At 36.6% G+C, this 72089-nt stretch overlaps 1 protein-coding gene, 1 long non-coding RNA gene and 1 pseudogene across 5 annotated transcripts; 1 reads left to right on the top strand and 2 right to left on the bottom strand.

Annotated features, from left to right (window-relative positions):
- Positions 1 to 2310: 2310 nt before the first annotated feature.
- Positions 2311 to 3504, bottom strand: LOC114283549 (ADP/ATP translocase 3, mitochondrial-like; annotated as a pseudogene).
- A 30111-nt stretch (positions 3505 to 33615) lies between these two features.
- LOC145823397 (uncharacterized) lies at positions 33616 to 59180 on the bottom strand. The gene is made up of 3 exons (XR_014365683.1): positions 58481 to 59180; positions 34851 to 34995; positions 33616 to 33918 (listed from the first exon to the last, which is right to left on the bottom strand). It is a non-coding gene; the product is annotated as an uncharacterized LOC145823397 (long non-coding RNA).
- LOC145824739 (kinesin-like protein KIN-6) lies at positions 38314 to 43761 on the top strand. Of its 4 annotated transcripts, XM_082925421.1 has the most exons (10): positions 38314 to 38784; positions 38903 to 39131; positions 39979 to 40029; positions 40185 to 40267; positions 40350 to 40464; positions 42161 to 42209; positions 42314 to 42515; positions 42704 to 42767; positions 42945 to 42998; positions 43282 to 43761. In XM_082925421.1, the coding sequence occupies exons 3-8, from the start codon at positions 40021 to 40023 to the stop codon at positions 42711 to 42713; spliced, it is 468 nt and encodes a 155-aa protein (XP_082781547.1). In that variant the 5' UTR covers positions 38314 to 38784; positions 38903 to 39131; positions 39979 to 40020; the 3' UTR covers positions 42714 to 42767; positions 42945 to 42998; positions 43282 to 43761. The 4 variants fall into 4 exon arrangements, with proteins under 4 accessions (XP_082781547.1, XP_082781546.1, XP_082781545.1 ...); XM_082925420.1 differs by lacking the exon at positions 39979 to 40029 and having other exon boundaries at positions 38959 to 39131; XM_082925419.1 differs by lacking the exon at positions 39979 to 40029 and having other exon boundaries at positions 38908 to 39131.
- Positions 59181 to 72089: the final 12909 nt, after the last annotated feature.

Raw genomic sequence — 72089 nt, 5'->3', positions numbered from 1 at the left:
GCCCAGTATTTTATATGGTTGTGACCTTTGTTATGAGAGGGAATGCCCTCTTTTATTTTGATATACGCTCGAGGAGCATCTACTTTGTATGAACTTGGATACTATATTTTGATATACATGTTCTATATCCATGTCACATAGAAATTGTGGCTGTAGATTGTATGTATGGAATAGTAACACATGAATTGCTTGTAATAGTCGGAGGGCGGGTTATGGTTTCCTGTTCTTATGAATCTAGTTATCTGTTGATCAGATTGCCATTGTCTAGATCTCCTTGTTATTTCTCTATATTTCTTCATCTATTGTCATACTTTGTATTCTTACTTTCATGGGCTTGGATCTTGTTAATCTATGGTGCATGACAGTGATCTCTCTCTAGTAACTGATATCATCAGCCTGTAAATCAAATTTGTACATTATCAACTTGTTTTGGCCTCACTAAAAAAAGCTCTGGGTTTTCCTCTATAGCCAAATAGACATATATGTGATCAAATTGTTTTAAACTACAAATACAATTCTTTTGCAAGAAATAGTGCAATAGAGAAATAGTGTTTACCAAACTAAATGGGAAAAAATGAAAACAAAATTTGTTTAACATATAAACTTTAAACCAATGAATGTTTTTTATTCTTTAATACATCAATTTCCTGATCATCATGGGCATTCTGCAAAATATCCGGGACCCCCATAGTAAAAATAAGTTTCGAGATCAGTATTTGTGTTTTCCTCAACATGTAAATCATAGCATGCAGAATCTGTAACATATGACTGAAGGGAAACTGGATCTTACTGAGTGTTTGAGTTGTCAATGACTTCAAGATTATAGAAAAAACTTGATTTTCCATATCCTTCTAAGGGAAAATGGCCACTTCCCATTTGAGTGGTTGTGTGATGTTGTGCTGATCCTATGTTGATGATCTCTCCTCCTCATGACACGATCATAGAGCTGTCAGCTAAGCCTGTGAAGATGGAACTAGACCAATAACCTAATACCACATCTTGCAGCTGAAGCCACCAATTTCCAGAGTTGTTGTCCTAATACATTTTTCATTAATATTGGAAAATCAGATAGTTTGGATGGACTTATTCCATTATGAAAAATTAGTTTGAATATTTTAAACTAAGCACTACAAGGAAACAACAAAATTACTCTCGTTGCTCGAAAAGTATGACAATGAATTTTTGACCTTGAGCGACACAATAATTCATCGAAAAAGTATATATTCTTGAAGATGGTATAGATCTTTGCACCGTTTTTTGTTTATTTTTCATATATTTTTTTGGTAAACTACATTTTTCAACCTCGAACTTTCAACCAAATTTCACTTTGATCCCACATTTTCTAATTGTAACAATTAAATCATCTGATTTCAACCCATGTTTCAATGGAATCCTCCTATTACTCCTTCATTTGAAATTTGATTTAAGTTAAAAATTCATAACCAAAGTAGAATTTGAGTGAAAGTTTATGAATGAACGTGTAATTTGTCATATGGATTTTTTCTTTTAATGTTTGTAAAATGTGCTAACGTGAGCATTTTTCATACAAATTTGACATTGTAAGGGTCAAGAGGACCATTAATTGTTTAAATTAAAAGATGAGGTACTAAAATGAAATTAGATGAAAATTTTAGTGTAAAAAATGTAATTTACCATATAATTTTTTTGTAAAGAACACTGCAGGAAATTCAGCTTTTAGCGGTGTTTAAAAACGGCGCGATAAGTGTCAAAAAGGCCACTAATTCTTTTTGTGACGCTTAGCACCAAACGCCGAGGATGCAGCCGTCGATATAGCATTGTGGCGCTTTAAAAACGTCGTTGATTTGTTATAGGCGGCGTTTTAAAAAACGCCTCTAAATATGGTACATGAGGCAAAGTGACGTCGTGACAATTTTAGCGACGCTTTAGAAATGCCGCTAAATGTGATGCATAACTGCAAAGTGATGTCCTAACAACTTTTAGCGACGTTTCAAAAACGTCATCACAGCTTTTTTTAATTTTAAAAAACCTATATAGTGGGGTTCTGAAAAATGCCATTACATCTTTATTTTTTAATTGTTTTTTTTGAAATTATTACTTGTAATAAAATTGCAAAGTAGCACTAATATGAAACAATAACTCCTATTTCCATTCAAATGAACATTTGTCAAAAGAAAAAGGAAGTAAAATAACAAAAGAATTGATTTGAGACCAAGCCAGTATCTAGTGATATTCATCCTCCATCATCACCTTTTCACATGGAGACAAGTGAAAAGGTCTATAATAACATTACGTGCTCTAACAAAAAAATATTTGAAATAATAAACCAGGCAAATTTTGGAAATCATCCAATAATGGGATTAGTTATGAGGCTGCAAACATCAATTAAACCATTAAACTGCCTTCCACCACCATTCTTAGCAGCTGTAGCATCATTAGCCAAACGTGTTTGAGCATAATCTAGGGAATAAACAAAAAGAGAAGATGAAGCACCAGCAGCAGCACCTGACGCCAAATTCTCAGCAAACCACTTCCACTAACCATCCTTGTCTCTCTTGAAATTAAACAGCCTCTTAAAATAATCTTTGAAAGCGAAGTTCAGGGCCTGAAAAGGATTGATGAAATTGGAAATTCTGTGAGACATTCTATAAAACAAGACATGGTTGTTAACAAATGATAAATCAAAATGGAAACTTAATGAATCACATCGACAAGCTAGCGTTTTTACTTCAAACTTCCAAAACTGACAGGATGAAGGTGTTTGGAGGACCTAAATCAAATCCAAATTAGACATCACTTCCTTTCAAATTTCTGGATGTCAATCCATCCCTTTATTAGCAAACACATACATATACACTAATTATTATGCAATTGTTATTGCTGCAGACCACACACTCACATGGGGTTGTCCCATCATGTGAGAGGCAGGGTTGTGGAAGAGATGTTTTTGACTGTGGACATAACTGCTCCCATACTAATCGAGAGCAGAAAAACGAAACAAAAGAAATGGCAAGATTAACAAATATAAACAAAAGATAGGCTAACCTGGGTTGTGAAATATCTGCTAACATTGGTAGTGTTGCTTCTCCACAAAGCAATAATGCCTTCATCCTTAATTGTTGGGGCAAAGCAGTCAGAAATTCCTTTGTATGGTTCAGACAGCCGACCAGCTTTGATCATCTCATCCTGGTTCTGAATCAATAGCTTAACTCGCTCTATCGGAGCAGCAGCAGTCTTGGATACAGCAGTAGAAACTCCTCCCATGAGGAAGTCTATCATAAAACAACGAAAACCTTTTTCTGCGGGAGCTTGTACAAAAATAAAGGATAGTGGTGATGCAAATTCCAGGCTAGTGCCTTGGAATGTTGGTGGTAGAGGACTCTGCACACCTCCATTTACATATGCACCAATCATATTTTGTAAACCAGTATTCCTGGAGCGCAAGTTAGGAGAAATTCGAGATAAGAAATAAGATTGCCCATGTATCTTCTGGGAAATTGATGGACGCTATGATCCATTTGCCATATTTGCAACTCAAGGTGGCGACTTGCAACAGAAACCAACATTAATTACATGCAAGAATAAAACAAAAACAAGCATATCAAACAAAGAACACAATAAAGGTTTAAATACAAGGAACAATAGAGAAAAGGGTTTTTCCCTACCCAATCTTTTCGCTACTATAAACACTGGTGCCAAAATATTTATATCACTTTAAAAAAATTAAAATAAAAACATATTGTTTGAGTCAAATGACTTTGGAGGGAACAAATAGTTATCGAGTATTAGGTATACCATCCTTGAGGTTTACCCATCTTAATTTTCAAATCTAAGCAATACATGCGTGCATGCTAAACAATTTTCAAACACCAATATAATTAAGGGAAAAATAGATCAATTCATTTAACTTACAATGCACGGAACAATGGAATTTTCCATTAATTGAGGCCACATTGGAACTATGCCATCTCTTACTAGTGCTCGTAAAGGCCATGCACGTCCAAATATCCTTTTTCTCACAGCAAGAGGCCTCTCAGTCACCCCCAATTGCTTGAAGCTCAATGGCAAGCTTGTGTTTGCGTTTTCATCTTCTTTTGAAGTTGGGCTATGATGGCAGGGTTCAAGGATGTCATATAAGTTCAGATCTTTATAACCTAGATAGTCACCATGACAGGAAGTGAAAAACCAAAACATTTTTAAATATAAACACAATTAATTAACAGTTTTTAAAAGTAAGTTTCTTACATTCATTCAGAGTACAAACATACATAAAAATAAAAAATAAAAAATTCAAGGAAACAGAGTTTAAAGTAAGTGTAAATAAAAACCACCTTACCGATTCTACTTTGCTAATCATAAGTTGGCACGTTAGACTATTCGGATTATAATAGTTTCCTTTGCAAACATCTTCAGCTTCCTACAACAAGATCATGCATTTGTCTTAAACACATGTTGAGCAACAAAAACTATGTAACTTAGCTAGTGCTAGCAGCAAACAAGTACTTGGAGGAATGTCTACTCATCAGTTTCTTCCAAAGTTAATGCTAAATTTTCATCAAAATTACAATATAGAAATTGGTCAATCTAATAATCTCCAAAATGTTATATCACAATACTTTTCTTGGCCTTTTTTACCAAAATCTGAAAACATTAATGCCAAGTTGTGGTTGCCAAAATAAAGAAAAACAAGCGTTAATTGAATCCAACATAAGATAAAACTTAATACGGACAATCAATAAACGCTTCAGTTGCTAATCACCACTGAGGTCTCACCATCGTTTGTAGGCTACTCTGGTGGATTGAAAGTCAAAGTGGGCTAAAAAATTTGGACCTGGTCATAATTAGAGGCGGACATGGGTTTTAGATAAGAAACGGTTGAAAGTAAAAATGATTTTTATTCCGAGAGTAACTTTTCATGTCTCTTTCCTTTTTCCTAGGCAGCATACACTTTTTGACTACCTCAAAAATACCATCAGAGATGAGACCCATTCCATGTGCAAACGGAACGAGGGCGTTGCCATCAAACTTTGAGTCTGCAACGTCATTTCCCACCATGTAACCCTGTATCAAATGAATTTGAATTCAAGGTCTTGACACCATAAAATACCTTTCACTATTTCAGAAGCAAGAGTTGGCACATAGATTCCACCGAAGGATTCTCCGGCAATATAAAATGGATTGGAAAGAAACTCTGGAAATAGATTGAACCACTGGTTGCAAAACAACAAAAATTATTCACTAATTAACAATTTTTTTTTTCTCTAAATAGATTCTAAATTTCCAAACTTGCTTCCACAAAATTATCGAGTTATTCCTAACAATATTGTCAAAAGTTGTCATTAATTAATTCTTAATTTAAAGTACCTTGAGTAGGAAAATGTTTGTTTCAGAGGCTGTTTGTAAATCACCAGTCAAATAAAATGTCATGTTTTCAGAGTAAGAAAAGCCTACACTGTCTGGGGAATCCAAATAGATGATGTTGGAAACCTAGGACAAAAAACTACACATGTAAGAGATTCTAGTATGCATTTGTTTAAAAATAAATAAAGAAAGAAACAAAGTGGGGAATAACTCAATCAACATAAATAGCCAAGAAAAATATCGATTCATACAACTGTAAAAGAACATATAATAATACCAAAGTGAAGGTAAGAAGACAGCATGAGCAAAAACTAATCATACATGGTATGGGTTTAAGGCTGTGTGATCAACCCACTAAAAGGAAAATTATGATTTCGGGATGCAATGAAGTGGCAAAATAGAATATCGCTAACCTTGAGGCTTTGGGATTGGCGTGTTGGTGAAAATTACTTGTGTTGGAGTGCATATGATGTCAACCAGTACATCATAGATTAATAGCTTCTCAACTAGAATATCATCTACCAATTGTTGGTCATGCACTGCAAGTGCTGTTCACAGGCAAATTTAACACAATCTAGAAAGAAGCATAGTTGTTCAATTATTCAAAAAGATTGCAATGTCGTAACAGTTCAAACATATAAAATTAGAAAAAGGGATGAAGTGGACAAGATGGATGAGAACGGGATGGCCAGATGCATCTATTTAGTGGCATACAAATTATAATCATTCAACTCACAATTACGTTTTTTCATGCTATCAAAATGACCCTTCTCAAAAGCATACTGCAGAAACAAGTGGTCTTAAGTTATATCACTCACTGTGTTTTCTTAGCATGCGTTACAACATCTGCTTCAGACACAGATCCTAAAATCCCAAATTACAATTTTTAATTTTTTTTTCACACTTTCCAACAAAGACACTGCCACCATTCACAATTATCAAACTGAAGTTAATTCAATGTCCCATTATATTGCCTCAAAAGTGGAAAAGATATGCAAATGCAGGTAAATAACATTGTTCCAGTTTTTTTCTTTCTTTCTTTCTTTTTTCTCATAGTGGAGCTGCAGAACATTTAAAGGAGAAAACAAGAATGTTCAAATCTTGAATCTCCCATTTTCTAGTTGCTCAAGTATGGAGAAGCAAGCAACAACATGTGAGGAATCAACATACACGATGAAAGGACCTCATCTCTAGTAACATAAAATCCTTTTGTAAGGCATGTTTGTGCTAACAGTTACATATATACATATATAGTCATAGACCAATGAAAGTACCACCATAATAAATACTTTGGAGTTGAAGTTGTATACTATAGCTTTTGATAAGAAAGTAAACACATTGGAAAGATTAGAGATTTAAAGCTCACACAGAAGCAGCTTTTATGAAAGTTTACAACAGAGTGTGTCCATCTTCATGTGCAAGTGTTCTAGTGGGAAGTTTTCGAGTCCATCAAACTTTAAAAGGATTTTAGGCAAATTGCCAAATCTATTTTCAACTCAATTCTCAAATAGTAATTTGGTTAAATGCCAAATCATTCCAAAATTAAACATCTAATCCAGGTTGTTCGACTAATAAGAAGAGATCTATTGCATGCACCATGCAAGACCATCTTGTCCTACATAAATCGAACATCTCTAACAACCAATAGTTATATGGTAAAACTAAGATTAAAAAATGCATTGCTGATGCTATGCAAGTTTGACTAAGGAACTCGAGAAGTCGAGCCATTGCTAAATTTGAGTTGAATCACGAAATTATACCATTTTAAACATGACATGTCAAGAATCAATGCTACCTTTCTACCACTGCTAAAATCAACGAAGTGAAGATGTAGTTCAAGCTGCTCAACTGCAAGAATCAATAGAATAAAATTAAAATCTACGGATCCATATGCATGACAAAATATGTGATATTTTCGTAATGAATACAAGTAACATTAAAAAAAAATTGAAGTCAATAAAAAAAGTATCATAAAATAAAAATAAGAAGAAACAAATTTCTATGATGCCAAAGACTATGCCCTTCCCTCTTTTATATTAATAGAATGAATGAAAATTAATCGACTTAGGCATTTAAACATGGATAGTTTTTTTCTTTTCCTTAATGTTAGAGTGGATTAAGCAGTTATAAATCATTACACATGCACACACCCAAAAAAAAAAAATATATCACATCTAGGTAACAAATTAACTTTTATCTGCGTAGCATTGAACTATGTTGAACCACACCGCATCCCATTAGGCAAGGATGATCTTAATTGTTGCTTAACACAATAGAATCAAACATTTAATTTTCTCAATGAGCACCACATCTAGGTAACAAAAACGTAGGGATATATAGGGGATATATATTACCAGATGGAGGAAAAAAACTTGAGTAGGTCAGATTTTGAAGCTCAACACGTGCTACTTGTACCTCAACAACATCCAACAAATTACCTAAAACTGAACTAGTTATCTGCAAAATAGTACCAAGATGAAAGGTGAATACAGAGAAATCAATATTTGAAATACCCAGATGAATGTAACAATAATACAAGTTGACAGTGAGGCAAATAAGGCATGACAAAAGGTTGGTGTGGAGCAAATCTCTAAAGGCATTGAATAGATTAACTATCACTGTTTCAAAAAAATGTGATCCTAGTGGCAGGAGCTTGGTTTCAGTTGCTGTGATGAAGAATGATGAGCTAAAAATGCAAGGAAGAGGTTCAGAAACTCACTTGTGTTTCTTGAATAAAACTTCTAGAACCAACATAGTTCTGAGTGGTGTTTGCATTAATCGCAACTGCAAAAGCAGTGCAAACATCCATATTTGGGAAACTCTACTAAGAAAAATAAATTGAATTAAACAAAGTAAAAAATACAAATGGTAAGGTAAACTTCCTCTTAAAACAAAATGACTGCATTACCTTTAATATCATCAGTCAATGCCTCAGCTTCTCCATAGTTGTAATTGCTCACTTGGTTGATATGCATTTCAAACTGATCATCTCTACTACTATTCTCCTTGCTCTCTTTACCACCACTAGTCTCAAATTTACATCCATTTTTCAAACCTTGGTCCTCATCCTCTACAGGAACTTTCAACTCCATGCGTTCACACCCGAGACACCGAATCAATTTACATGAAAACAAGGTCACTGCAATTTGATCTCTCCACAATTTGAACTCCTTTCGTTCTTTCTCTCTTCAAGCATTTTTTTTGTTCAGCAGCAGAAACAAGAACAAATATATAAATATACAAATCTTGGATATGTGGATATACATATATATATATATATATAGAGAGAGAGAGAGAGAGAACAGAAACATAAAACTTGTCCATTGTTGTTGGTGAGATTTATAGAATTCAAGAAACAAAGGGGGAAAATCAAGAACACTACAGCCTCTTCTTCAACACTTTCTCACACACACACACAAACATATACAGAAGTTGATGAAAAGAGGTTTTTATTGAAAACGGAAGGATTCGAAGGAGCTTACTAACTTATCTGATTCGAAACCCCCATATTTGGATCAGTTGTTCTTTGAAACATTCAGATTTGGCTTTAATTAGTTAGAAATCCTTCAGATCTACAGCGACGGCACCACCCACCGCCATCCTTTGAAACAATTATTACTAACAAAATGTCTTTGTCTATAGTTTGAAATCCTTCAACGAGCACCACCACCGCCATCCTCTTCTACCACTGTAGCTGTCGATCTGAGGCGATAATGAGAAGACAGCAGTGGCGGTGAGTGTGGATGAGATCGGCAGAGGAGCGAGAGAGAGAGAGTTGAGTCTGGTGACAGAGGAGAGTGAAAATGAGCGAGAGAGAAAAAAAAATGAAATCAAAATCAAAATCACTGAGCTTGATGCAGATCGACTTGATGCAGATAGGTTTACCTCTCAGTAAATGAAATCGATTCTGAAGCTTGATGGAGATAGGTTTACCTCTCTGTGATTTCTATGTAAATGGAATAGGCAAACAAATTAAATCACCAAGCTGATTCCAATCGATTCCTATTCTGAAATCACTCTGAGATTTAAGGGATCACCGAGCTGAAGCGAGAAAGTGAGCAAGAGATTTGAGGCATCTTCTTTGCGGAGACTGAAGAGTAAAGAATAAGAGTCTCAAGAGGGAGGGAGAGGGTGTGAGAGATTGTAACACATTTGGAGGCGTTTTCTATTAGCTAAACGGTGCCGTTTTGATTAGCACAAAAGGCAACGTTTAAAAGGCCGTTAAATATTAAAAAAGACGATGTTTAAGAAAATGCCATCATATAAACGCCGTTAAAATATACATTTCCTGTAGTGGAACAAGAAAAATTATACCTATGATTTCTGCAATTTATGTTGTGTCAATTTGATCGTGTAGTGTCATTTTAGTCCAATTGATAACATCTATTAGAAATTGGACATAAATCAAGAACAAATGATTCATTCAGAAGGAAATAGACTATTTCCAATTGGACGCCAACCTCTCAATCATAATGAGATGATTGAATAAACTATTTTGTTCCTAGATTTCAATTTAATTTTTAAAAGGATATAATCAATTAGACCAAATTGACATAATGTAAAAAATTCAAGAATAAAATTGTTGTAATAATCATGATTAAAATTGATACAAGGCAAACTACATAAACAATAGGTATAATTTGTTCAAAAAATGTCTAAGGAGTTGACCTAGTGGTCAAAACTTGGGACGGGGGTGTGTTTTTTTCAAAGTCTTAGGTTCAAAACCTCCTATAAGTGCAAATAATTTTTTTGGGACTAGTCCATATAGAATTTTGTCTTGGTTGGCCCCCTCACCCGTGGATGATGGATTGATCGCCGGAATTAGTTGGTCTAGTGGGACTGATACTAAGTTATCAAAAGAATAAAAATAAATAAATAAATAAATAAAAATAAAAATAAAAATCCAAAACTAAAAGAAAAGCGCATGTTCTTCTAGTGTTTCCAAGAAAATAATTTGAGTCATATTTAAGGTTTACAAGTTGTTGGTTAAATAGATTGTAGCATATATATATATATATATATACCTTGTATATCAGTATAGATATGACGAATGTCTGTCCATTGTAGGTGGAAACAGGTTTAATGGTGCAACCAATGCCAATCTTATGATTTGTCTGTACAAAACCGGGGCAACTAAGATCATAACATCCTGTGCTTTGATAGTTATCTCCCTGTTTGCCACATGAACGTAAAGTAAGGTTGCATTAATGTGCCATCACTACCAACATGAGAATCAAATGTGGGTTAATAATTGTTATATGTTGTGATTAATATCACAAGTTTTAAATAATCAATAGAGGATTAGAAAATTAAGGAAACTTACTGTCCAAAATATAAAGAACCATGTCTGATTGTCTACGTAAGGATGCCATAACTATATATGTAGTGACTCAACATACAATAGGTCATTGATAATGTATCAATTAAGGCCTCACAAACAAGTTAACACTTACCATCCATCCAACTTCAATAGTATTCAAGTTGTTATGTCAGACATAACCCAAATTTGAGATAAACTAAATTCATTAGCCTCCTTCTTAGGATTCCACACGTTAAATGATCCGTGTTCTCCATAGTAGGTACTACCAGTTTCAGTAACAAAGGCATACTAAAAGGAAACAAAAGACAAATTAATGCGCACAATTTTGCTAAATATTTTGTATTTTGAGTAAACGTCAAATAAGCATTAAGTTTAGATTAAGTTCAAATTGTACCTCATGAGCACCTGGTGCTTGCCCAAAGGGGTAGTAATGTTGTCCTCCTTGCCGGTGAAATGGAAAAGTTCGATGAAGGTCATGATTTTGAGTCCTTCTAATGGGGATTGTTCCTTGTGGGCACTCACCATTTTTATGCCAATTCTGAATAAGCTTGGGTTGAGAGTCATCCATTTTCATTCCAATTTTAGGTGAGCTACGTTCCATCTTGTTCCAGTGGAATAAAAAATTAGGAAGCGGAGGGAAATAATTCTATTGCACATTTTGGCCCACATATTTTCATTTTTACATTATTTCAAATTCATTAGTTTTAGTTCTTTGCAAAATAAAATTAATTTATAAAAAAGGGGACCAAATGTATATTCATAAAAAATCCAACACTCATCATGCCTCTAGCATCTCCAACATCTTTAAATATAATAGCAAAAAAGAAAAACACTTGAATTACCAAGTTCAGAATTAATTGTGAAAAAGTCCAAACAAGCCCAGCAAAAGAATGGAAAACTAATATGTAGAATTATATATATAAATGTGTTGAAAAAAAAAAAAAAAAAAACCTGTAAATCCTTGATAAGTGGATGATCAAATTTAGGTTGTTTGTAAATGTCGACACAATCAATCACATCACCATCTTCACTCTACCAAAAATTAAAAATCAAATCAAATAAACAAATAAACAATTAATCCCCTAAATCTCTGAATATTTATAGCTAAAAAAAAAAAAAAAAGAGAGAGGAGAGAGAAAGAAAGACGAAGTAAGAGCTTTTGTTTAAAATTGACCTCTATGGTCTTGATTGTTCCTTTATGTTTCAAGTTTAAATAATCTTGGATTACAACATGTTTGCCTTCAACACATCGATGGTTCAGCATGTGCATGATAGCTATCAACACAAGTATGCAGCATGAAAGTAAATCTCTATGGTTCTCATTAGCCATCTAAAATTCTATAAGACTTCTTTAAAGTTTTTTTTTTTTTTTTTTCTTCTATTTCCAAATTGTGTTGTGTTGACAAATTTTAGTGTTGACACAATTTATATACCCAAATCATTCAGGAGAGTATTAAAGAGATCACAGGTTTAATGATGAATAATAAATTCAATCATACAAAAGATTCCAAATTTTCTATCAAAAAATTTACCAAACACTCGCATGAATGTGAGACCCACACTCATGTTCATGTGAGTGGGACATAAACTCATGTGAATATTTGATACTCCCTCTGTTCCAAAATATTAGTCGCTTATTTCATTTTTCATTGTTCCAAAATATTAGTCCCTTTTCAAAAAATTAAGTACAAAAATAATATAAATTTTTTATTTTGTCCTTTTTTTAAATTCATTAACAATATAAAAAACACAATTATAACATTCATATTCCCCAAAAAAAATGTACTACCAAAGGATAATTTTGAAAAATCAATTTTTTTTAAGTGCAATAATTGTACTACAAGAAAAAAGTTAGATTCCCCAAAAGGGATCATTATTTTGGAACGAATGGAGTAAACTTTTTTTTTCTCTCTCTGGCATTGCTCTAATAATTTTTTTTTATTTATTTATAAAGATTACTGTATTTGGATATTAGGATAGTTAATGTAGTCGATAATTCAACCATTGTATTTTCGATTAAAAGTGCTTTTAATAATTTACTAATGATGATGTGCAAATTAATTTTTATTCAACCAACCATGCATAAGATGACAAAAAATAATAAATGATTTTTAGCATTTGTGTGTAAAAAATAAAATAACAGGGAATACATCTTAGTGGGAGAATTTTTTTTATTTTTTTTAATAATGTTGGAAATTCTAAAAATTCTACTAAAATTTTTACGAACGATCTCATATGAGTGTGAGATCCATTTAGAATCCACATAGTGTGGGTCTCACACTCATATGAGACATTTGATAGAAATTTTGGTAAAGCTTTTGAAATCTTTAGCATTTTTTTTTTGTAACACAAACATGGAGGAGTACAAGTCACATTTGCATCCCCACAACCTCTCTGCACCCCATCACAAAATCACTTGTACCCCCCATATGTTTTTGTAATTTTTTTTTATCTATCCCACTGTTTGAATTTCTTCTTAAAACAAAAGAGAAGAAAAGAAAGCAAGTTAGTCAAAACTCTCATATCAAACAAACAAAATGAAAAGAAAAATGTATTGCTTTCACACATGTTACCTAATCCTTAGGGATGACAACGGGGACAGGGCAGGGTTGGAAAAGACAAGTATTGTGGTGTCCTACCTCTATCTTTAATCATATTGGGGTGGGACAAATCGGCGAGTTAGCAAGGTTGAGGCAAGAGCTAGACAGCGATTGGCTAATTTTATAACCTTTTGAATGGTGGTATTAATAAAATGGAAGATGATATGGTTACATATAATAATTTGTAAGTGATGAGATTAAAAGATGTAAAATGATAAATAAAAATGTGAAAATGAGTTTATATGGGTAATATTTTATTCTATGTAAGAAATTTAAATTTTATATATAAATATATTTAATAAATATAATTGAGGCACGAGAGAAATAGAAAAGGGTGAGGAGAGGAAACCCGTCCCTAGCCCGCTTTCTCATTGGAGTGGAGGAAACTCGTCCAAGACGGGTTGGGAGGTGTAGAGATGAATCATGATGGAAAAAACAATGCCATTGCTATTGATCATTGATTTTTGTATGTTTCTTTAATTTCTCTACAATTTTATTGAAAATTATGTTTGGCTTAATTGTTGTCATAAAAACTGTGGGTGTTGAATTTTAACCTCATAATCAAATTGGATCTCTTTGTCGAGATCTTGGGAACTAAGCCGTAGAGCATGCGCAAGAATAAATAAGTCCAACACCTGCACATAAGATGACCACAAGACTGGTGGCTTGTCTACTCGAGGGCACTCCGACGATCAAGTCAATCAACCATCTCTCAGAGATATCGGCTCAAAATAACACACTAGTTTAGAACGTACCTTAAACCCATGGGGGTACCCTCTTTATATAGCTAACAATGCCCAGTTTTCCTTAGAAGTCTTACTTCATAGGATTCTATCCTTTACAGGATATCACTTATCTAAGACTCTTCCAATTTAGATTAAGATCAACTCTCACAAGAGTCTAACCTTACCCAAACAGGTAGTCTGATATCATCTAGGAGTCTTGTCATCTATTCGAATATCTCGGATTCCGGTATGATCGCATCATACCTTGGCAATCCTAAACCACCTACGTAGCACCTCAACCAATAACCTAGGCCACGTGGACAACCCAAAATTATATCCCCACAACTGCCCACTAGGTTTTACCTCAACCATACTGAGGTGATCAAACCTATATTGTCAAACCTCCCAACATGTCGACTAAACAACATGTTGGGAGATGCTTCTCCGACTGAGATCATGACTCGCCGACTTCCAAGAAACAAGAAGTTACAAAAAAACATAGAATCCAGATGCCTTTTCTTGTCCTAGTTCATCATGCCAACTAAGATCACATTACTAGCCGAGATCATGACTCGCAAGTTCAAGAACTCCAAAATTCGAAAGCTGTCATCTCAAAACAACCTCAACCGTACTACCTACACCAATGACGTGTCAACTCTTTATTGGTTCCCAACACGTCCTTTTACTGACACACATCACTTGACCTGACGTCAGCTGACATCAACTATTACACGTTTCCCAAGAAATTTAAAATGTTTTCATTTGCCGCCATCTTTTTCACCAAAACTCCTCTCCCACTTGACGTGTCATCTTCCCACTTTTCATATTCCGGACTTTCTTTCTCCTCAGACTTTCTCTCTTTAACCTCCATTGTTGCACCTTCGAATCTCCACCACTGCAATTACTCTGTTCACTTCTCTGGCGAACGAAATGATTTTCTGCTCCAATCAAAAGCTTCATTTTTCTCCAATGAACTCAAATCTGGCGTCCATTTCTCCATTACCGATCTATAAGTCCCCCGAACCCTTAGTTTCAGTTTCAGTTTTCAAGTTTCTCGAACCTATTTTTCATTGATCTTTACCATTCTTCATTTTTCTAGTTTTGTTTGAATTTCTTGTATATTTATCTCTATTTTTTCATATTCTAGATTTGAATCTACGTTTTAGTCGTAAAACTCGAGGTTTTCCAAACTTTTAGTCCCATAACTTAGGACTCCCAAAATTTTCCAAACCCTAGGCTGAATATAACTATCAAGAACTCCAAGAACACATCATACATATGCATAGATGGAGAGTTGATACCCCTACCAAAATCAAAAAATTTCGCTAATAATTCAACATCCCAGCTGATGTCCGAATACGTCTAGTGAGTGAGAATAACTCCATCATGCCTGGGATAACTACATTTCTCGTTTGGGTTGATTTGGGTTTATTTGGTTTTGTTTGGGGATTTATGGTTGGTGGGTGGTTTCGATCTTTGAATTTCGGGTTGTCCTTGGATCTGTGTTACTCTTGTTAGTGAGATTCTCCTTGTCTTTTAGTGTTTCAGTCATGGCTAAATCTTCCAAATGGAGAAAGGCTATTGTTTCTTGTCCATCTTATAATACTAAAAAATTCCAGTCCAACGAGAAAGAAAATTTTTATAGGGACTCTACAACTATCCACCTTGAGACAGATGTCCAACCAGACACGTTTGAGTCTATTCCTAAGTCCTATGTTTGATGCTTTGGGAGGTGCTCGTGTTCTTCGATTTTTGGGTCAACAAAATCTTAGTTGGGTCAGTGAATTTTACTGTAACATTCACTCTGTCGATTAATACGACCCTTCCTTCAAAACCTAGGTCCCATCAAAAGAAATCAAAATTGCTGAGGTATTAGTTCGGTCTTTCCTTGGTATTTCTCCTATTACTAACTGTCACTTCCATTTCTTGCTTCTCGTGATGCTAATTTTAATTTGATTGCCATTGAAATCTATGGACACCCTAGAATTGGCCCTCATCAAGCAAAACAAACTTCTTTTCCGTTTCCACCTTCTGTTTATCATTGTCGTGCCAATATTCATGTTACCACCCACAGTTCCAACATCTCTCATGATCAAGGGTATGTTCTGTATTGAATTGATCGTTGTCTTCGAATTGATCTTGCTAGTATGATTGTCCAAAAAATGATTTTGGTGTTTGAGGATAAAAAGTCTTTGGGTTTTCCCTATGGGTGTCTCGCAAACCACATCTTTTTCTCTTTTGATGTCTTCTCTTCTTCCAACGATGAATTTTCTTTTCCTGTCAAACCAGTAACCAAAAAGACTATCTCTCAAAGTTAGGCTCATGTCAAGGGGGAGTCTTTGGGGGCAAGTCCTTCTGATGCAGGTGAGAACCATTTGGCGGAGGAAGCTGAGTTTGATGCTGCAATTACTGGTGATATCGAGTAGGATGTCCGCCCTCGAACCATTCGAAGCCAACTTCTAAGATTTGAGTAGACTATGATCCAGCACCTTGATCGGCTCGATACACTAGTGGATGCTTTTGATGGCTGTCTCACTTCCTTAGAGGCCTCCACTGGGCATATTAAGCATTCGGTAGACTAGTCCTCTCTTCAACTTGTGAGAACTCGAATATACAAATCAAGTATAATTAAAGAATAATAATTTCACAATCTCAAATATTTTGATAGTGAATCTTAAAGTGCAAATTATTGATTGATCTTTTAATTAATTTTAAACCTAAAATAAATTTATGGTGAAAATCTTTAATTTAGAGGCAAGATTTATTATTATAAAAAAAAATAGAGAAGAGGGTGCAACTTGAACTCTAAACCACAAGGTTAATATATAAGACTCTTACCATTTGAGTTACATATAACTTATATATATGTTTTGTATATTTATTTATATATTTAACTGACACATGCTTTAGGTGTATCCAATCACTAGTATAAAATAAAATAAATACAAACCCTACTCTATTATTTGTTCACCACATAGGGCAACAACACAGCAGCCACGGGAGAGACTTTGAGAGAAGAAGAAAAAAAAAAAAAAAAAGAAGTTGCAATCAAAGAACGTTTAGGTGTGTGGTAGGGTTCTAACTTTCTTCTTTATTTTATATTTGTTCTTTATCCTTATTCTATTTTATGATTTAATTCATTGATGGGGAGGTTGTAGGTGTATGTAATTTGTGTATATATATACTGTTAAGAAATCTGAGGAGTTAAATTCATGTATAATGAATGGTGTAATTCTTAATCCAAAAATTCTGTACAGAATCACAAACTTTAAAAATCAAGAAATCATATCAAATGAATGAATTTTGAATTGAAATTTTTACAGTAGGTTAATTACATATTGAATTGCATATCTGAATTTTCTCATAATTTGTGGGAGTTAAAATCCATATAAACTGATGCATTCAAATCTGTCCAGAAAATTGGTTTTAAACAATAAGCTCGAGAGTGTTGTTCTCTTTGGGTATAAATCCAAAAATTATCAAATCAGCGTCATTAGAACCGGCTACGAGTCTAGTTTCGTATGTTTTTGACCTTGCATTGATTACTCATGTATACTAAGAGAACCATTAATTTCTTTAAAGTGCTGCAGAAAACAACCTGTTTAGATATAATTAATTGTGGATAATTATTTTGACAAGAAAATCAAGTGAAACCATTTGGGTTTGAAAATTAGGACATATTAGTTGATATCTGGAGGGTTTTATAATTTTTCGAACAACGTGGAGTGGGTTTTTAATTTTCAAAGTTAGTGAATAGATTGGGAAAACTAGTTTAAAATTTTGTTTTATCTTAAAGTTACTTTTGATTAAGTTTCGATTTGAACTCATGTCGTGGGTGATTTTAGACCTTGAAGAACATGAGCTTAGGTAATATTTAAGAGTAACGGTGAGTTGGGTTGAGTCGTGTTAGTGCGCTTTAGTTGAGGTTACTTAGTTCCTATTTTTTAGTATTTTTAAATTAGTAGTGACGTGTAGTTTTTATACTTGGTTCAGGGCACTAGTTGGACTTTTATACTCTATTCGAGTATTACATTATTTTGTTTCCAGGTGAGTAGTTTCATGCTACATATTTTTACAAATGTTCCCCTACCCTGAACTGTTGGAAAATTAAATTGTTGTTTCAGGACTAAACTGTTTTGATAAATTATTATATTATCAATGGAATCAAATTATTTCTGAAACATGTGTGAACTTGGCATACTGTAAACTATTTGTTTTGGTCTCATGTTTATAATGATGAGCTACGATGTTTTGCGAAACTGATGTGTATTGATTATTGAGACCATCTGTGTATTTAGTCCAGGAAAATTATTTCACCGTGTGTGGTGACTCTGGCCACTAGGAAACAGATCCGGGTTGGGTCGTGATGACTCTAGTGCTCAATGATTGTAAGGAAAAGACCTAGGTTAGGCTAGGTGACCTTCAATCGGATCGTCTTAGAGAAAAGGCCCAGGTTGCCACCCTGAGGATGACTCTTAGTTTAGTATTGGATCCAACGGGGCTTATAGCCTTGAGAACTGTGTGGCATTTTACGTGTTATTTCTTGGTACCCAGAAAATTATTGGTATTCATGTTGTAATCTATTTTCAGTGGATAATGTCATTTATCATGTTCTTGAGAGACATGAGTATTTTAACTATTGAACTGTGGAACCTTCTTTTTGAAACAGATTACCTTTATCAAAACTGTATGCCAATTTAGTTTCTATGATACATGTCTTATTTTGGAATTGATCCCTATTTTCAAAACTGTATATACTATTCATGTTGTTACTCACTAAGCTATCAGCTGACTTAGTTGTTTACCATTTTCAGGTGTTAGAAAGACTTAGAGTGGACTCATGACATAGCGGGGACTTGATTGCATGGACCTCTAGGACATTCATTTATTTTAGAGTGTTATGTCAAGTTTGTGCATTTTTTTTTTTTTATTTATTAGGGTTCATTTAGGATTATTTTGATATGTGGACTGTTTATATTCCACAAGTTTGGATGGTTTTGATTACAGTTGATTTTGCCGTTTATAATTGTAGTTTGTCACTGGATTGAGTTTTGGTTATTTATTATTGGACTATTGTTTAGTTGTTCAATGTGGTTAGGGATTCGTGTTTAGGCTTACGTGTGCCTTGGGCTAAGGCCCTGTGGGCCACGGCCGGTCATACCGGGGTTTGGGGTGTGACACAACTAGCCCAGATACTTTCATGTCTTCAAATGCAGCATGATCCACCTCCTCCTCCACCATATCAGTGATTTCTTTCGTTCTTCTATCTCATGGACAGGTTTTCTATTTGTATTTTCTAGCTTTTGGATATTTTAGACATATTTTTTTTGTTTAATACCTATGTTGGACATGTTTTTTGGTACATTGGGCTTATTTGGTTTTTTTTTTTTTTTTTTTTTGGGTTTGACCACTTTGTCTCTCCCAGTCCAAAAGGGAGAGCATGATGATAGCATGATTGTGATTTTGGTTTATTACTGATTTTGTGCTTACTATGCTAATATTAATCATCTATCATGTTGACGTGTTTGTGCGATTCTATACTTCTTGCAAGTGGTTCTCTTCGCACGGTGTTTGGTTAGGGAGTGTTTGTGTCTAGTACATGTGTTTGTTAGGAATTAATGTTAGAATTGTCAATTTGTGTTATCAATTCCGTGAATAAAGAACGTTTTAGTTGTATTTTAGTGTCCTGTTTTTACTTGAACTGCTCAAGCGCAGAATTGGTGGCTCGAGCGAAGAAGCTTATCTCTCAGTAGTTTAGACATGCCTGCAAAAGTACTGAGAGATCTCATTCTTCGCTCGAGCGAACTTCCCATCCCTTAAGCAAAGGCACTTATGGTTTCTCTACATCTAAGACACACCGCTCGAGCAACTGTTCCTTCGCTCGAGCAGTCTTTACAGCCTTGTTTCATATAAAGCTACGCAACTTGTATATTTTAGGGTTACAACTTCCAGATCTAAAACTTGAGAGTTTGTGTTTTCTTATGGAGTTCTTACCCTTTGTTTCCCTTGATGTTTTTGTGAGATTAGTCGCATCACATGAATTTGATTGCTTAAATCAAGGAGAGGTTGTTTCGATTTTATTTTTCAAGACCGTTTGATAGGTGGATCTAGAAGATTGGAGCTTGGAGGCTTTAAAGGAGTCCAAAGTGGCTTATCGTCGTGGATTCAACTTGGGTGTTGTGAATTCAACACCGGGGTAATCAATTCCGAGATGAAGGCGTGTTAAAAGAGACACAAGAGGCGGAAGACAATTCTTAAGCATGTTTGGTAATTACTAGTTCTCTTGTGTATTTTCATTATTTTCATAGTGGATTGATTAGTGGCTTTTAGCTCGTGATTTTTCTAATATATATAACAATTGGAGGTGCTCCAATTGTGATTTTTTCCACGTTAAAATCTTTTGTGTCAATTTGTTAATTGCGAAACAACAATCTAAATCATTTTCGTATGTGCTAGATGATTTAGATTGTTAATTTTGGCACAAACACCTCGGGAGAGACCAATATAAATTGTAAGAACTTATTGCTCATGCACAGGAAGCACCGTTTGAGTATTATACAATAAAATTAATATTAATAATAATATTTTTTTTTGTACTTACGGAAAATTGCTAAACCACCACAAATCTGCATACGAATTGATACAAACCCCTTGAAAGGGACCAATGTAACTCGTAGCAACTTACAGAAAATGCACGAGATGCCCCAGTTGAGAATTAGCTTACAAAATTCTTTTTTCGAATATCACATCATGGTCACATTCATTGTGGCTTCTAGTTCTCTCTCTCTCTCTCTCTCTCTCTCTCTCTCTCTCATATAAAAATTTTTCTCTTTCTAAAAAGCCTCCACCCTAGGCCTCATCGCTAGTTGGCATATTCGGTACTCCAAATCACTTTTACTTATTCCACTAAAGGGGCCGAGACTACAAGAGGGGTGCCCCAAGAATGGTACTTTCAAATCCCACCTTCGGATCCCAAGCTCAGAACACTTGACAAAAGGGAAATCCCGAATCTTGGAATGATGGGACAGGTGTAAACAACTTCTTTTTGAATAGAATCAGCTCCTAAATAAGATGTCCTCCTACAAAGAGCGATGCCTTGGGACTAGTAGCCAGAGAAGGGCAAGTTGTTTGCCTTAGAGAGCTACAAGTCCCATTAAGGTACGAGGTAGCTTGGTTAGCTGCCTTTGGCCATAGTGGTTGGCTGGCCTAGCTTTTTCTTGTGTCTGTTCTAGTCATTTCCCCTAATAAACTTGAGCCCCCTTTTATTTACCACTATCTCCTTTTCAAATCTAATCTCTAGATTTACTTAGGATGTTGCTTGGTTCTTTAGTTTTTGGGTTGGATACTTGTTCACGGGCGTTCTTCGGGGCTTTTGGTTGGGTGTTCCTTGGGTGGTATCAGATCTATCATATGTGACAGACCCAAAGCTTGTTGGGTCTTCATTCAGTGGGTGTTGGTGCTTGAGTATGAGTTGTTCTTCCTCAGTCATGGAAGTCTTGGTGGGTGGTCATTACAAGAGAGGAGTTGGCGGTGGTTTTCTCTTTATAGGTGCTTGGGAAAGCGTGGGTCTTCAACGATCACACAAGAGCAGTGGAGTTGTTCAACAGGTAAAAGAGGGGTGGGTTATGGTGCCAGAGGAATTTTTTCTTCCTCACATCCGTGGTTTTCAGTTTTGGGTGTTTTTTGGGCCATGGGCCATTCAGTCATGGAAGGTGCTTCGAACATAGATGGGTTGGTTTCATTTAGGATCTTCATTCGAGTGCTCCTATGTAAGTGGGAGTTAGAGGGGTAAAAGATCCACTTTGGTTTAGGATCTTCATTCGGGTGCTCCTGTACGAGTGCAAGTGCAAGTTTGAGGGGTGAAATCCGTTTATTTCTATGGTGGTTGGCTTTTTGATCGGCAAAGAGGGGGCTTTTCGACGTTGGAGTGACGAACATCCAAGGAAATTGTTTGGAAGAGGATTAACCGTGGGAGATACAAAGTGTTTGGTGGAAGTGTCCATGATGTTCAGTCATAGAGGTTGGATGTTGAATTTGGGTGTTTATTGGTTAAGTGCAGATGTGGGAAGCTAAATGGGATCAATGCAATTTTGTTTAAATTTCATGGAAACAGGCAAGGGGCACGCTTGGAAACAGGCGCGGGTGACAAGCTGGGTTTGTTTCAGTGGTTTGGGTGTGGGGCTCAAGAGTTTGGTTTGTAATTTTTTTACGTATTTTTTTAAAAAAATAAAAAATCGTGAGCCAAGGTGTTGGTTGTAAGGATGCGAGTAGCAGTAGTAGAAGAGTTTGTACTTTTCGAATCTCTCTCAATGCGTCTTTTTTTTTCTTGAACCTTTAAATTTTATTAGTTAATGAAACTTTTTCTCTGCCGATCAAAAAAATAAAATAAAAAATGATCACTTTTGTTGCCTTATTCATATAATTTATGCCAAAAATCTCTATACTAGACTTTTGTTCACTCCTTTGTTGTTAATTATTTTTAAGTTTGGATGGTGGCCCACCTTCCCAGTAATGCATGTATACATGGATGATGAGTAAGGGCACTCTTTTGTTATATTTTGTTCAAGCCACATGCCCAGTATTTTATATGGTTGTGACCTTTGTTATGAGAGGGAATGCCCTCTTTTATTTTGATATACGCTCGAGGAGCATCTACTTTGTATGAACTTGGATACTATATTTTGATATACATGTTCTATATCCATGTCACATAGAAATTGTGGCTGTAGATTGTATGTATGGAATAGTAAGACATGAATTGCTTGTAATAGTCGGACGGCGGGTTATGGTTTCCTGTTCTTATGAATCTTGTTATTTGTTGATCAGATTGCCATTGTCTAGATCTCCTTGTTATTTCTCTATATTTCTTCATCTATTGTCATACTTGTATTCTTACTTTCATGGGCTTGGATCTTGTAAATCTATGGTGCGTGACAGTGATATCTCTCTAGTAACTGCTATCATCAGTTTGTAAATCAAATTTGTACATTATCAACTTGTTTTGGCCTCACTAAAAAAAGCTCTGGGTTTTCCTCTACGGCCAAATAGACATATATGTTTTCAAATTGTTTTACACTACAAATACAATTCTTTTGCAAGAAAAAGTGCAATAGAAAAATAGTGTTTAATAATCTACCAAACTAAAGGGGAAAAAAATGAAAACAGAATTTATTTAACATACAAACTTTAAATCAATGAATGTTTTTTATTCTTTAATACATCAAGTTACTGATCATAATGGGCATTTTGCAAAATATCCGGGACCCCCATAGTAAAAATAAGTTCCGAGATTAGTATTTGTGTTTTCCTCAACATGTAAATCATAGCATGCAGAATTTGTAACATATGGTTGAAGGGAAGCTGGATCTTGCTAAGTGTTTGAGTTGTCAATGACTTTAAGATTATAGAAAAAACTTGATTTTCCATATCGTTCGGAGGGAAAATGGCCACTCCCCATTTGAGTGGTTGTGTGATGTTGTGCTGATCTTACATTGACGATCTGTCCTCCCCATGCCACTACCGTAGAGCTGTCAGCTAAGTTTATGAAGATGGAACCAAGTCAGTAACCTAATACCACATCTTGCACCTGAAGCCACCAATTTCTAGAGTTGTTGTCCTAATACATTTTTCATTAATATTGGAAAATCAGCTAGTTTGGATGGACTTATTTTATTATGAAAGATTAGTTTTGATTATTTTAAATTAAGCACAAGGAAACAACAAAATTGCTGTCGTTGCTCGAAACGTATGACACTGAATTTTACACCTTCAGCAACACAATAATTCATCGAAAAAATTATATATTCTTGAAGATGGTATAGATCTGTGCACCCCCTTTTGTTTATTTTTCATATATTTTTTTGGCAAATACATTTTTCAACCTTGAACTTTCAGCCAAATTTCACTTTTATCCCACATTTTTTAATTGTAACAATTAAATCATCCAATTTCAACCCGTGTTTCAATAGGATCCTCCTATCACTCCTTCATTTGAAATTTGATTTAAGTTAAAAATTCAGAACCAAAGTAGAATTTGAGTGAAAGTTTATAGATGAACGTGAAATTTGTTGTATGGATTTTTTATTTTAATGTTTGTAAAATGTACTGACGTGAGCATCTTTCATACAAATTTGAAATTGTACGTGTTAAGAGGACCACATTGAAGCATAAGTTAAAGTTTGAACATTAATTGTTTAAATTAAAAGATGAGATACTAAAATGAAATTAGATGAAAATTTTAGTTTAAAAAATGTAATTTACCATATAATTTTTTGTAAAGAATTGGAAAAATTATACCTATGATTTTTGTAATTTATCTTGTGTCAATTGGAAAAATATACATGTTCTATATCCATGCGTTTAAATCTGTCCAGAAAACTGGTTTTAAACAATAAGTTCGGGAGTGTTGTTCTCTTTGGGTAGAAATCCAAAAATTATCAAATCAGCGTCATTAGAACTGGTTACGAGTCTAGTTTTGTACGTTTTTAGCCTTGCGTTGATTGCTCATGTATACTAAGAGAACCATTAATTTCTTTAAAATGTTGCAGAAAACAACATGTTTAAATATAATTAATTGTAGATAATTATTTTGATAAGAAAATCAAGTGAAACCATTTGGGTTTGAAACCTAGGATGTATTAGTTGATATCTGGAGGGTTTTAAAATTTTTCGAACACCGTGGAGTGGGTTTTTAATTTTCAAAGTTAGCGAATAGATTGGGAAAACTAGTTTAAAATTCTGTTTTATCTTAAAGTTATGTTTAATTAAGTTTTGATTTGAACCCATGTCTTGGGTGATTTTAGACCTCGAAGCACATGAACTTAGGTAATATTTAAGAGTAACGGGAGTTGGGTTGAGCCGTGTTAGTGAGCTTTAGTTTGGGGTTACTTAGTTCTTATTCTTTAGTATTTTTAAATTAGTAGTGACGTGTAATTTTCATACTTAGTTCATGGCACTAGTTGGACTTTCATACTCTATTCGAGGATTATATTATTTCGTTTTCAGGTGAGTAGTTTCATGCTACATATTTTTATAAATGTACCCTTACCTTGAACTGTTGGAAAATTAAATTGTTGTTTCAGGACTAAACTGTTTTGATAAATTATTACATTATCAACGGAATCAAATTATTTCTGAAACATGTGTGAACTTGGCATACTGTAAACTATTTGTTTGGTCTCATGTTTATAATGATAAACTATCATGTTTTGCGAAACTAATGTGTATTGATTTATTAGGACCATATGTGTATTTAGTTCAGGGAAATTATTCCACTGTGTATGGTGACTCTGGCCACTAGGGAACAGATCCGGGTTGGGCCGTGATGACTCTAGTGCTCAACGATTGTAAGGAAAAGACCTAGGTTAGGCTAGGTGACCTTCAATCGGATCGTCTTAGAGAAAATGCCCAGGTTGTCACCCTAAGGATGACTCTTAGTTCAGTATTGGATCCAACGGGACTTATAGCCATGAGAACTGTGTGGCATTTTACGTGTTATTTCTTGGTACCCAGAAAATTTTTGGTGTTCATGTTGTAATCTATTTTCAGTGGATAATGTCATTTATCATGTTCTTGAGAGACATGAGTATTTTAACTGTTGAACTGTGGAACCTTCTTTTTGAAACAGATTATCTTTATCAAAACTGTATGCCAATTTAGTTTCTATGATACATGTCTTATTTTGGAATTGATCCCTATTTTCAAAACTGTATATGCTATTCATGTTGCTACTCACTAAGCTATCAGCTGACTTAGTTGTTTACCATTTTCAGGTGTTAGAAAGACTTAGAGTGGACTCATGACATAGCGGGGACTTGATTGCATGGACCTCTAGGACATTCATTTATTTTAGAGTGCTATGTCAAGTTTGTGCATTTTTTTTTATTTATTTATTGGTGTTCATTTAGGATTATTTCGATATGTGGACTGTTTATATTCCACAAGTTTGGATGGTTTTGATTACGGTTGATTTTGTCGTTTATAATTGTAGTTTGTCACTGGATTGAGTTTTGGTTATTTATTATTGGACTATTGTTTAGTTGCTCAATGTGATTATGGATTTGTGTTTAGGCTTACGTGTGCCTTGGCCTAAGGCCCTGGGGGCCACGGCCGGTCATACCCGGGTTTGGGGTGTGACAATTCATGTTACCACCCACAGTTCCAACATCTCTCATGATCAAGGGTATGTTCTGTATTGCATTGATCGTTGTCTTCCAATTGATCTTGCTAGTATGATTGTCCAAAAAATGATTTTGGTGTTTGAGGGTAAAAAGTCTTTGGGTTTTCCCTATGGGTGTCTCATAAACCACATGTTTTTCTCTTTTGATGTCTTCTCTTCTTCCAATGATGAATTTTCTTTTCCTGTCAAACCAGTCACCAAAAAGACTCTCTCAAAGTCAGGTTCATGTCAAGGGGGAGTCTTCGGGGGCAGGTCCTTCTGATGCAGGTGAGAAACATTTGGCAGAGGAAGCTGAGTTTGATGGTGCAATTACTAGTGATGACGAGCAAGATGTCCGCCCTCGGCCCATTCGAGGCCAGCTTCTATGATTTGAGCAGACTATGATCCAGTGCCTTGATTGGCTCGATACACTGGTGGACGCTTTTGATGGCCGTCTCACTTCCTTAGAGGCCTCCACTGACCGTATTAAGCATTCAGTAGACCAGTCCTCTCTTTAACTAGCCCAGATACTTTCATGTCTTCAAATGCAGCATGATCCACCTCCTTCTCCACCATATCAGTGCTTTCTTTCATTCTTCTATCTCATGGATAGGTTTTCTATTTGTATTTTCTAGCTTTTGGATATTTTGGACATATTTTTTTTGTTTATTACGTATGTTGGACATGTTTATTGGTATATTGGGCTTATTTGGTTTTTTTTTTTTTTTTTTGGTTTAACCACTTTGTCTCTTCCAGTCCAAAAGGGGGAGCATGATGATAGCATGATTGTGATTGTGATTTATTATTGATTTTATGCTTACTATGCTAATGTTAATCATCCATCATCTAGACGTGTTTGTGCGATTCTATACTTCTTTCAGGCGGTTCTCTTCGCACGGTGTTTGGTTAGGGAGTCTTTGTGTCTAGTGCATGTGTTTGTTAGGAATTAATGTTAGAATTGTTTTGTTTGGGAATTTACAAAGGGGAAGATTGCTAGGTCCCTTTGTGTTATCAATTCCGTGAACAAAGAACGTTTTAGTTCTATTTTAGTGTCCTGTTTTTACTTGGACTGCTCAAGCGCAGAATTGGTGGCTCGAGCAAAGAAGCTTATCTCTCAGTAGTTCAGACATGCCTGCAAAAGCACTAAGAGATCTCATTCTTCGCTCGAGCGAACTTCCCATCGCTTGAGCAAAGGCACTTATGGTTTCTCTACATCTAAGACACACCGGTCAAGCGACTATTCCTTCGCTCGAGCAGTCTTCACGGCCCTGTTTCATATAAAGCTGCTTAACTTGTAGATTCTAGGGTTACAACTTCCAAATCTAAAACTTGAGAGTTTGTGTTTGCTTCTAGAGTTCTTACCCTTTGCTTCCCTTGATGTTTTTGTGAGATTAGTTGCATCACATGAATTTGATTGCTTAAATCAAGGGGGTTGTTTGGATTTTATTTTTCAAGAGCGTTTGATAGATGGATCTAGAAGATTGGAGCTTGGAGGCTTTAAAAAAGTTCAAAGCAACTTATCGTCGTGGATTCACCTTGGGTGTTGTGGATTCAACACCGGGCTAATCAATTTCGAGACGAAGGCGTGTTAAAAGAGACACAAGAAGCGGTAGACAATTCTTAAGCATGTTTGGTAATTGTTAGTTCTCTTGTATATTTTCATTATCTTCATAGTGGATTGATTAGTGGCTTTTAGCTCGTGATTTTTATTTATTTTTTATATATAACAATTGGAGGTGCTCCAATTGTGATTTTTTCCACGTTAAAATCTTTTGTGTCAATTTGTTAATTGTGAAACAATAATCTAAATCATTTTTGTACGTGCTAGATGATTTAGATTGTTAATTTTGTGTGTTTGGGAATTGGTGCAATTAAATTTATTTCGAATCACGAATCACTTAGCTTTTTCAATTTGTGATTTGGCACAAACACCTCGGGAGAGACCAATATAACTTGTAAGAACCTTTTGCTCATGCACAGGAAGCACTATTTGAGTATTATACAACAAAAAAAAAGTGTTTTTTTTTTTTTTGGTGCTTACGGCAAATTGTTAAACAACCATAAATCTGCATAAGAACCGATACAAACCCGTCGAAAAGAACCAATGTAACTCGTAGGAACTTACAGAAAATGCACGAGATCCCCCATTTGAGAATTAGCTTACAAAATGCTTTTTTCGAATATCACATCATGGTCACATTCATTATGGCTACTAGTTCTCTCTCTCTCTCTCTCTCTCTCTCTCTCATATAAAAATTTTTCTCTTTCTAAAAAGCCTCCACCCCGGGCCTCATCGCTGGCTGGCATAGCCGGTGCTCCAAATCACTTTTATTTACTCCACTAAAGGGGCTGAGACTACAAAAGGGATGCCCTTAGAACGGTACTTTCAAATCCCACCTTCGGATCCCAAGCTCAGAACACTTGACAAAAGGGAAATCCTGAATCTTGGAATGCTGGGACAGGTGTAAACAACTTCTTTTTGAATAGAATCGGTTCTTAAATAAGATGTCCACCTACTAAGAGCAATGCCTTGGGACCAGTAGCCAGAGAAGGGCAAGTTGTTTGCCTTAGAGAGCTACAAGTCCCATTAAGGTACGAGGTAGCTTGGTTAGCTGCCTTTGCCCATAGTGGTCGGCTGGCCTAGCTTTTTCTTGTGTCTGTTCTAGTCATTTCCCCTAATAAACTTGAGCCCATTTTTATTTACCACCATCTCCTTTTCAAATCTAATCTCTAGATTTGCTTAGGATGTTGCTTGGTTCTTTAGTTTTCGGGTTGGATACTTGTTCACGGGCGTTCTTCGGGGCTTTTGGTTGGGTGTTCCTTGGGTGGTATTAGATCTATCATATGTGGCAGTCCCAAAGCTTGTTGGGTCTTCATTCAGTGGGTGTTGGTGCTCGAGTATGAGTTGTTCTTCCTCAGTCATGGAAGTCTTGGTGGGTGGTCATTACAAGAGAGGAGTTGGCAGTGGTTTTCTCTTTATAGGTGCTTGGGAAAGCGTGGGTCTTCAACGATCACACCAGAGCAGTGGAGTTGTTCAACAGGTAAAAGAGGGGTGGGTTATGGTGCCAGAGGAATTTTTTCTTCCTCACATCCATGGTTTTCAGTTTTGGGTGTTTTTTGGGCCATAGGTCGTTCGGTCATGGAAGGTGCTTCGAACATAGATGGGTTGGTTTCATTTAGGATCTTCATTCGAGTGCTCCTTTTTTAAGTGGGAGTTAGAGGGGTAAAAGATCCACTTTTGTTTAGGATCTTCATTTGGGTGCTCCTGTACGAGTGCAAGTGCAAGTTTGAGGGGTGAAATCCGTTTATTTCTATGGTGGTTGGCTTTTTGATCGGCAAAGAGGGGGCTTTTCGACGTTGGAGTGACGAACATCCAAGGAAGCTATTTGGAAGAGGATTAACCGTGGGAGATACAAAGTGTTTGGTGGAAGTGTCCATGATGTTCAGTCATAAAGGTTGGATGTTGAATTTGGGTGTTTATTGGTTAAGTGCAGATGTGGGAAGCTAAATGGGATCAATGCAATTTTGTTTAAATTTCATGGAAACAGGTGAGGGGCACGCTTGGAAACAGGCGCGGGTGACAAGCTGGGTTTGTTTCAGTGGTTTGGGTGTGGGGCTCAAGAGTTTGGTTTGTAATTTTTTTTGTGTTTTTTTTTTTTAAATATAAAATCGCGAGACAAGGGGTTGGCTATAAGGATGCGAGTAGCAATAGTATAGGAGAGTTTATACTTTTTGAATCTCTCTCAATGCATCTTTTTTTTCTTGAACCTTTAAATTTCATATCTTTAATGAAATTTTTTCTCCGCCGATCAAAAAAAATAAAATAAAAAAATGATCACATTCATTGCCTTATTCATATAATTTATGCCAAAAATCTCTATACTAGACCTACTCACTCCTTTGTTGTTAATTATTTTTAAGTTTGAATGGTGGGCCACCTACCCAGTAATGCATGTATATATGGATGATGAGTAAGGGCACTCTTTTGTTATATTTTGTTCAGGCCACATGCCCCGTATTTTATATGGTTGTGACCTTTGTTATGAGCGGGAATGCCCTCTTTTATTTTCATATACATGTTCTATATCCATGTCACATAGAATTATGACTGTAGATTGTATGTTTGGAATAGTAAGACATGAATTGCTTGTAATAGTGGGAGGGCAAGTTATGGTTTCCTCTTCTTATGAATCCTGTTATCTGTTGATCAGATTGCCATTGTCTAGATCTCCTTGTTATTTCTCTATATTTCTTCATCTATTGTCATACTTGCATTCTTACTTTCATGGGCTTGGATCTTGTAAGTCTATGGTGCGTGACAGTAATCTCTCTCTAGTAACTGCTATCATCAGTTTGTAAATCAAATTTGTGCATTATCAACTTGTTTTGGCCTCACTAAAAAAAGCTCTGGGTTTTCCTCTATAGCCAAATAGACATATATGTTTTCAAATTGTTTTAAACTAAAAATACAATTCTTTTGCAAGAAAAATTGCAATAGAAAAATAGTGTTTAATAAGCTACCAAACTAAAGGGGAAAAAAATGAAAACAAATTTTATTTGACATATAAACTTTAAATCAATGAATGTTTTTTATTCTTTAATACATCAAGTTGCTGATCATAATGGGCATTCTGCAAAATATCCGGGACCCCCATAGTAAAAATAAGTTCCGAGATTAGTATTTGTGTTTTCCTCAACATGTAAATCATAGCATGCAGAATTTGTAACATATGGTTGAAGGGAAGCTGGATCTTGCTGAGTGTTTGAGTAGTCAATGACTTTAAGATTATAGAAAAAACTTGATTTTCCATATCGTTCGGAGGGAAAATGGGCATTCCCCATTTGAGTGGTTGTGTGATGTTGTGCTGATCTTACATTGACGATCTGTCCTCCCCATGCCACTACCGTAGAGCTGTCAGCTAAGTCTGTGATGATGGAACCAGGTCAGTAACCTAATACCACATCTTGCACCTGAAGCCACCAATTTCCAGAGTTATTGTCCTAATACATTTTTCATTAATATTGGAAAATCAGCTAGTTTGGATGGACTTATTTTATTATGAAAGATTAGTTTTGAATATTTTAAATTAAGCACAAGGAAACAACAAAATTGTTGTCGTTGCTCGAAATGTATGACACTGAATTTTATACCTTCAGCAACACAATAATTCATCAAAAAAATTATATATTCTTCAAGATGGTATAGATCTTTGCACCCCCTTTTGTTTATTTTTCATATATTTTTTTGGCAAACTACAATTTTCAACCTTGAACTTTCAGCCAAATTTCACTTTTATCCCACATTTTCTAATTGTAACAATGGGATCCTCCTATCACTCCTTCAATTGAAATTTGATTGAATTTAAAAATTCAGAACCAAAGTAGAATTTAAGTGAAAGTTTATGGATGAACGTGTAATTTGTCGTATGGATTTTTTATTTTAATGTTTGTAAAATGTGCTAATGGGAGCATTTTTCGTACAAATTTGAAATTGTAAGTGTCAAGAGGACCACATTGAAACATAAGTTAAAGTTTGAACATTAATTGTTTAAATTAAAAGATGAGGCACTAAAATGAAATTAGACGAAAATTTTAGTGTAAAAAATGTAATTTACGATATAATTTTTTGTAAAGAATTGGAAAAATTATACCTATGATTTTTGTAATTTATCTTGTGTCAATTTGATCGTGTAATGTCATTTTAGTCTAATTGGACATGAATCAAGAACAAATGGTTCATTCAAAAGGAAATAGACTATTTCCAATTGGACGCCAACCTCTCTATCATAATGAGAAGATAGAATGAACTATTTTGTTCCTAGATTTCAATTTAATTATTAAATGGACATAATCAATTAGACCAAATTGACATAATGTAAAAAATTCAAGCATAAAATTGCTGTAATAATCATGACGAAAATAGACACAAGGCAAACTACATAAACAGTAGGTATAATTTGTTCAAAAAAAGTCCAAGGAGTTGACCTAGTGGTCAAAGCTTGTGACTGAGGTTGTGCTTTTCCAAAGTCTTAGGTTCAAAACCTCTTATAAGTGCAAATAATTTTTTTGAAACCAAGTCCATATAGAGTTTTGTCTTAGTTGGCCCCCTCACCCATGGATGATGGATTGATCTCCGGAATTAGTTGGTCCAGTGGACTGATACTAGGTTATCAAAAAAAATAAAAATAAATGAATAAATAAAAATAAAAATCCAAAACTAAAAGAAAAGCGCATGTTCTTTCTAGTGTTTCCAAGAAAATAATTTGAGTTGTATTTAAGGTTTACAAGTTGATAGTTAAATAGATTCTAGCATATATATATACCTTGTATATCAGTATAGATATGTCGAATGTCTTTCCGTTGTAGGTGGAAACAGGTTTTATGGTGGAACCAATGGCAAACTTATGATTTGTCTGTACAAAGCCGGAGTAACTAAGATCATAACATCCTGTGATTTGACAGTAAGGTTGAATAAATATGCCATCACTACCAACATGAGAATCAAATGTTGGTTAAAAATTGTTATATGTTGTGATTAATATCATAAGTTTTAAATAATCAATAGAGGATTAGAAAATTAAGGAAACTTACTGTCCAATATATATAATCAATAGAGGATTAATATCATTAGTTCTCACCAGCTAGGAGGTTGGAGCTTCGCTTAGCTCCAAGCTCCTCTTTATTGATGTTTCCTCCTTACTTTGTTCGGTTTTCATCAATAAAGTTTTTTCGTTTTGCCGATCAAAAAAATATATATATAAAGAACCTTGTCTGATTGTCAAGATACAATCACTACAAAAAAATTGACTTTTTGAGACGGTAAAATACCGTCGCTAATACTCCTAATGCCGTCGCTAATACTTTTTGCGACGGCAAAATGACTTTTTGCGACGGCAAGAGGGGGTCGCAAATGCAGGGGTTGAAAAAGAGTTTTTGCGACGGCACAGTGCCATCGCTAATGTTTTGCGACGGCATTTTTGCCTTTTTGCGATGGCACTGTGCAGTCGCTAATAACGTTTGAAATTTCTTGACTTTTTTGCAACAGCACTATTTTACCGTTGCTAAAAATGTTATTTGAGACGGCAAAAAATACCGTCGCTAATAGTCTTTTTTTGTAACGGCAAAAACACTGTTTTTGCGATGGTGTGGTGCCGTCGCAAAAAGTATTAAAAATATGAAAATTTCTATTTTTTGCGACAGTTTAATACCGTCGCAAAAAGTATTAAAAAATAATAAAATTTCTATTTTAAATAATAAAATTTCTATTTTTTGCGACAGTATAATGTCGTCGCAAAAAGTAAAACCTGTAACAAAATTAATAAAAATATTAAAATTTTCTATTTTTTGCGACGGTGTAATGCCGTCGCAAACAAGAAAAAAAATCCTACGATAAAAATATTAAAAATATTAAAATTTCTCCATAATAATATAAAAATAACAATTTCTTCATAATAAAATATTTTTCCATTCATATAATTACACATCAACAAAATTATCCCACTACATAATGTTCCATAACACATATATAATGTTTAAATACATGATTTTGTTCATAATTCAAAATCACATAAACCAAATTTCATTACTAAAATAATAAGATACTTCATAATAAAAGATTTTGTTCACAATTTCTTCATAATAGCGTAGTTATGCATTGTCTTCCTCAAGCTTATTTACTCTGTTTCTTCATTCTACTAGTATCCTTTCAGATTGTGAAAGCTTTTCCAAGATATCTTCCTTCTCCTTCCGTGATATCTCTGCCTTTTGATGTGCATCCTGGTGAAAACAAAGACATTTTCATACACAAGAAACTGGGGAAAGAAATTTATCCAAAGATACTTCCGTGTTTTTAAGCTTAGTACAAAATCTCAGATTAACAACAAAAACTTAATCAACAAATAGATCATATAATAAAAAAAACCTATAGAGAGACAAATGTCATTCAAATAAAGTGAAAACCTGTTTAAATATATGGGCTAAAAATGTTGGTGACATTTATATTGCACATACACACAACCAGGTCCATTGATAAATTCCACTATCAAATGATGAAAAGGACTAATATTGATGCATCATTGGATCACCATTACAAATGAAAATGAACAAATAAATTTGTTATAATTCTAAAACAAATGCAATACAGAAAATGAAACCATAACACTGAGAAGTGAAAAAGTACCGAACCAGACAAATAAATTTGAAGTGCACGACCAAACAAATAAAATATAGTTACATCCAAACACTAAATAAAACTTCTATATTATAAGAAATAAATCATGATCATTGCTTAGCCTGGTTAGGTTCTTTGTCAAATATATACTTTGAAATTTCTTCCCCTAGTCTAACTTATGCTATTACATATGTGAAGGTTTCTCATGGTGTTGACCCAAAATGTCTCATATTTTGGATTTTTCCAAAATACCCTTATATTTGGTGTTTTTGTTAAATTATAGAAAGAGGAGGATGGGGCTCGAATCCAAGACCATAGATGTGATAAATAAAACTCTTACCACTTGAGCAACATACTATAAATACATTTTTTTTGTCATTATTCTTATAATATTACTTTTCTTCAAGTTTTTCACATATACAGGGGTCATAGTCAACCATTCAGACATGTTAACCTTACAATAAAAGTTAGAAAGAAGATCGTGCTTAGCATAAGACAGCAGAACATAGTAAACAGTCAAGAAGTTGTGATGTCCAACCTTATCTAATAAATGCTTCTTAAGCTGGCTTAGTTCTTGTAATGCTGTCCCTTTGTTGGCCAGTCTCCTTCAAATCTTTCTCCACTTTTTGCAAAGATAGTTCCATCTCTTCTTTTTCAGGAAAACTTCCCAATGACTGGGCATTCTGCACCGAAACAACCATTGGCATGATGAGAAACATGAATGTAGACGCGCCCGTGGGCCTCATGCTATAGTTCGGACTCGATTTTGTTTCGCGGTTCTTAATCTGAACCAAAGAGTCCAAATCCGGAAAATCGTTTTGAGAAAACAGATTTTTTTTGAAAGAAGTGCCAAACATGGACTGCTTTGCTAGATACAGAGTCGCCACCTAAATATTTTATTTTGGGGGAATTTAGCAAACCCTGACTCGGTGCCAAAGGCCACGTGTCCGTCATCACCAAAGTTGCCTCGGCTCGGGAACTTGGGTACTGTTGGGAAAGGTCAGCTATGAGCACCCCCTCTCGCCCGATCCGAAGATCGGCCTCTACTAACCATGATATCCAATTTTGAAAACGTTATGTGTTCTTATTCCGGTTATTAGCCTAGAATTACTATATTATGCGCACAGCAAACAAGTATAGACCAAATCGCCTAAATTGGAACAAAACATTGCATGTTTGTTTTGAAAATGGTTTGCTACTCGCAAGTAGGCTAAAATGTAGGTTTTGCCACCCTCGAGTGGGCTTTTAGAAAAGATGGTTTTGCCACTATCTAGTGGGCTTAAAACTCATAGTTTTAATGCGTCATCCCAATTTAGGTAATTTAACCTCCATCCACAGGCATTCAAGCAGTTATATCACATAAGCAGGTAGCCTCATGGTAATCATGTTGTTATGGCAACACTCACACGCATGCGGTATGCTAAAGCATAAATGCTTACCGAGTACTCCGAGCCAAAACAAAAACTAGTTAATAATCATATGCATGATCCTAGTTCATGTTAAGATGGCTGATGCAACACATGCCAGATGCGACTAAGATAGGCTCGGCTAATCTACAATGACATGTGAAATGCTTCAACTAACACGTATTCAATTTGGAATTGAAATACAAATGCAGTTAGAATGATGCGTAGAGCCCGGTGCATGCAAGGCAAATGTATGAATGCACGCATGCATAGCATAAGGTATGCTAATTTAAATATGACCTAATACTAACCATCAAAAGCAGGTAAGTAAAAAGGAGAAAGAAGTGGGGGTTGGAAGACATGCACACACGCACCCACACTTATTACAGATTTGCCCTCGCCCGGAGGGACCAAAAGAATAATACAAACTGAATAAGTGATTAACTACTCTAGCTAATTAAATATTACAAACCCTTAATTAATTAAACAAATTAACTAAGCTACTGAAGCAGTAAAGGCCTCGGGAAGAGGGATGAATGCAATGCATGCTCGGCTCTGCTCGGAAGTCCACTGCCATGCACAAGTTGCCTCTGTTTTCCCTGCTTTGCTTATCTGAAAATGGCACAATTTTCAGGGTTTCTTCTCTGCGTGTTGTGGAACACCACCGGCTAACGGGGAACACCACCGGCCGAGGGAGATGACCACCGGCCACAAAATTGATCCATCGGCCAAAACTATTTGCCGGTCGGCACTGAAGATGGCCGGCCAGCCAAGTCTTCCTGCAGAAACTGGTTTGACAGCAGCAGAGGATAAAACATGGCAAGGCAATGCATTTTAAGCAAATGTGTGCACAACCACACCCCTTATCATGTTTATGGCTCAAAGGAGCGTGGCACTTGATTCTCGAACCACCAATCATGCATTTCAATGCATGATGGCCCAAAAGCCAAGTATGCAACTTCGATATCAAGTGAAATGCAAGCACAAGACACATCAAAGGGACCCAACCTCAATCATGGTTGATCAAGAGGCGAGGCAATGCACAACAATGCACATGCGACCTAAGCATACAAGCAAACATACAAACATGCAATGCAACTACATGGCACACACAATGCTAACAACATAACATGCACAACACATTGAAACATGGCATACGCAATGCAAGATGGACTTATACCAATGTGAATGGGCCTCAGCCGCACTCACATCGGTGGCCATGAGATGAAAATGAGACACTCGAAATGCGTGCACATATGCACGCAAACCGAGGACCGAACCTACGGCACCGAAATGCCACTCTAATGAGACATGGCAAAGACATGGAATATGATATGAAAACATGCAAAAATCAGTAGCAAAATGAGGGGGGAAAACAGCCCCGAAACAAGGCGAAATGGCACCCGATGCATGGAATTTCTCCCGAAATGCAAAACTAGGTACATGAAATGGCCTGCAGCTATACAAAGCATGCATCATTGGTACATGGAATGAAAACATAGAAGCAAGGAAGCCCCAAAATAAGCATTTTTACAGTTCAAATCATGGCCAAACAGTAAGCACAAGTGGGACTAAATTATCATACAAAAATGGCTCCGCAAGGGAGGCAATGAAGCAAGTGGTAGATGCAAAGCCCAAACAGAAAACGACTCTTCTACAACATTGAAGAGGGACCAAAAATATGATCTCTTACATATTATGGAAACCTCCAAAACAATATACAAGTATGCTCAAAATGCCATGCAAGGTAGGGCCCAAAAGAGGTCAAAACACAAAGTATACAAAACATTCATCAAACAGCCAAAGACCCTTAATGAAACATGACAAGGGGGTCAAAATATGGCCACTTTCAGTTCGGACCAAGGTCTAAAAACAGAAGAAAAATAGGCTAAAAAAAAACATGCAAAAATGGGGACCAAAGAGGGGTATAATGACAAGTGGCACATGGAGGTCCCAAACAGTGATGAGCCCTTCTTCAATGTTGAAGAAGGACTCAAAATAAACCTATCTACAGTTTACATCATGCTCCAAAACAGATCACACAGAGGCCAAAAATACTATGCAAGATTATGGCATACAAAGGGGTAATGAAGCAAGTGCAAGATGGAGGCCTCAAACAGTGAGAGGCCCTTAAGAAAAAGTGAAAAGGAGCTCAAAATAAGCCTAGTTCCAGTTAAGGCCGGAGCTCAAAACAGCAAGCATGTATGGCTTAGAAATGATACAAGAATAAGCTCAAAAGAGGGGGAATGGTACTCACCCTTGAAGACCAAACTTTAGCAGCCTTTTGGCTTGAGAAAAGGTGCCTCCAAAGCTCTGAGAAGGCCCTCCAAGCTGCTGGAATGGAGTGGTGGTGTGGTGCTATAGGGTGTAGTGCAAATGGAGCAAGGATTTTAGGGTTTGGAGGCTTGGATGAGATAGATATATGGAGGATTGTATGTAATGCTCCGGCTGGTTTTCTAACCTAGTATAAGGAAGAGGAGAGCTTCCTTTATAGAGCCAAGAGACTAAAGCTTCTCTTAGAAGCTTCAAACTAAGAGCAAAGATCCTCCATACACGTGTATGGAGGATCCAGTCTGTGCCCTCACTACAGGAAAAAGGGCCTACTGCAGCGATTCTTTTATGGCGTTTTTGTAAACGCCATTATAGATGGATGAAAGACAACGTTTTCAAAACGTTGTCTTAGAGCTCAGTTGAACGGCGTCGTATTGGGTGTATATGTTGACACCATCCATACTCCGTTTCTCACTTTCTCTGTGTCTCTTCCGTAGCTCGGTCTCTCTCCGTCTTCCAAAGCCCTCGACTGATATTCATCGAACCAGATCAAAGACACACACACACACAGTCTCTCTCTCTCTCTCTCTCTGCTCGCTTGCTCGATTGCAGATTTTGCATTGTATATTCGTCGAACTCTCGATCTCTGTTGCTCTTCATCGATCTGTTACTGGAGAGCTTTGATCAGTCTCTTCATCGAACTTGAACTCAAACTCGATCTGTTCTTCATCAGATCGCAGATCCAAAATCGATATCATTCTCGAACCAGATCGATCTCTGTTGCTCTTATATCAGGTACAATTTTCATTCTCTTAATCGGTGTTCGAGTTTGAACCAGATCGATCTCTGTTGGTCTACTTTCTCATTGTCAAATCTGCTGATTAACTCTCTAATTTTTTCATTTTCAAATTAGATCAGATCAGATCGTTGAACCAGGTCATAACTTTACGCTAACAGCTAGTTTTGAAGGTTTAAATGCTTCAAGCTATGATGCTCTTGTGATCCCGGGAGGCAGAGCTCCAGAATACCTAGCATTGGATGAGTCAGTTATTAAATTGGTGAAGGAATTCATGGAGGTTGGAAAGCCGGTAGCATCAATCTGCCATGGACAGCAGATTTTGTCTGCTGCTGGTGCTCTCAAGGTAGATTATTAACATTTTTGTTGCTTTAATATGAAATTTTGTTTAGAATATTTCATTGATCCAACATTTATAGCAAGAAAATTCTATTTTGTGCTGAACTTATCATCCATAGTAATTACACTTTCAATTATTGCTTCATTAATTCTATTTTGTGATTTTTTTAAATTTCTTGATTAGTTTTTTTAAATTGATTATCATCCAAGCCTTGCTTATACTTGTACTCTAATTGAGTAGAAATTAGAGTAGAAGTTTAAATGAAAAGCTTCATTTGATATGAAGCACTCCAATGGATAAACTAAAATTTGAGTAAAATTCCCCATCTAAAAAATAAAAAATAAAAATAGAGCAAAACTGCCAAGAGTCAAGTTTTGAGCGGATGCTAGGAGTTGGGAGTAAAGGAGAATTTGGCAAATTTGGGTAAGAGCACCTGTCAAGTTTTGATTGGATAGAAATTTGAGTGAAGGAAATGGGTGGGGGGGGGGGATTTTAGTGGTTTACCCAAATTTAAGTTTATACAATGGCGTCTTTGAGATTTGCGGTAACAGGAGATAGTGTTCAAGGGCAGTTTGTAGATTGTGTTCTATAATTTAGTTATGATGTTTTGCATCAAAACTTTGCAATTTGAGCCTACCTTGGGTTTTTTTTGACAAAAACCTTTGCATCCATAACCATGTTAAAGCATCATATGCACACAATATATGCACACCAATTATTACCTCAAGTTTCCCCTTATATTGCTTCAAGACATTCCATAAAGCTTTAGCAAAATTTTGCATAATCTTGTTTGTTCTTTCTTTTGCCAATTCAGTGGACCCTGAATTTGACTTTGGTGTTAATTTGTAAACAGTTAACTCGGTATTTACGAGATTACTTGGAAGGCAAAAAGTGAATGGCTTTGGTATGCTGTTTATGTTACACCATTAGTTTGTATCGTTTCTTACATTGCACTTTGGGAACACTAATTTTCAGAGGACACTTTATGGTTTACTTAAATTTTTTTGCACTTTTATAATGTTATGAGCTGGTCATATTGATTGGTTAGTATATTTGCAGATTTTAACTGTGAAATCAGGAGAGGAAGACTATCTTGATTCATCCTTTCTACTAAGACAGGCTTCACCTTATATGAAAATCAAGTAAAAGTTTTCTTGACTGCCAAATATCCTTCTACTTATAATAAGCTTTACAACTGATGGGCATCATTGCTCATATGTGTAGGTTTAATAATGTCGAACAACCGTTAAATTCGCTTTGTACTAAGAGGCATTTTCAGACTTTGCCTAGAACAGAACAACTCAAGAGAATGAAGCTTACTTGCCTTGAAGCATGTTCGGTATTCAATCTGCCCTTCTGAATGTAAATCTTTTACATATTCATTTTATTGGATAAGTGTGTAGTTCGGCTTTAGCTGGAATAGGTCGGTAGGTTTCTTTAAAGGGTGCTCTCTGGTCATTTTTGGGAGGTCTTGTAACTCTGCAACTAACAATTCCCTGGATATGTTTTATGCCTTCAATTACATTGTTATGAAATCGGAAGATCATGAAAATTCATGTCATTGTGATGACTAGACTTCTCCTTGTTTACTAGGGCATGCAACATTCTTTTGATACACGAGGAGCTGCACATTTTAGACTTTGTAGGAAGTTAATACACAGAATATAACCTGTTTGTGGTTTCATAGTTGATGCCAAGTCCTGACTTTGGCACCAGATGTTAAGCCAGCTCATTTTTTAAATGAGTTATTGTCTTAAGTGATTTTTTCTTCTTCTTCTTCTTTTCTTTTCTTTTTTTTTTTTTTTTTTTTTTTTTGGCAATTTGGTCCAAGAAACATCTAAAAATATAAGGTGTCGCTTGACAATGTTGACAGTTTACCTATTCTGTTGACAGAAAATATTGAACAAGTTTATGTTTATTTTTGGAAAAAATGTAAGCAAAAACATATTTGGTACAACATGTGTTTTAAAAACAACAGAAAGGGGTGGCCGAAAGTGGTTGGGTTGAAGATGGTGGCCGGAGGTGGTTGCTAGTTGGTGGTGGAAGGGAACTGATATATCACATTTTTAGACAGTCTGACCTTGAATGGGTGATTCTGATTGTGATCTATTGGAGGTGGTGACCGGAGGTTGTTGCTGGCTGCCAGAGGTGGTTGGCAGTGGCCAGAGGCGATTGTCTGCTGTGGGAAGTGGTGGCTGCTTGCAGGAGGTGATGGCCGAAGGTGGTTTTTTGGCAACCAACCAGCTGCTGCAGGTGGTTGCCGAAGGTAGTTTCTAACAAGAGGTGGTGGCCGTCGATGGCTGCTGGTCCTAATAAGCGGTGGGTGGTGGTCGGAGGGATGGGTGAATGAGGAAGGAATGAAACCTTTTTTTTTTTCTAAACAAGTGAAACCAACTTTTTGTAGTTACAAAAATTAACTAACTTTTGTAAACTATTTATAAGTTTTTGAAAATGAAAATAGATACCAAATGGATTTTTATTTTTTGTTTATAGTTTTCAAATTTTTTTTTTTTTTAAGAAAATTGTAAACATAAACGTCACCAAACAAACCCTAAAAAAAGGATCAAATTTGAAAAAGGTCAACTAACCTTTTCAAATTTATCCATTTATTTATTATTTTTTACTTTTTTTTAATAGGGACTTCTAGACTGTATGCATCTAAAATGTAAAAATATATTAGCTTGCAGTCGGTACCAAGGAAGGGTGGGATGGTCCATGTTGAAGATAATGCTAGTTGAAGGGAGGCTGTAACTAACATGGGCTGAGACAATGAGGAAAAGACATTGTAGTTCAATTGAAATTATGATAATAGACCAGGCGGAATGGTCAGACAGGAGTCATCTTCCTGACAATTGAAATTATGATAATATAATAGGTTATGCCGGACTTTTCCATACTGTTCCCTTATGGCATTGTGCATGTGGGGTTAATATGTCAGTTATTTTCCTGACAATGGATTACACCTTGTATTGGTAACTACAGGATTGTTTATGTACATTCTTTATCATCATGTTAATTTTAGGCTTTTATTTCAGACCCATGGAGGGAAGGGTACTGGAGATGAATGTGAAGTTGATAAAGAAGGTTGTTCGAATTGCACCCTATAATTCAGCTTACACCACTTTGTTATTTTTTACTCTTTGATTTCTATCAAGAACATGGGATATATTTTGCTTCTTTTGAAACAGAAACCCTTCCACAAGAGGTCAAGGAGGTTAAATCTCAGATATGTTCAGATCATCTGGCAACAACTATTAATTGGGAAGTAAATGATGGTACATCCCTTGAGGAAGGGTCCACTGAATTGGCAAAAGAAAGAACAAACAAGATTATGCAAAATTTTGCTAAAGCTTTATGGAATGTCTTGAAGAATATAAGGGGAAACTTGAGGTAATAATTGGTGTGCATATATTGTGTGCATATGATTCTTTAACATGGTTATGGATGCAAAGGTTTTTGTTATGCATTTTAGCTTAAAGATTCTTTACGAACACTACTTGAATGAGTTGATCATTGTGCAATACTTAAATGAGTTACTTCAAAAGATATACAGATCAACTCTTCTTGATGTGGTGCAGGGGAAGTTGATTGAGATTCATTTTAGTGCAATGGGGAAAATATGTGGCGCTCAAATCCAGACTTGTAAGCATGTTTACATCAGAAAGTTGCTAAAGACTCATTTTCTTGTGATCCTGTTTCAATTGTGTTTACTAGCTTGATTGTATTTTTTGAAAATGTACCAACAAGTTATCTATGAAGTAGAATGAATAAGGTGATTTTTTTTCTATCACCCTTGCTTCATGTCATGGTATCCTCCAGGTAGCTTGCCTAATACATCATCGAGTATTGGTTCAACACATGACACTACTGCTGGTATGAATTATTTTATTCAATTGAATTACTCCATTAGATTTCTTTGTTAATGTTCTTTTTTCTTTTGATGTTTTACATTTCTTTGTTAATGTTATTTGTTGATTGGCTTCAGGTTCAGTCTAGTTAGTTGAGTTCTATGCTGTGCATGGTCATAAACATTTTAAGTCTTTGATTGACTTGGCTATTGCATATGGATTTAGATCATCATCAATTTATATTAAAATATTCAGCATTGGGAAGGTGTTCACCTGAAATTTTGCTGCATTTATTTGCTTTCCCTTAGGTGGAATGGTGAGAGATGCTTTGTGGAGAGTGCTTTTGTCGCTGATATTTTCAATATAATTGGTGAGAAATGCAATTAACTTGGAGTTTTCAGACTACAAGAGGTTGATAAACAATAGCATTGTGCTACAAAACATCAGATTTTGAAGATATGTTTTTGCTGCTCGTTGCTTTCGGCTTAATAGCAAGTGACGAATATAGTGCACAGTGCACAACAGAATTGGGAGACGCAAAATCTGAAAATTGCTGCTCTTACCAAAGATATGATTTGCTTGCTCCCTAAGTTCGGAGCGATTTAGGAAACACAGACGATAGTTTTTTTTCATTTTTTTGTAAATCACAACTGTTTTGTTTTTCAATTTACTTTGTCATTAGGTAGAAATGAACTACATGTTTTGGATAATAGAGTCAATGATACTGTGTTGTTATGGGGCATGACTTGAATTGCAGAGATCCAGATATACTTTATTGTTGGGTATAATCACTGATGTTGAATAAGGGGTGAACAGCCCATAGAGATCAAGAGATTGATGAATTGATGGTTTTAAAATGTAGGACATTACTTGATTTGCAGGTTTTAAAATGCTACACACTTGGAAAAAATGACAGAAAATAAAATGTGAACATATTCATTCTAGGTATACTTACAACTGCAGTAATTTAGAATCCCCCCCTCAAAAAAAAAAAAAAAAAAAAAAAAAAAAAAAAAAAAAGAAGAAGAAAAAAGTGGCGTTTTTTGAAAAAACGCCACAAAATGACGACATTGTCACCACAAATTAAAAAATTTTAAAAATAAAAAAACAGTGGCGTTTTTTGAAAAAACGCCACTAAATGACGTCATTGTGACGTCACACGTTAATTTGGGACGGAGGGTGAGACGGTCGTCAAAGATTTTGCGGCGTTTTAAGAAACGCCATCTAATATTTTTAACAACGTTTTTTAAACGTTGGGTAGCTATTGTGGCGGCCCTATCAGCGGCGAAAAGTTTACACGTTACTATAAGATATTACGGCGTTTTTCAGGCTTTTCGCGGCGTTTTCAAAACGCCGCTAAAAAATGAATTTCCTGTAGTGCCTCCAGCTGGCACAACTGGCATCCACTCAATCTGTAGAATACTCCGGAAGGTCGTCGGCCAGAAAAATGGTCGGTCGGCTAAAATAAATGGCCGGTCGGCACAATAAATTGCCGGTCAGATAAATAGAGTGCCGATGGGTGGTCGATGAGGTTAAAAAGTGCTAATGGATGTCCAGATTGAAGCCCCGGAAGTTAGCTTTCCAATGGCACAAACCTTGCATTAAAATTCCTCCTGTGGAAAAAGTTATGCCCATTTTGGTGAAGCCGCGCAGATTCGATCCAACCAGGATGATGCCCAACTTCAGCTGATCATATCTCCCCCACCCAAACTTGGCTTTAAGAGATTCTTGAGTGCAAAATGAAGCCCCAGAAGTAAGCTTTCCGACGGTGGTGGCCCCATAGCTAAACTCCAAGTGTACAGACAGATAAGCCCGATTCAGTGAGGGCTGCTCGACTCGCTTCTACCCTGATTCATGCCGAACTTCTCCCAAACTAGTTTTTCTCCTCTCCTTTCCTCTTTTCTTCAACTCCAAACCCCTAAACAAAGTGTTTTGAAAGATTCTTCAAAGATTTTATCTCTCTTTCATTCATTTCCACTTCGTCCCTGCTCGGTTTACCGAAAAGCGCAACGTTTGACAAAATGCGAGCCTCGGAACATCGCAGAAACTTTATTTCAAAAATGTTTTGAAAGAGAGGGTTTTAAGGTCTAAAAACCATTCAAAATAGTTTTGATCCAAAAGGGGTGTGAAGTTGGGATTTGGCTCTCTCCTTGCCGAAGAGATTGAACCTTTGCCCTGCACATCTTTTACCACCAAGTAAACCATCAGTAACGCCCAAGTCTTAAGGGCGGTCAAAAATGGGGTGTCTACAGTTGCCCCTCTTTGACAGAACTCGGAAGTCAAGAAGTGACGTGAGTGAATGTCAAAGCCCAGAGACGACCTATTTTTGACCAGGCCGAAGACTTGGACAAACAAACAAAATATGAATGAATGAATGGTTGTGCCCGCAGGCTGCCTACGTATCCCTTTGCAAGGAATCAAACCAGCGTAGTTTAGGGGCAGGATGCAAATGATATGAAAGAAGGCTTTGACAATTGGACTTATACGCTACGCGAAGCCGGTTTGTATTCAAAACAATGCTATGTACTAACAAGTACAAGTGAGGTGTGCAAGATAGCGCGATAGGATGCATGCAAAATGCAAGTAAGGTGCACAAAACAGTGTGACGCAACGTACTGACAAATGCTACAAGCATTTTCTATGCAAGATGAGAGAGAGCATGTAATGAAATGCACAAGATAGTGCGATGCGCAAGAGAGCGCGAGTGATAAACTGCACAAAATAGTACGATGCGCAAGAAAGCGCGAGTGATTTGAAATGCACGAGACAGTACGATACGCTAAACAGCCCGAGTGATTAAACTGCACAAAATAGTGCGATGCGCAAGAAAGCGCGAGTGATTTGAAATGCACAAGAAAGTGCGATTGAGGTGCGTAAAATAGCGCAAAATGTAAACTGCACAAAACAGTGCGATGCGAAAAATAGCGCGAGTGATTTTGAACTGCACAAAACAGTGCAATGCGCAAAATAGCGCGAATGATAAACTGCACAAAATAGTGCGATTGAGGTGCGCAAAATAGCGTGAATGTAGCTGCACAAAACAGTGCGATACGCTAAACAGCGCGAGTGATTTTGAAATGCACCAGAAAGTGCGATACGCTAAACAGCGCGATTGATTTTGAAATGCACAAGACAGTGCGATACGCTAAACAGCGCGAGTGATTTTGAAATGCACAAGACAGTGCGATACGCTAAACAGCGCGATTGATTTGAAATGCACTGAACAGTGCGATACGCTAAACAGCGCGAGTGATTTTGAAATGCACAAGATAGTGCGATACGCTAAACAGCGCGAGTGATTTTGAAATGCACAAGATAGTACGATACGCTAAATAGCGCGATTGATATGCAATGCACAAAATAGTGCGAGTGAGATACAACCACAAGATGCACAAGACAGTGCTAGTGAGATACAAAGTGTAAGTGCACAAGACAGTGCGAGTGAATGCATGTTCTATGCAAATGAGGTGCATTTTCTATGCAAGTATAGAAGAGCGTATTTTCTATGCAAAAGATACGAGCATTTTCTATGCAAGAAACAGGAGCATATTCTATGCAATATTGAAAGCATATTCTATGCAGAATCGAAAGCAAGCATATTCTATGCATAAATCATAACGATGCGCGGCACATATGTAACAGAAGTGTATATGAAAGTGCACATTCTATGCAATGGAAGGGCATCAAACACGTACTCTGGTGCCTCCGATTTACCTTTCGGAGGACTTGGCAATACGCTCAGCTCAAAAGGGGGCACTCTGTTTATATTGGCGAGAGATAACATCTGCATGTGAAACCCTCGGGTGCTGCTTAGACTGCCACTCTGACTTGAAGCAGGCTTACACATGGGGTCGAGATACACTCGTACTCCAGAGAAGTGGCGAGGCCTGAGAAGGTGCACCTGGAGTGCAGTCTCGGAATTTGCCAAAGCTGGAACGCCCTAAGATGCTCCAAATTTTCCTTTTTTTCTTTTGCTTTGCAGTCTGGAACCTACATAGCTTCAGATAGGTCCTCGTTGTACTGTTCACACTTATCGGGGGTGGACCCTGCAGTTTTATGAAAGAACAAATACTGTTTTGCACAAATGTGGAGAATAGCACAGCACTCTGAGCACAAGATGATTTTTTGGAAATTGAGAAATGAGTTCTTAACTAGGTATTGAGCCGACGACTGGCCACAGCCAAAATGACTCGACAAGGGAAAAACAAAGGTAAACAACCTAAACACATCGAGTAACACTCGAAGCGACTCAAAACAAGAATCGAGACAGACAAAATAAAACACAAGACTCAAATGTGCACATGGAGCCTGTTTCCCCGGGTATTGTTTCCCACCCTTTCTCATTTGTGATTCTCACATCACTCGGCCCTCAGGCTCCGTTTTTCTGAAAGAAAAAATCCCTTTTTCTCACTTTTTCTCTCAGCGCACATCTCTCTATTCTTCAATCTCTCATTTTAAATCCCTTCCCTGGGTGGTTGATGGATAAACAAAAAGTTGCGAGCTCTTGCCCCTAGCATTCCGCTAGATTCTTCTTCTTGTTTACGGCAGTGAGTTTCTCCCAGAGAGGGGCTGTGCTACAACTGGACGGGTAGCAGATCTGCAGCTGACATCGGTTGACGATGCTCTGCTAGGGAGTTTGGACGTGATCAGATCTGTCCAGATAAAGGAGTGGAATATCCTAATCCATTCCAATTCGTGCTTCGCACTTGGCTTGACACCTCGTTGCTTGGAGGATGCGAGAGCTTTCTGCCCTTTTGCGGATAGCTTCAGTAGTGCCCTTTTCTGGCAGGTATGGTGCCCTTCTTGGAAAGTATGGTGCCCTTTCTGGCAAGTATGTTGACAATGGGGAGAAGACAGAACACCTGACTCAACTATGCCCCTAGGTCATCATTTCGACCATTTTTTGTTTTTGGCTTTCTACTAAAACAATTTTGACCAAAATGAGAGTTAGATTGACATGCTTGTTCAATTTTCTGATTTAAAATCATGCAAGTCAGGCTATGAGCACTGAAAATTTTCCTTTTTTGGGTCCAAGAAATGGTCCAGTTTTTGGAAAAGATGGAACAATTTTCAAGAAAATTAGTCAACTTCAGTAAAAATTCTCAAAAACTATTTTTGCAAATGGCTAATGCTTAACAAGCACGGAACCTACTCTTGAGATGCGCAACTTCAGATCCGAAGAAAAATTGCCCCTTGCTTGAAAAGAGCTGCATGGCAATGGAATGTTGCCCCTTGTTTGAATGGCACCGCGGCACACTGTATGGCAACGGAAAGTTGCCCCTTGTTTGGATAGCATCACAGCGCATTGCAATCAGTCCTCAGAGTGACGATGACAACCGAACTCTCGGATACAAAGAAGGCAAAGATGATCAAAACCATCACATGGACACAGTTGATCTTGGAGTGTTTTACGGCTGGACTTTGGAATGAAGTTGCCTACGTATCCCAAAGATGAGAATCAAGCCTTACGTAGTTCGGGGTTAAGGTACACTCGGGTATTTAACCTCTCCTTTTGCGCTCTAACTTTTGCCAAGGCCGCCCTTCCGGGTTTTCAACCTTGCGAGCTCTGTTTTTCTTTTCTTTTCAATTCTTTTCATTTTTTTTTTATCTTTTCTTTTCTTTCTTTTTTTTTTCTTTTCTTCATTTCTTTTTTGTTCTTTGCATTTTTCTTCTTCTTCTTTTTTGTTCTTTTCCGTTTTTCCTTGCTCTAACTTTTGCCTGGGTCGCCCTTCCGGGTTTTCGACCCAGCGAGCCTCTCAAGGGTAAAAGTGTAGCTTTGTCCATGTCAAATGGTTCTGAGATCTCGAATCCGTCTGAATCCAGGAGAGTGACTGTTGTTCACTGACAATGCAGGAGTCCATCCCATGGGGGCTGGATTTGCCCCTAGTGTTGTGGATAGGAACTCTGTAGTTCTTCAGCAATACTTTCTTCTTTCTTCTCTTCTGGGGTTTGGCATTCTTGCCAGTCTTCATTGATTTGCAGGACGACCAATCTTCGGCTCTTCGAGCACATCTGGCATTTTTGCCCCTAGTTCCAGGGATACTTCTGATCTCGCTTTGCAAGCTTCTTTTGGCGACATCTGATCCCCTTGATCTGACTTTTCTTGCCCCTAGTTTGAGGGTTGCTTTAAATATGGCCACACAGGCCTCCTTTGATGGTTGACCATTGACCATTCTGAATTTAAGTCCAAGGTTTGAAAATGAGGGGTCGAGTCCCGAGGCTGAGAGCGATCCTAGGCTGCACAATCTCAAAAGCGATTCCACACAGGTCTTCGCAGGATCGCGCAAAACTTTTTTTTTTTTGAAATCTTTTAAGAAAGCGACTAGTCGCTCGCGCTGAAGACAGTGTGGGACCAATCTGCATCAAACCAGGATCCTTCTCAGTACTCACATTAACAAGCATGATCTCGATCATTAAAGGCTTAGCATGCCTCTCTTTCTCTCGAATGATCAAATTTTGCAAAACCCAAGGAATTCCTTCCTCTTCGTTTTCACCGCAGTGTTCAAAAAGTTTTGAAGAATTTAGGTCAATGCAATGATTTTGGGGTGCAGAAGAGTAGGCAAAAAGTACTACCGTTTCATTCAAACTTTCCGGCACAACTGGCACAAGGAAGAAGCAAGCACGAAAGCATGAAAAACCACTGTCGTTTCATTCACAACTGTTGGTGTAACTGGCTCCATGGCAGAAACAGACTCAAAAGAAAGCGAAAAGACAAACACAAAACAAAATAGTGATGCCCGAGGTAACACCCCCGGAATCACCTGACTCTAACAAAACAGGACTGACTCGATACAACAAGACAGACCTGACCGACTTAGTACAAAAAGACTGACCATATACAAAACAACAAAACTGACCCAATACCCAAGTCAGAAAGTACAAAAACTAGTGTTCGCACATTGCTCAGAATTGTACATGCCAAACGCCACATCTGAAGTAAACTGAGCGCCGCCCGCAGGTGGTTCATTCCCCGATCGCACCGCATTATCCCCCAGGTTCACTGATCCAATGACAATAGACTTTGTTGAGTTGGTGCGACGATGACCTTATTGTCAATCAGATCTTGTTTTTCGTGGCGAAGACGGAAACAACCATCAGTGACATGGCCGACTTGCTGATGAAAGGCACAGTACTTGGTCGGATCATGGGAGGAAGGAAGTCTATCTGGCAGTGGTCGCGGCTCCAGGGGTTTCAGATCCCCCTCTCTAATCAGGACCCTCAAGGCCGCTGATAAAGACATGTACAGTGGTGCAAACACCCTCTGGCCTCGAGGTGGGTATTTTGAGATTTGTGGAGTTTTGCTGGATGCACCAGCAAAGGGATTGGTAGGTGCTGACTGGGTTTGCTGATCTCTTCCGAGCAAGGGTTTAGAGCTGAAAGGAACATTCCTGGTACAGTGGCCCTTCTCCCGGATTGCCCCTTGATTCAGACTGCTCTCATTCTGAGTGGCGAAAGTGTCATCTACAATTTTTGCAACAACTGCGAGTACTTGCTGTTTGTTCAGCCCTTCGGCTTTCAAAGCCTCAATATCCCACTGAAGGTGTTCATGGGGACCAATGCCTGCCCCTACCTTGTTCTTACCACTTGCCTCCACTTTGCTAAGGGATTGGCCTTCTTCAAATGCAGCCCGTCCTGAGGAGCCTTTTGACATGAACTCCCTGGTATGTGACGTGGTCGATGATGGGGCCAAAACTCCAAAGGCCAGATCTGCCACAGTTCTCTGAAGATCTTCGATCATCTTCATCAGCTCAGAAGTAGTGGGTTCATGGGTTTGAGATAATTGGGGTTCAGATGCACCCATCATGCATAAGTCCATGCTTTCCGGGATAAACACCTCAGGCTTGGGTAGATGGGCCGGGGTGATGTATACACTGGGGTCGTAAGGGACGGCCAGTGTGTGGATCAGATTGAGATGTGGATGAGGTACTTGGTCATCGGGGGCTGAAGGTGGAGCTATCGTCCGGTTGTCGATGAGATTTTGGACCTCATGACGAAGGCGGTAGCAACGGTCGGTGCCATGACCGCGCTGCTGATGGTACATACAGTACTTGGAGGGATTATGTCTGGCTGGAAGTGGGTCAGGCAGAGGTTGAGGATCGAGGGGTTTGAGATGCCCTTTTTCCATCAAGGCTTTTAGTGCGCTAGTCAGGCTCAGATAGAGGGCAGTGAAAGTTCTGCCCTGAGCTCAGGCTGGGCCGGCTGTTTGTAGGCTTGGTTTGGCAAAAGGGTTGGCTGTGGCGACTGCATTGATCTCGGTGGGTTTGGGAATGACGCTACTACCAGCATTGGTACTCCCTGCAATTGCCTTCCTTGTCGATCCACTTGTTCTGGGAATGATCCCGCTGTTGAACGCATTCTCGACCTGAACCCCCAGTTCATGCAAACTTTTGAAAGTGAATAGTGGAGCGACTATCAACTTTTGCAACATATCGTGCTCGAGGTTTCGTACCATCATCTGCACTTGATCCCTCTCAGAAGGGCGATCTGTCATCTGTGCTGCCTTTGCTCTCCACCTCGCAACGAATTCCACAAAAGGCTCTGTTGGGTTCTGGCGGGTTGTTTCAAGCTCTTGCATGGTCATTTCAACTTGGGTATTGTAGGAATACTGATCGACAAAGGCCTCAGCCAATTCTTCCCAGTCTTGCTTCACTTTATCTTCCAACTTAGCGTACCAAGTGGCTGCTACGCCCGACAGGGTTCTTCCATACAGAGAGAGTTTCTGTGGCTTAGTCAGACCCATCGGCTTCAGGACATCCAAGAAAAGTCGGATATGTACCATTGGATCTCCAGACCCGTCGAAACGGTCAATATATGGCATTTTGAATCTGTCTGGGAGCCGTACGACAGACTCAGTGTGCCCATCCTCAATGTCGGGAAAGGAATTAAGGCCCTGTGCCTTTTTTAAGTGCTTTTCAAGGTTTGTAATTTTCACTGCAGTCGGATTGAGCTCATTAACATCAAGGGAATAAAGCCTCTCATTAGGCTGCACCATGGGTCTGAGCATTTGAGCTTGAGTCAACCTTTCTCGAGGATTCGGACACTGCAAATCTTCAACTGGCGGAAGTGGGTCAAAGTTTGGCTGGGGTCCCAAAGCTGGATGTGAGGCAGACGCCCCAGATGGACGCTGCATTTCAATACTGGCCTCAGCCTGCATAGCAGTTCCTTGATTTAACGCTGCTATCACGGCCACAAATTCTTCCGAACCCTGTGCCATCACGGTCTGCTGAGTCTGAACAAAGGTGATGTGACTGGCGACTGACGGATCAAATGGACCGGTGAGCCCTGACTGGCCTTTCTTTGCCTTGCCTCAACGAAAGAAAACGGGTTGCCCTTGAATTGAATTTCTGACCTAACAAAGTCTATCAACACTAGTCCAATGTACCCCGGGGATATCAGAGCCTTCTGAAGCTATAGTTCCAGGGCTACCTAGCAAAAGAGAAAACAGACAGCATCTCAGCACAATTTCACTGGAACGAATTTGAGCACACTAGGATGACTGTACTCAATACTGATCACTGTTTCCCAAATATCTGCCTGTAAACTGATACCCTCGGGTAAAACTGATTCCCCAAATACTGATGCTGATGCCCACAGGCCTGATACCCAGACTTGTAAACTGGTATATGCGTTCCTGTAGAGATACACTCTAAAAGCACATAGCAAGTAAGAGAGAGCCAAAACACCCCTATGTTGGGGTAGGGTTTCCCTGTCCTATTTTGTCAGGAACTAGGGTTTCACTACGCACACAGCGGTTCCAAACAACCTACAATTGGGTAAGCAACCTGTCCTAACTTGGAATGGTCACTACGGATCCGAATATGCACTAGGTCAAATGGTCGAAAAGGGTGCCCCGGTAAAAACCGGGGTTTGTGTTCCCATACTGTCAGAGCCCATAACCGGTCAGCCTCATGGCATGCTTTGACAAAGTCAAGCCTCCGGCAAACCATTCAGGAATGGCAGATGGCAAACACGGTGTCCTAGGCGCACCAATGCACATGCAATGCAAAGAAACACATGAGTGTAGTCAAAAACAGATATCATGAGTTCGAGTCAAGTTCTCTAATTCCCCAGCAGAGTCGCCAGAAACTGTAGACGCGCCCGTGGGCCTCATGCTACAGTTCGGACTCGATTTTGTTTCACGGTTCTTAATCTGAACCAAAGAGTCCAAATCCGGCAAATCGTTTTGAGAAAACAGATTTTTTTTGAAAGAAGTGCCAAACATGGACTGCTTTTCCAGATACAGAGTCGCCACATAAATATTTTATTTTGGGGGAATTTAGGAAACCCTGACTCGGTGCCAAAGGCCACATATCCTTCATCACCAAAGTTGCCTCGGTTCGGGAACTTGGGTACGATTGGGGAAGGTCAGCTATGAGCACCCCCTCTCGCCCGATCCGAAGATCGGCCTCTACTAACCATGATATCCAATTTTGAAAACGTTATGTGTTCTTATTCCGGTTATTAGCCTAGAATTACTATATTATGCGCACAACAAACAAGTATAGACCAAATCGCCTAAATTGGAACAAAACATTGCATGTTTGTTTTGAAAATGGTTTGCTACTCGCAAGTAGGCTAAAATGTAGGTTTTGCCACCCTCGAGTGGGCTTTTAGAAAAGATGGTTTTGCCACTATCTAGTGGGCTTAAAACTCATAGTTTTAATGCGTCATCCCAATTTAGGTAATTTAACCTCCATCCACAGGCATTCAAGCAGTTATATCACATAAGCAGCTAGCCTCATGGTAATCATGCTGTTATGGCAACACTCACACGCATGCGGTATGCTAAAGCATAAATGCTTACTGAGTACTCCGAGCCAAAACAAAAACTAGTTAATAATCATATGCATGATCCTAGTTCATGTTAAGATGGCTGATGCAACACATGCCAGATGCGACTAAGATAGGCTCGGCTAATCTACAATGACATGTGAAATGCTTCAACTATCACGTATTCAATTTGGAATTGAAATACAAATGCAGTTAGAATGATGCGCCGAGCCCGGTGCATGCAAGGCAAATGTATGAATGCACGCATGCATAGCATAAGGTATGCTAATTTAAATATGACCTAATACTAACCATCAAAAGCAGGTAAGTAAAAAGGAGAAAGAACTGGGGGTTGGAAGACATACACACACGCACCCACACTTATTACAGATTTGCCCTCGCCCAGAGGGACCAAAAGAATAATACAAACTGAATAAGTGATTAACTACTCTAGCTAATTAAATATTACAAACCCTTAATTAATTAAACAAATTAACTAAGCTACTGAAGCAGTAAAGGCCTCGGAAAGAGGGATGAATGCAATGCATGCTCGGCTCTGCTCGGAAGTCCACTGCCATGCACAAGTTGCCTCTGTTTTCCCTGCTTTGCTTCTCTGAAAATGGCACAATTTTCAGGGTTGCTTCTCTGAGTGTTGTGGAACACCACTGGCTAACGGGGAACACCACCGGCCAAGGGAGATGACCACCGGCCACAAAATTGATCCATCGGCCAAAACTATTTGCCGGTCGGCACTGAAGATGGCCGGCCAGCCAAGTCTTCCTGCAGAAACTGGTTTGACAGCAGCAGAGGACAAAACATGGCATGGCAATGTATTTTAAGCAAATGTGTGCACAACCACACCCCTTATCATGTTTATGGCTCAAAGGAGCGTGGCACTTGATTCTCGGACCACCAATCACGCATTTCAATGCCTGATGGCCCAAAAGCCAAGTATGCAACTTCAATATCAAGTGAAATGCAAGCACAAGACACATCAAAGGGACCCAACCTCAATCATGGTTGATCAAGAGGCGAGGCAATGCACAACAATGCACATGCGACCTAAGCATACAAGCAAACATACAAACATGCAATGCAACTACATCGCACACACAATGCTAACAACATAACATGCACAACACATTGAAACATGGCATACACAATGCAAGATGGACTTATAACAATGTGAATGGACCTCAGCCGCACTCACATCGGTGGCCATGAGATGAAAATGAGACACTCGAAATGCGTGCACATATGCACGCAAACCGAGGACCGAACCTACGGCACCGAAATGCCACTCTAATGAGACATAGCAAAGACATGGAATATGATATGAAAACATGCAAAAATCAGTAGCAAAATGAGGGGGGAAAACAGCCCCGAAACAAGGCGAAATGGCACCCGATGCATGGAATTTCTCCCGAAATGCAAAACTAGGTACATGAAATGGCCTACAGCTATACAAAGCATGCATAATTGGTACATGGAATGAAAAGACAGAAGCAAGGCAGCCCCAAAATAAGCATTTTTACAGTTCAAATCATGGCCAAAAAGTAAGCACAAGTGGGACTAAATTATCATACAAAAATGGCTCCGCAAGGGAGGCAATGAAGCAAGTGGTAGATGCAAAGCCCAAACAGAAAAAGACTCTTCTACAACATTGAAGAGGGACCAAAAATATGATCTCTTACATATTATGGAAACCTCCAAAACAATATACAAGTATGCTCAAAATGCCATGCAAGGTAGGGCCCAAAAGAGGTCAAATCACAAAGTATACAAAACATTCATCAAACAGCCAAAGACCCTTAATGAAACATGACAAGGGGGTCAAAATATGGCCACTTTCAGTTCGGACCAAGGTCCAAAAACAGAAGAAAAATAGGCTAAAAAAAAACATGCAAAAATGGGGACCAAAGAGGGGTATAATGACAAGTGGCACATGGAGGTCCCAAACAGTGATGAGCCCTTCTTCAATGTTGAAGAAGGGCTCAAAATAAACCTATCTACTGTTTACATCATGCTCCAAAACAGATCACACAGAGGCCAAAAATACTATGCAAGATTATGGCATACAAAGGGGTAATGAAGCAAGTGCAAGATGGAGGCCTCAAACAGTGAGAGGCCCTTAAGCAAAAGTGAAAAGGAGCACAAAATAAACCTAGTTCCAGTTAAGGCCGGAGCTCAAAACAGCAAGCATGTATGGCTTAGAAATGATACAAGAATAAGCTCAAAAGAGGGGGAATGGTACTCACCCTTGAAGACCAAACTTTAGCAGCCTTTTGGCTTGAGAAAAGGTGCCTCCAAAGCTCTGAGAAGGCCCTCCAAGCTGCTGGAATGGAGTGGTGGTGTGGTGCTATAGGGTGTAGTGCAAATGGAGCAAGGATTTTAGGGTTTGGAGGCTTGGATGAGATAGATATATGGAGGATTGTATGTAATGCTCCAGCTGGTTTTCTAACCTAGTATAAGGAAGAGGAGAGCTTCCTTTATAGAGCCAAGAGACTAAAGCTTCTCTTAGAAGCTTCAAACTAAGAGCAAAGATCCTCCATACACGTGTATGGAGGATCCTGTCTGTGCCCTCCAGCTGGCACAGCTGGCATCCACTCAATCTGTAGAATACTCCGGAAGGTCGTCGGCTAGAAAAATGGTCGGTCGGCTAAAATAAATGGCCGGTCGGCACAATAAATTGCCAGTCGGATAAATAGAGCGCCGATGGGTGGTCGATGAGGTTAAAAAGTGCCGGTGGATGTCCAGATTGAAGCCCCGGAAGTTAGCTTTCCAATGGCACAAACCTTGCATTAAAATTCCTCCTGTGGAAAAAGTTATGCCCATTTTGGTGAAGCCGCGCAGATTCGATCCAACCGGGATGATGCCCAACTTCAGCTGATCATATCTCTCCCACCCGAACTTGGCTTTAAGAGATTCTTGAGTGCAAAATGAAGCCCCAGAAGTAAGCTTTCCGACGGTGGTGGCCCCATAGCTAAAATCCAAGTGTACAGACAGATAAGCCCGATTCAGCGAGGGCTGCTCGACTCGCTTCTACCCGGATTCATGCCGAACTTCTCCCAAACTAGTTGTTCTCCTCTCCTTTCCTCTTTTCTTCAACTCCAAACCCCTAAACAAAGTGTTTTGAAAGATTCTTCAAAGATTTCATCTCTCTTTCGTTCATTTCCACTTCGTCCCTGCTCGGTTTACCGAAAAGTGCAACGTTTGACAAAATGCGAGCCTCGGAACATCGCAGAAACTTTATTTCAAAAATGTTTTGAAAGAGAGGGTTTTAAGGTCTAAAAACCATTCAAAATAGTTTTGATCCAAAAGGGGTGTGAAGTTGGGATTTGGCTCTCTCCTTGCCGAAGAGATTGAACCTTTGCCCTGCATATCTTTTACCACCAAGTAAACCATCAGTAACACCCAAGTCTTAAGGGTGGTCAAAAATGGGGTGTCTACAGTTGCCCCTCTTTGACAGAACTCGGAAGTCAAGAAGTGACGTGAGTGAATGTCAAAGCCCAGAGACGACCTATTTTTGACCAGGCCGAAGACTTGGACAAACAAACAAAATACGAATGAATGAATGGTTGTGCCCACAGGCTGCCTACGTAAAGGAAGAAGCCTCATTGTGTAAAGGAAGAAGGGAATATTGAAGCTATAAATCCTCTAAATCTTATGACGTAATATTCAATCCAATAATCTTGAATCATTTAAACATAAATTTGATGTTTCTAGCAATATTGAATTCAACTTTTAAGTTTTAGCATAACTCTATAAATTGAGATATAAAAGATGACATGTGATTAATATGATTTTCTACTTTTACAACAAAAAAAGGAGGCTAGAAAATGAAAAGTGAAAAACAATTTCTTGTGACCTAATAGATCTCAGTCAAGTGTTTGAATATATAAAAAACTTTTCTGAATAAAAATAATTTATTTTGCCCCCACACCCCAAAACAAATTCATGATCAGCCACTAAACAACTGCATTTACAGTACACAAAATGCATAGATTCATTTATATGCCCAAAAAAAAAAAGAACATTTTTTGCCCCACAGTTTCCAAAGCTATAGCAAACCACCTCAAATAACAAAACAACAAAACAAAAACAATATGCACAAACACCAATAAAAAAAATAAAATAATAAATTTTCAAAGAACAGAAATTAGCCCATTAGAAAGATCAAATATTAGCTGCAGATGCTACAATTTTGCTTTTTCTTCAAATCGCCATAATTTTCATTACCACCATGGCATCACCAAAGACTTTGCTTCATACAATCGTATTGAAATTAGTCTCGAGCGAAGCCACAAAACATCACAATCAGACAGATATAACACTAATAAGGAGACAAATTAAAGATTTTATATGTTTACATGACAATCAGACAGATATAATACTAATAAGGAGACAAATTAAAGATTTTATATGTATACGTGAAATTTATGTCAGAAGTGAACATCATCGAGTAACAGAATGTGGTGACAAAGACCTGAACACAATGATATTAATAAGGAAATCTAGAATAAAGGGTCTTCTTTTCTTTAGGTTGGGGGTTGAGGGTGTTGGGTGAATATCTTACATTCACTTGTGTGTACATGTGTAATCAGAATATTGATAGAAGCCCCAGAAACAAAGTTTATGCATCAACTCCATGTTTTGGTCCACAAACACCAGAACATTTCATGCAAAATGAAATAATACAACTTATGGATGTAATTTTATACTAAGGTACAAACTTACCAAAATTTCCCAGTTGAAGCAATAACTTCAAGTATAGTTCTGGCTTCTTCTTCGCTAATCTCATGCTTGTATTCCATTCCTCTGGAATTTTATGTATAATAAGGCTTTAGTAAATCAAATATAGTATGAAGACCCTCATAAAAACTTGCACATAAAGCTTTCAAAAAGGTGTTAGGTATTTGAATTGAAGACATATAATCAACTCTTTGATCCACACAAACCCACTGGAAGGGTAGGAGAAGAAAGAAACAAAGAAGAAGAATAAGAAGAAGAAAGGGGGTGGATGAAGAGAAGAAAAAAAAAAGTATTGCATACGATTACAGATGCGAAGAACCAAAAACAAGAAGAAGAAGAAGAAGAGATGAGAACGTGAATTATGAATACGATTACAGAGAGATATAGAGAGAGCAGAGAGAGGGCGCTTTCCTCCTTGTGATATGGAAGGGGAGAGAGTAATCTGACGCTGGGCATACACATCAGGTTTCTAAGCAGCTCCTTCGCCACTAGAATGAGAGCAGCAGAGAGAAAGCCAACGGAGTGAGAAACAAAAGAGTGAGGCTCCTTAACCCCGTCACTCGACGCCATCGTCTGTCGTGCTCACAGTCGCGAGAGAGACAGAGATGGGGATTTTTGGTTCAAAAATTAGGGATTTCAAATTTGGGGATTTTTGGTTGAGGGGGGAAAAACGAGCGGGAATGGAAAAGAAGGGAGGGAAGAGATTAGGGATTTTTGAGATTGGGGATTTTGGTTTGGGGTGGGGGAACCCGAGCCGGGGGGGGATTTGGAATTTTTTTTATTTTCATTACAAATGAATATTTAAATAATAAAACGACTTTTTTTTGGAGGGGGGATTTGGAATTTTTTTTATTTTCATTACAAATGAATATTAAAATAATAAAACGACTTTTTTTTTTCGCAACGGAGGATTTGCTAAAAAAATATTTTTTATTAAAATAATTTTTTTTATATAGTTAATGAATTTTTTTTTTCATTTAGTAAGGTTGAAAATTTATTTGTTTCATATTTATCTTAATGAATAAAAAATTATTATTATTTTTTTATTTGGTAGAAGTAGGGATAATATTTTCCATTAAAATAAATTTAATTTTTTGTGGTCAATGAAAAATATTTTGGTAGTGGTAAAGGAGATAGAATAGCGGTGGTAGAGGAGAGGTAATGGTAGTAGTAGTGGTGGTAGTGGAGTGGTAGCGATGGTGATAGTAATGATAGTTATAGAGGTGGAGTGACAACAGTGGTAGTAATGGAATGGCATTTGCAGTAGTGGTGAATGTGGTAAAGAAGATGGGTGGTGAGAGAGAGATGAGTAAGAAACAGATAGAGAAGAGAGAGAGAGAAAGAGAGAGAAGAGCGAAAGACTGACAAACAGACACAGAGAGAGAAAGAGAAAGAGAGAGAGAAGAGTGATAAGTGAGAGAGAGACAATGAAAGAAAGAGATATAGAGAGAGAGAGAGACAGGAAGAAAGAGATAGAGAGAGAGATGTAGAAAAATAGAGAAAGAGAAAGAGAGATGAGAGAGATAGAGAGAAAAGAGATGAGCGAGAGACAAAGAAAGAAAGAGAAAGAGACAGAGACAAAGACTGATAGTCAGAGAAGAGTGATGAGTGAGAGAGAGAAGAGGTAATATTTTGTGGTAGAGGAGAGGAAGCGGCAGTAGTGGTGAAGGTGGTGGATAAGAGATGATGGCGGTGGTGGTGGTGGTAGTGGTGGTGGTGATGGCAAAGGAGATTAGTGGTGAAGTTGTGGTAGTGGTAGAGTAGATGGAGTGGCAAGGGTGAAAGAGAAGTAATGGTAGTAGTAGTAGTGGCAATAGTGGTAGTGGTGGTAGTGGAGTGGTGGCGATGGTAGTAGTAATGGTAGTCGTAAAGGTGAAATGGCGACCGTGGTAGTAGTGGTGGTAGTAAAATGGCGTTTACAGTAGTGGTGAAGGTGGTAGAGGAGATGGGTGGTGAGAGAGAGAGATGAGTGAGAGACAGATAGAGGAGAGAGAGAAAGAGAGACAGAGAGAGAGAGAGAGACAGAGACAGAGAGAGAGGTGGTAGAGGAGATGGGTGGTGAGAGAGAGAGATGAGGGAGAGAGAGGTGAGAGAGATAGAGAGAACAGAGATGGGTGAGAGAGATAAAGAGAAGAGAGATGAGCGAAAGAGACAAAGAGAGAAAATGGACGACAGAAGAGATGGATGAATGAGAGACACAGAGAGAGATAGATAGACAGACAGAGAGAGAAGAGTGATGAATGAGAGAGAGAAAGAAAATAGAGAGAAGAAGATGAAAAAATTGGTGAAAATATATAGACAAAGAGAGAGAGACAGAGAGAGAGAAACAAAAAAAAAGCGAAAAGAGATAAACAAGAGAGAGACAGAAAGGGATGAGCGAGAGAGCGAGAGAGAAAAAAAGAAGAGAGAGAAAAGAGACAGAGAGAGAAGATATATGAAAGAGATAGAGAGAAGAGAGATGGACGAGAGACACAGAGAAAAAGAGAGAGACAAACAGACAGACAGAGAAGAGTGATGAGTGTGAGAGTGAAAGAGAAGAGAGACAGAGACACAGAGAGAAATAGAGAGATGGACAGACAGAGAAGAGTGATGAGTGAGAGAGAGAGAGAGAGAGAGAGAAGAGAGATAGAGACACATAGAGAAAGGGAGAGACAGACAGACAGACAGAGAAGAGTGATGAGTAAGAGAGAGAAAGAGAAGAGAGACATAGACAGAGAGATAGGAAGATGAAAACATGGGTGAAAAGAGAAATGTTCAAAACAGTAAGACGACGTCGTTTATAGTGGATCGATAAATCGAGAAGGAGCTCGATAAATAGAGAAGATGAGAGTAAGAGAGTGAGCAAAGCGAACATAGTGAGGGAGAAATAGACAAATAGACAAGTAGACAGAGAGAGAGAAAGAGAGAGAGAGAAGAGTAATGAGTAAGAGAGAGACAAGGAGAGAGAGAGAGAGATAGACAGAAAAAGAGATAGAGAGAGAGATAGAGGGAGAGATAGAAAAAGAGAGAGAAACAAGAGATGAGCGAGAGATAGACAAAAAGAGGGAGAAATAGAGCAAAAAGAGATGAGCGAGAGAGAGACAGAGAGAGAAGAGAAAGATAGAAAGATAAGAGAGAGAGAGAGAGAGAGAAAAAAAAAAAGAAATGAGAGAGATAGATAGAGAGAAAAGAGAAAGGCGAGAGACACAGAAAGAAAATGAGATAGAGAAACAGACAGACAGAGAAAGAAGAGTGATGAGTGAAAGAGATAAAGAGAAGAGAGAGAGATAGAGACAGAGAGATAGGAAGATAAAAAAATGAATGAAAAGAGAAATGTTATATCAAAAGAGTAAGACGACATTGTTTTTTTTAATTTTTTTTTTGCGACAAAAAAATACCGTTGACTTTATTCAAACCATTTTGTGACTGTATATATATGAAGCTGTCTCAAAACCACAATCACTATGCTAGGTTAGAGTTTTCCAAAAACTCTTTTGAGAAAATTATACTTTCTTGTTTTCCGTGTTATATTGTTTTTACTGAATTTTTTTAAAATTTTAAGTATTTTTTTTTAATTTTTAGACACACCTAACATAAATACACCTAAAAATTTTAAAAATTGTAAAAAAAATCTTTTCAAAATTCACTGAATACCAAAAATACAATAATTCAATACATTTTTTTTTGTATTTTTATATATTTATTATTTTTTTTAAAAAAAAAAATCATAATTTTTTTTTAGATACATCTTAAGTAAGGTGCATCTAAAAAAAATATTTAAAATTTTAAAAATATTCACTAAAAAAAAAAAAACACGAAAGTCACTTTCTGCGACGGCACCATTTGCCGTCTCAAAAAAGCAGAGCATTTGCGACGGCACAATTTGCCGTCTCAAAAAATGAGAGTATTCCGTCGCAAATACTCTCATTTTTTGAGACGGCAAATTGTGCCGTCGCAAATGCTCTGCTTTTTTGAGACGGCAAATGGTGCCGTCGCAAATACTCTGCTTTTTTGAGACGGCAAATGGTGCCGTCGCAAATACTTTACTTTTTTGAGAGGGCATTTTCTACCGTCGCAAAAAGTGACTTTTTGAGACGACAAGTGTGCCGTCGCAAATAGTTCCGTCTCATAAATCCACTTTTCTTGTAGTGAATCCGGGATAAACCTAAAAACATGCACCAACTTGTCTACTTAAGGATGCCATAACTATATATGTAGTGACTCAACATACAATAGGTCATTGATAATGTATCAATTAAACAAGTTAACACTTACCATCCATCCAGCTTCAATAGCATTCCTGGTTGTTATGTCAGACATAACCCAAATTTGAGATAAACTAAATTCATTAGCCTCTGTCTTAGGATTCCACACATTAATGCGTGCGCTCCATGGTAGGTACTACCAGTTTCACTAACAAAGGCATACTAAAATGAAACAAAAGATAAATTAATGCACAAAATTTTGCTAAATGTTTTGTATTTTGAGTCAAAGTGAGCTAGGCATTAAGTTAAGATTAAGTTCAAATTGTACCTCATGAGCACCTAGTAGTTGCCCAAAGGGGTAGTAATGTTGTCCTCCTTGCCGGTGAAATGGAAAAGTTCGATGAAGGTCATTATTTTGAGTCCTTCTAATGGGGATTGTTCCTTGTGGGCACTCTCCATTTTTATGCCAATTCTGAATAAACTTGGGTTGAGAGTCATCCATTTTCATTCCAATTGGAGATGAGCTAGGTTCCATCTTGTTCCAGTGGAATAAAAAAATTAGGTAGCAAGAGGGAAATAATTCTATTGCACATTTTGGCCCACATATTTTCATTTTTATATTATTTCAAATTCATTAGTTTTAGTTCCTTGCAAAATAAAATTAATTAAAAATAAAGGGAACAAATGTATGTTCATAAGCAATCCAACACTTATCTTGATGCCTCTAGCATCTCCAACATCCTTTAAAAAAATAAATAAATAAATAACTTTAATTACCAAGTTGAGAATTAAGTTCAAGCCATTTTTGACATGTGATATTCACACAATTAATTGTGAAAAAGTCCAAACATGCCCCAGCAAATTAATGGAAAACTACTATGTAGAATTATATATATACAAGGTTTTAAAAAGCAGCCGCAACCGTTACGCAACGCCGTTACGTAACAGTTGTAGTGGTTACCGCCACCCGTTACGGCCGCTTTTGCAGTATGATTGAGATTCACAAGCGTGTCAGCCGTAGCGGCGGCCGTAGCGGTCGTAACGGTGTCATAACAGCCATAACGGCCTGTTACGCACCGTTACGTAATGGTTCTGAACTGCTTCTTTTGAAAAAATGCACAAAAAAAAAAAACCTGAAAATAGGGGAAGAGAGATAGAGAGAAGAGAGAAGATAAAGAGAGAAGATGGAAGAGCAAGAGATAAAGAGAGAGAGAAAAGAGGGAAGATAAAGAACATGTTATTGATTTGTTGAAACTGTAAGGCCTGTGCTATTCTATTTAGCTGCTATCACTCAACCATTTTGTTTGTGTGTATCTATATATTGTTTGAAAATAATAATAATAATAAGTGTGGCCATTATTTATTTGGCTTGGTTAAAATATGTATATATATATATTTAGGTTATTATTTATTCTCTTACTTTTGTCATTGTTTATCTTATATATAATAGTTAGTGATTGATTTTTTGTATAATATAAAGTCATTAATTATTAAAATAAAATGTAAAAAAATGCAATTTATAGTGATTTAAAAATATGAAATATATTAGATCATATTTAAAAATTTACAAAATTAATCAATATTTATTTTAAACCCAATAAATATGATAATGGAAAAAAAAATATGCGTATCGGTAAATTTTTTTCACATTGTGCAAAGAATAAAAAAATTCACCGTTCAGGTTACCACAACCATTACGCTACGACCTTTACACTCCGCAACCGCAACCGCGCTACCACCACCGTTACGGTGACCATAACCGCTTTTCAGAACCTTATATATATATATATGTGTGTGTGTGTGTGTGGGTGTGTGTATGTGTGTTGAAAAGTATTTGACCAAAAAAAAAAAAACCCTGTAAATCCTTGATAAGTGGATGATCAAATGCAGGGGTTTTTCTCAAATTAAGCCAAACTAGCAACATAATTCCCAAACTAGGCCTAGCTTGGACGAAATTCCCAAACTAGACTAAAGCGCTATTACAAACCACGCTTTCACTGTTCCTAGTACCCTCCCGCGGAAAATTTGTGAAATAGTAAAAGCGTGGTTACAAACCACGTTTTTAAAAATAAAAAAAAATAAAAAAAAATAAAAAATAAAAAATCATAAAACGTAGTTCCAAACCACGCTTTATAAACTTTTTTGAGAAAACGTGATTTGAAATCACCCTTTCAATGCAAACTCACTCTTCTCTTCTCTCTCTCTCTCTCCCCGACACATGTTATCACACACACACACACACCAAACCACACACACCAAACCAATATAATTTTTAATATTTATAAATTTTATTTTATAAAATCAAGACCAATATTAATATATATATATATAATAATAATTTATAATAGCAAATAATAACCAACTATATGAAATTAAGACCAATATTTTCAAATAATTTTTTTTTTAATTTTTTTTTCAATTAATTTTTTTTTTCTTTTAATTTTTTTTCAATTAATCTTTTATTTCAATTAAATTTTTTTTCAAATTTTTTTTCCCAATTAAATTTTTTTCAAATAACTTTTTTTTCAATTAAATTTTTTTTAAATTAATTTTTTTTTCAATTATAATATGTGTGATCCCATTGTTATAAATAATAAAAATAAATATAAATATTTTAGGCCTGAACAAACATATTTTTTATTTTATGTTTTTAAATTTTTTTAAACATTTTGTTCAAACCAAACGCGTTTGTAATTTATATTTTTCTAAAAATAAACAATAACCAGTTTATAAAATTTTTGTAAACTTAAACGAAAAACGTAAACGTTACCAAACGCTACCTTAGTGTTTAATTCTTAAAATTTATTTTTTTTTATTTTAGGGTTTAGGGTTTAATTCTTAAATTTTATTTATTTTTATTTTAGGGTTTAGGATTTATAGTTTAATTCTTAAAATTTATTTTAACTTGAATTTTATAAAAATAAATAAATTTTAAGAATTAAACTATAAATCCTAAACCCTAAAATAAATAAATTTTATCCCTAAACACGAAGGTAGCGTTTGGTAATGTGTACGTTTTTTGTTTATATTTACAAAAATTTTATAAACTGTTTTTGTTTATTTTTAGAAAAACATAAATTACAAACGCGTTTGTTTTGAACAAAATGTTTAAAAAAATTTTAAAACATAAAATAAAAAATATGTTTATTCAGGCCTAAAATATTTATATTTATTATTATTATTTATGACAATGGGATCACACATATTATAATTGAAAAAAAAAATAATTAAAAAATAATTTAAAAAAATTTAATTTTAAAAAAATTAATTGAAAAAAAATTTAATTGAAAAAAATTTTAATTGGGAAAAAATATTTGAAAAAAATTTAATTGAAATAAAAGATTAATTGAAAAAAAATTAATAGAAAAAAAAAATTAATTGAAAAAAAAATTGAAAAAAAAAATTTATTTAAAAATATTGGTCTTAATTACATATAGTTGATTATTATTTGCTATTATAAATTATTATATATATATATATATTTTAATATTGGTCTTAATTTTATAAAATAAAATTTATATATATTAAAAATTATATTGGTTTGGTGTGTGTGTGTGTGATAACATGTGAGAGAGAGAGAGAGAGAGAGAGAGAGAGAGAGAGAGAGAGAGAGAGAGAGAGAGAGAGAGAGAGAGAGAAGAGAAGAGTGAGTTTGCATTGAAAGCGTGATTTCAAATCATGTTTTCTCAAAAAAAATTATAAAGCGTGGTTTGAACCACGTTTTATGAGAAAAAAAAATTTCTTTAAAAACGTAGTTTGTAACCACGTTTTCTTAATTAAAAGCGTGGTTTGTAACCACGTTTTTACTATTTCACAAATTTTTCACGGGAGGGTGCTAGAAATAGTGAAAGCGTGGTTTGTAATAACGCTTTAGTCTAGTTTAGGAATTTCGTTCAAACTAAGCCTATTTTGGGAATTAAGTTGCTAATTTGATTTAATTTGAGAAAAGTCTCTCAAATGCAGGTTGTTTGTAAATGTCAACGCAGTCAATCACATCACCATCTTCACTCTGCCAAAAATTAAAAATAAAATCAAAGAAACAAATAAACAATCAATAATGCCTGAGACCACTAAAAGTGGTGTTCTAAAAGTACCACTAGTGATGTGGCAGAGGACGGGGCCCACTGCTTGTGTCTTGTTTTTTTTTTTTTTTTATTTAAAGTGCTTGCCAACTCATTAGTGATGCTTTAGAGCACCACTTTTAGTGGGATGTATCATTACCGATAAACAATTAATCCCCTAAATCTCTGAATATTTATAGCTAGAGAGAGAGAGAGAGAGAGAGAGAGGAGAGAGAAAGAAAGAAGAAGGAAGAGCTTTTGTTTGAAATCGACCTCTATGGTCTTGATTGTTCCTTTATGTTTTAAGTTTAAATAATCTTGGATTACAACATGTTTGCCTTCAATACATCCATGGTTCAGCATGTGCAGGATAGCTACCAACACAAATATACAGCATGAAAGTAAATCTCTATGGTTCTCATTAGCCATCTAAAATTCTATAGGACTTCTTTGCAAGTTTTTTTTTTTTTTTTTTCTATTTCCAAATTGTGCTGTATTGACAAATTTTAGTGTTGACACAATTTATATACCCAAATCATTCAGGAGAGTATTAAGGAGATCACAGGTTTATTTAGGAATCCCATTTTTTTTTTTTTAAAAAAAAAAGCCACTTATGCCAGAAAAATCAATGCAAAAATTCTGAATCAATTCCCAAGCACATTAATGATGAATAATAAATTCAATCATACAAAAGATTCCAAATTTTCTATCAAAAAATTTACCAAGCACTCACATGAATGTGAGACCTACATTCATGGGAATATTTGATACTCCCTTCATTCCAAAATATTAGTCCCTTATCTCATTTTTTATTGTTCCAAAATATTAATCTCTTTTCAAAAATTAAGTATAAAAATAATATAAAGTTCCTATTTTGTCATTCTTTTAAATTTATTAACAACATAAAATGTACAATTATGACATTGATATTTTCCAAAAAAATGTATTATTAGAGGGTAATTTTGGAAAATCAATTTTTTTAAAGTGCAATAATTGTACTACCAAAAAAAGTTAGATTTTCCAAAAGGAACCATTATTATGGGGCAAAGGGAGTAATTTTTTTTGTCTCTCTGGCATTGCTCTAATAATTTTTATTTTTTTTATAAAGATTACTATAGATTTGGATATTAGGATAGTTAATGTAGTCGATAATTCAACCATTATCTTTGGGATTAAAAGTGCTTTTAACAATTTACTAATAATGATGTGCAAATTAATTTTATTCATCCAACCATGCATAAGATGACAAAAAATAATAAATGATTTATAGTATTTGTGTGTAAAAAATACAATAAAAGGGAATACATCCTAGTGGGAGAATTTTTTTTTATTGAATAATGCCAGAAATCCTAAAAGTCCTATTAAAATTTCTACCAAATGTCTCATATGAGTGCGAGACCTATATGAGATCCACATAGTGGGTTCTACATCCATATGAGACATTTGGTAGAAATTTTGGTATAACTTTTGAGATCTCTAGCATTTTTTATTTTTATTTTTTTAACACAAACATGGAGGAGTGCAAGTCACATTTGCATCCTCACAACCTTTCACTTGCACCCCATCACAAAACCACTTGTACTCCATATGTTTTTGTAATTTTTTTTATCTGTCCCACTGTATTGAATTTCTTCCTAAAATAAAAGGGAAGAAAAGAAAGCAAATTACTAAAAAATCTCATGTTAAACAAATAGAATGAAAAGAAAAAGGTATTACTTTCACACATATTACCTAATCCTTAGGGATGACAACGGGACGGGACAGGGTGGGGAGAGACAAGTTTTGTGGTGCCCTACCTCTATCTTTAATCATATTGGGGTGGGACAAATCGGCGAGTTTGGTTTGTAATTTTTTTTTTGTATTTTTCTTTTTTATAAATATAAAAATGTGAGGCTAAGGAGTTGGTTGAGAGGATGTGAGTAGTAGTAGTAGGCGAGTTTGTACTATTTGAATCTCTCTCAATGCTTATTTTTTTCCTTATACCTTTAAATTTCATATTTTTAATAAAAAAATTTCTTTACCGATCGAACAAAATAAAAAATAAAAAAAATGATCACATTCATTGCCTTGTTCATATAATTTATGCCAAAAATCTCTATACTAGACTTTTGTTCATAATTTATGCCAAAAATCTCTATGGTGGGCCCCTGCCCAGTAATGCATGTATATCTGGATGATGAGTGTGGGTACTCTTTAGTTATATTTTGTTCAGGCTACATGCCCAGTAATGCATGTATATCTGGATGATGAGTAAGGGTACGCCCAAGGAGCATCTACTTTATACAAACTTGGATACTATATTTTGATATACATGTTCTATATCCATGTCACATAGAAATTATGACTGTAGATTGTATGCATGGAATAGTAAGACATGAATGCTTGTAATAGTCGGAGGGTGGGTTATGGTTTCCTCTTCCTGTGAATCCTGTTATCTGTTGATCTGATTGCCATTGTCTGGATCTCCTTGTTATTTCTCTGTATTTCTTCATCTATTGTCATACTTGTATTCTTACTTTCATGGGCTTGGATCTTGTAAATCTATGGTGCGTGACAGTGATCTCTCTCTAGTAACTGATATCATCAGTCTGTAAATCAAATTTATACATTATCAACTTGTTTTGGCCTCACTAAAAAAAGCTCTGGGTTTTCCTCTGTAGCCAAATAGACAGATATGTGATCAAATTGTTTTAAACTACAAATACAATTCTTTTGCAAGAAATAGTGCAATAGAAAATAGTGTTTAATTATAGCTACCAAACTAGAGGGAAAAAAAATGAAAACAAAATTTATTTAACATATAAACTTTAAATCAATGAATGTTTTTATTCTTTAATACATCAATTTGCTGATCATCATGGGCATTCTGCAGAATATCCGGGACCCCCATAGTAAAAATAAGTTCCGGCATCAGTATTTGTGTTTTCCCCAATCTGTAAATCATAGCATGCAGAATCTGTAACATATGGTTGAAGGGAAGCTGGATCTTGCTGAGTGTTTGAGTCGTTAATGACTTAAAGACTATTGAAAAAACTTGATTTTCCATATCCTTCGAAGGGAAAATGGCCACTCCCCATTTGAGTGGTTGTGTGATGTTGTGCTAATCCTAAGTTGATGATCTCTCCTCCCCATGCTACTATCGTAGCGCTGTCGGCTAAGTCTGTGAAGATTGAACCAGCCCAGTAACCAAATAACACATCTTGCACCTGAAGCCACCAATTTCCAGTGTTGTTGGCCTAATACATTTTTCATTAATATTGGAAGATCAGCTAGTTTGGATGGACTTATTCCATTATGAAAAATTAGTTTCGAATATTTTAAACTAAGCACTACAAGGAAACAACAAAATTGCTCTCGTTGCTCGAAACGTATGACAATGAATTTTTGACCTTGAGCGACACAATAATTCATCGAAAAAATTATATATTCTTGAAGATGGTATAGATCTTAGCACCCCCTTTTGTTTTGTTTTCATATATTTTTTTGGTAAACTACATTTTTCAACCTTGAACTTTAAGCCAAATTTCACTGTTTTTTTTTTTTTTTATCAGCAAAGAAATGAACTTTATTAATGAACCAAAAACGCTATTACATCAATAAATGGAACAAAAAGGATGAGTGCAAAACAGCATCATAGTGAACCAAATCAATCCCAACTAGGTTGGCACCAATAAGGCCGCCCAATCTTATGCAAGCACATCATCAATAGTTGGTGAGGAACCAACAACTCACACCCAAAACAACCTCACCAAGTAAGAGGTAACAAGACCTCACAACCCAAAATAGGACAGCAACAGAAATAAACTCCCAATACAATAAAACAGAGGACCACATCAGGAAAGAATATCAGCAAAACAGGTTGACATCAGTAAGCCATATCAGCAAGCCACACCAGCAGAGGTTGACATCAGTAAGCCATAGCAGCAAAGCTCAATCCATAACATGACAGGAAGCCATATCAGCAAACCACACCAGCAGAGATCAGTAGCAAACCCAGAACAACAGAAACATCAAAAACACCCAAGCTTACACAAAATCTGTACACTTTCAGCCCCCTAAACATTTTCTAATCTGAGGAAAACTGAATAAAAAATCAGAAATAGAATACTTGTACTCCTTGAAGTGAGCCTTCAACCAAATAGCTAATTTGATGATGATTGCCTCCTTCAGCTCCCCCATCATTGGATGAATACCGTTGAATACCAAATAGCCAAATTTCACTTTTATCCCACATTTTCAAATTGTAACAATTAAATCATCTGATTTCAACCCGTGTTTCAATGGAATCCTCCTATTACTCCTTCATTTGAAATTTGATTTAAGTTAAAAATTTAGAACCAAAGTAAAATTTGAGTGAAAGTTTATGGATACACGTGTAATTTGTCGGGTGATGCTATGGTACATTTAGGTGTACCATACATTTAGTTATGAACGTATATGATTTTATATCATAACCTATACCATATTAGTCATAACTATCACCATATTAACTCATAACTTAGTTATATTCAATTATTTACTTATACCATATTACTTCATAACCAGGTCATTAAAAGTGACCTGTTAAACAAGTCACTTTTTATAGTTATGAGCTAAAATCATATTTCTTTATAACTATAATCAAATTGATCATAACTTAGCTATAACTACATCTCATAACCAACACCATTTTGTTCATAACTAATATCACATATTTCATAACCACATCTCATAACAAATACCATTTTAGTCATAACTAACATCACATATTTCATAATCATAATCACATATCTCATAACCAACACCACTTTGATCATAACAAATATCACATATCTCATAAATATTGATCACATATCTCATAACCACATCTCATAATCAATCCCTTTGAGTCATAACCAACATCACATATCTCATAGCCACTAGTCACATATCTCATAACCAACACCTTTTTGTCATAACTAATATCACATATCTCATAACCACTAATCACACATCTCATAACTACTACCCACATACATCATAACCACATCTCATAACCAATCCCTTTGAGTCATAACCAATATCACATATCTCATAACCACTAGTTACATATCTCGTAACCAACACCTTTTTGTCATGACCAATATCACATATTTCATAACCACTAATCACATATCTTATAATTAACACCTTTTTGCTCATAACCACATCACTTTGATCATAACCAACATCACATATCTCAACCAACATCACATATCTCACAACCACTAGTCACATAACCAATATCTCATAACTCATAACCATTAATACATATAGCATAACCACACCCTTTGACACCACTTTGCTCATAACCATTACCCACATATCTCATAACCACTAACACATATAGCA

Source organism: Camellia sinensis, chromosome 4, assembly GCF_055761805.1.
Source record: "Camellia sinensis isolate YWXY chromosome 4, ASM5576180v1, whole genome shotgun sequence".
Taxonomy (NCBI): Eukaryota; Viridiplantae; Streptophyta; class Magnoliopsida; order Ericales; family Theaceae; genus Camellia; species Camellia sinensis.
This window is presented reverse-complemented; position numbering and strand designations above follow the sequence as displayed.

Excerpts from the sequence above, each read along its gene's own strand:
- LOC145824739 (XM_082925420.1), top strand. The coding sequence starts at position 39,060 with ATGGAGGTTGGAAAGCCGGTAGCATCAATCTGCCATGGACAGCAGATT. Across the intron at positions 39,132-40,184 it reads CTGCTGCTGGTGCTCTCAAG|ATTTTAACTGTGAAATCAGG; the intron begins GTAGATTATTAA and ends GTATATTTGCAG. Across the intron at positions 40,268-40,349 it reads TCACCTTATATGAAAATCAA|GTTTAATAATGTCGAACAAC; the intron begins GTAAAAGTTTTC and ends TCATATGTGTAG.